At 33.2% G+C, this 71,544-nt stretch overlaps 5 protein-coding genes and 1 non-coding gene across 14 annotated transcripts in view; 3 read left to right on the forward strand and 3 right to left on the reverse strand.

Moving 5' to 3' along the window:
• Positions 1-431: 431 nt before the first annotated feature.
• TRNAV-UAC (transfer RNA valine (anticodon UAC)) lies at positions 432-504 on the reverse strand. Its single transcript has one exon. It is a non-coding gene; the product is annotated as a tRNA-Val (tRNA).
• A 6,051-nt stretch (positions 505-6,555) lies between these two features.
• Positions 6,556-23,314, forward strand: LOC131616094 (protein VASCULAR ASSOCIATED DEATH 1, chloroplastic). 4 transcript variants are annotated; one of them, XM_058887330.1, is made up of 18 exons: positions 6,556-6,888; positions 7,420-7,485; positions 10,990-11,040; positions 11,230-11,295; positions 14,267-14,362; positions 14,492-14,593; positions 15,291-15,391; positions 15,477-15,661; positions 17,680-17,720; positions 17,840-17,927; positions 18,752-18,838; positions 19,370-19,424; positions 19,591-19,657; positions 20,879-20,978; positions 21,917-21,978; positions 22,076-22,115; positions 22,227-22,531; positions 22,956-23,314. In XM_058887330.1, the coding sequence occupies exons 1-18, from the start codon at positions 6,763-6,765 to the stop codon at positions 23,190-23,192; spliced, it is 1,875 nt and encodes a 624-aa protein (XP_058743313.1). In that variant the 5' UTR covers positions 6,556-6,762; the 3' UTR covers positions 23,193-23,314. The 4 variants fall into 4 exon arrangements, with proteins under 4 accessions (XP_058743313.1, XP_058743315.1, XP_058743316.1 ...); XM_058887332.1 differs by having other exon boundaries at positions 22,959-23,314; XM_058887333.1 differs by having other exon boundaries at positions 7,426-7,485.
• A 7,396-nt stretch (positions 23,315-30,710) lies between these two features.
• LOC131616096 (uncharacterized) lies at positions 30,711-35,935 on the reverse strand. The gene is made up of 7 exons (XM_058887334.1): positions 35,636-35,935; positions 35,520-35,558; positions 35,274-35,411; positions 34,203-34,342; positions 33,965-34,056; positions 32,267-32,382; positions 30,711-31,729 (listed from the first exon to the last, which is right to left on the reverse strand). The coding sequence occupies exons 1-7, from the start codon at positions 35,777-35,779 to the stop codon at positions 31,079-31,081; spliced, it is 1,320 nt and encodes a 439-aa protein (XP_058743317.1). The 5' UTR covers positions 35,780-35,935; the 3' UTR covers positions 30,711-31,078.
• A 4,155-nt stretch (positions 35,936-40,090) lies between these two features.
• On the forward strand, positions 40,091-57,050 carry LOC131616097 (glycine--tRNA ligase, chloroplastic/mitochondrial 2). 6 transcript variants are annotated; one of them, XM_058887335.1, is made up of 36 exons: positions 40,091-40,399; positions 40,539-40,589; positions 40,773-40,840; positions 41,741-41,822; positions 41,933-41,996; positions 42,982-43,037; positions 43,144-43,221; positions 43,497-43,571; positions 43,883-43,953; positions 44,804-44,920; positions 45,038-45,139; positions 45,489-45,615; positions 45,971-46,054; positions 46,316-46,402; positions 47,748-47,849; positions 47,934-47,997; positions 48,537-48,592; positions 49,504-49,575; positions 49,697-49,779; positions 50,368-50,416; positions 51,042-51,104; positions 51,185-51,274; positions 51,354-51,440; positions 52,071-52,142; positions 52,229-52,287; positions 52,926-53,019; positions 53,374-53,592; positions 53,734-53,828; positions 53,969-54,059; positions 54,185-54,289; positions 54,390-54,428; positions 54,986-55,075; positions 55,629-55,730; positions 56,239-56,320; positions 56,683-56,768; positions 56,872-57,050. In XM_058887335.1, the coding sequence occupies exons 1-36, from the start codon at positions 40,139-40,141 to the stop codon at positions 56,968-56,970; spliced, it is 3,222 nt and encodes a 1,073-aa protein (XP_058743318.1). In that variant the 5' UTR covers positions 40,091-40,138; the 3' UTR covers positions 56,971-57,050. The 6 variants fall into 6 exon arrangements, with proteins under 6 accessions (XP_058743318.1, XP_058743321.1, XP_058743319.1 ...); XM_058887338.1 differs by lacking the exon at positions 40,091-40,399 and having other exon boundaries at positions 40,538-40,589; positions 40,773-40,857; XM_058887336.1 differs by lacking the exon at positions 40,091-40,399 and having other exon boundaries at positions 40,773-40,844.
• A 5,383-nt stretch (positions 57,051-62,433) lies between these two features.
• LOC131616098 (RGG repeats nuclear RNA binding protein A-like) lies at positions 62,434-65,643 on the forward strand. The gene is made up of 7 exons (XM_058887342.1): positions 62,434-62,824; positions 63,426-63,762; positions 63,848-63,913; positions 64,053-64,188; positions 64,380-64,535; positions 64,662-64,715; positions 65,184-65,643. The coding sequence occupies exons 1-7, from the start codon at positions 62,632-62,634 to the stop codon at positions 65,382-65,384; spliced, it is 1,143 nt and encodes a 380-aa protein (XP_058743325.1). The 5' UTR covers positions 62,434-62,631; the 3' UTR covers positions 65,385-65,643.
• Positions 65,644-70,649: 5,006 nt separating this feature from the next.
• Positions 70,650-71,544, reverse strand: part of LOC131616099 (ras-related protein RABD2a-like) — a 3,922-nt gene continuing 3,027 nt past the window's right edge. The window contains exons 7-8 of the mRNA XM_058887343.1: positions 71,386-71,489; positions 70,650-71,010 (exon numbers count right to left, since the gene is read on the reverse strand). Of these exons, the coding sequence (XP_058743326.1) occupies positions 70,914-71,010; positions 71,386-71,489 (201 nt within the window). The 3' untranslated portion in view covers positions 70,650-70,913. The remainder of the gene's footprint in view (positions 71,011-71,385; positions 71,490-71,544) is intronic.

Here is a 71,544-nt window from a genome sequence, read left to right on the forward strand (position 1 = left end):
TTATTTTCTTGTTATAGACAAGTTCTTGCTAATGGTAAAAAGAGCAATTTAAATGTAGGACATGTTCTTATTTTATCAGAGGTTTTGAATTGGCCCCTACTGATCGTCTATCATCCGAGATCAAAGAAAAGATAGGTTAATTTGTCTATACAAATCTATCATCTCGCGAAAAAATAATATAGTGAAATTATCTCTATTAATGCTAATAGCAGAATTTCACATGTAAAATTTTTTAACTAATAATTTCGTAGATATATTTTAATTTGAGGAATCTTTCAAACTAATCATTCAAACTTCGCCATTGAATAGTTTTTTTAGGTCCAATTCATCCAAATTTTTGTTTATAAAAATATAACAAATATCACTATTTTTTAATTATGTATATTTTTTAAGCTAAAAGGTTATTTCCAAAATAAAACACAAAAATTACATGTTGCTGCCCAGGATCGAACTGGAGACCTTTAGTGTGTAAGACTAACGTGATAACCACTACACCACAACAACTTTTACATACTCTTTTTTACAACTTAATTAATACATATAATCCATATACACATTTTTATTAATTATAATATACTAATATATTAATATTTTTTTTATATCGTAAACTAAAACATATTCACATTTAAATCATATTTAAAAGTATTTTAATAAATATTAACTATATTATAAAAAAGGAAATGGGTGGGGCTTACCTTGCAGAAGGACAACCGTTATTTGAACAGATCCACATTCGCTCCCTCTCTCTGGTCAATCCTTCTTGAAGTGATCAGTTTTATGACAAGTGAAGTATTTTAGCTTCAATTTATCAAAACCCTTATACTTTGACATTGATATGGATTTCCTCCTTTTTAGTTTCCTATACTTTCGGTCTTGCCTCTTGAAACACGCAAGCCTTCATCAATATCGTCAACCTTCAAATCTTTATTTTTTGATAACTCCTTTGACTTTATAGCATACTGGATTTCATTCAAGGTGATAATTACTTCCTTACCATAAATAAGGTCATCCTTGAAGTTATCAAAGGATATAGGTAATGAGCTCAACAAGAATAGAATCGTGTCCTAGTTATCAATCTTCACCTTAATGTTTTGCAAGTCATTGAGGATCTTGTGAAATTTGGTTAATTCCATGCCAAATATAACCATAGACAATGCTTTTTTTACCTTAAACAGCGCTTTCAAGCACTGTATATTCTGGCGATGTTGTAGGTATAGACAATGTTTTTTTAATATAAAAGCGCTGACTTAAGTTCACTTTAGGTAGCACTATTTATTAAAAGCGCTAGTGTAAGTCTCTCTTTAGGCATCACTTTTTTATAAAAGTGTGTGCGTAAAGCATAATTAGGCAGCACTTTTTGATAAAAGTGTTGGCGTAAGTCTCTTTAGACAGCATTTTTTTATAAAAGTTAGCATAAGGCATCATTAGGAAACACTTTATGATAAAAGCGCTTGTATAAGAAATCATTAAGCAACGCTTTGTGCTAAAAATGATGGCGTTAGTCTTTTTAGGCAAGGCTTTCTGATAAAAGCGTTGACATAAGGCATCATTAGACAACTCTTTCTGATGGAGCACTGGCGTAAGTCATCGTTAGGCAACACTTTCTACTAATAATTGTTGTTTTATATATACTTTAGGCAGTGATTTTATTGATAAGTGATGGCTCAACCGTCTCTAGACGTTTAGGCAATAAGAAGTGTTGTCTTATATATACTTTAGACAGTGCTACTAAGGGCATTTTTGGATTGGCAGTGGACATAATTGATTATGAGAGAATTGAGTTTGGTAGAATTGATTTTAACAAAATTGATTTTAAAAGAATTGATTTATAGAAGTGATTGTTATCAATTAATGTTTGGTTCTGAGGTGAAAAAAATGATATTGAGTGAATTGATTATGTAAAATTGATTCTCAATAAAAGTGAGTTAAATGTAAAGTGATTTATGTTTGGAGAAATTTTTGCAAAAGTGAGTTGAACAATAAATTCTAGTGTAAAAATCACGTTTGATCAAAAACTACAAATCCTAGCTTCAAGTAGAATCAATTCTGGAAAGCATAATCAATTATGCTCGAGATCAACCAAACACGTCAAAATCAATTCAAGACGTCCTGAATCAATTCTAGATGTCTCAAACGTGAAACCAAAGACGTTGTTTGGATAGTTTCAACAAAATTGATTTTGAATTGTATAATTACCAAAATGGTAATAAATTCTAATACAAATCAAGTTATGTATTCATCATAGGATCTCAAATACACGCATACTTAACATTTATATACACTGACCATTTATTGCTATAAGAGTACATGTCTCAGACGCCATTTTTTGTATGGATAGATAGGATTTGATGCTCGTTGGCAATTTATATTACTTATGCCCCATATAAACAAGTATAAGTCAAATCAGAACACATGATGAGTAAGTATATCATAAAATACACCTATCATGATAAATTAATATTACTTGAAAATCTTTGGTTTTTCGTTTGGCTACAAAAGTTTTCTAGTCTTCTTTAGAAATCATGCTTTCATAAAGCTCTAGATGCTTACACTACTACGAAAAAGAGATACCATAACAGTTGGAAAAGGGATACCACAATGGATGACCAACCGTTGTGAAGTAAGAGGTGATTATATGTATGATGTTTTCTACCACATGCGTGCGACTATGATTATATGTCAAGTAGCACGCTACCTTCCACAACGGTTATTCCGAATAACCGTTGTGATATAATTTAAAGAAAAAATTTTAACAATTGTTTTTCTAAACGAATGTTATGGTATATACACTGAATTTATTATAAATAATGTGGAATGCTTATTTCACCAATGCTCACTAAAATATAACCTTTCATTCTGATCTAGAACATTATAATATGATAAATTAGATTATAATAGAAGAAAAAATTACACCTTCAATGTTAAACAATAATTCTTCAGGTCCTTATCCGCATTTCGCTATTTAATTGTTAGAATATGTTTTAATGCTCCTTGTTCTTGAATATTCATTCCTTCACTTCTAGTTCGTTTTGCAACATATTGTTTACATTGCAAACTAAATTAGAGGTGAAAGAAGGGTAGGTTGAAAAATAATAAACATTAAGCCAAGTTCTCACAATTAAAGAGCAAAGTGCGGATAATGGACTGAAGGATTCTTGTCTAGAATTTAGTGTGTAACTTGTTTTCAAATATAATTTTATCTACCATATTATAATTTTCTAATACAATCTAAAAAAGTTATATATTCGACAAGGTCTTGGAATACAAGCAAACCACATAAGATGTAATAAACCCATCTAAAATAATAATTAACAACAACATTCATTTACAACAAACCTTAAACAACATACAACGTACCTGTCCCATAATGGAATCCAAAATGAAAGGTAAGGAGGTTGAAGCTGGAGTCAGGGCAGCAAACATGTGTTCGCAACGCTCAAACAAGTTTGATGCACTCACTTTAGCTTCATCCTCATTAATTTTTTCATCCATCCATCCACACCTACAAGTAAAAACTAGCAGAACATAAACACAAACATGAACAAGTCAAAACATTATATGTTAGGGTTTCAAACAAAAACAATTATAGATAAGATTTAAACATTATATGTTAGGGTTTGAAACATAAACAATAAGCTGAAATAGAAATTAAACAATAATAGATAAACAGAAACATAAATGGCATCGCTGCATAAGTTTAATGAATGAACCTAAAGATAAACATTGGCTCGAAGAAGAAGACATAGTTGTATTAGTTTGATGAAGATGGATCTGAAGGTTGTCGTAGGTGAGATAAGTGACATAGATGTTAGGATTTTGTTTTGAGAAAGAAGAGTGAAGTATATTAGGGTTTTTCTTTAGAGAAAAAATTGTTATGTACTGAGCGAAAGATAATTTCGCTTATATATAAATAAATATCACCTTTCACCACGGTTAATGAGACGAACTGTGATGAAATGATTGAACATTATACCACAGTTGACTAAAAGAACTATGGTGATATACAAGGATAATCTCATTTTGTGATGATAAAATGAGTAATTTTAGGAGTTGGGGTTCAAACCCTATAACTCTTGTTACGAGGTTAATTATGACCGTAGTGAAATATCTTTTAGTAGATAAAAAAAACGCAAAAAACAAGTTATTACTATGGTTAACATGGAGCTATTATAATATTGTTTTACGAATGGTTTTTTTCGTAGTAGTGTTACATAAAGCTCTATACGCTTACATAATTGTTTGTTAAAAAACATCAAAAGCCTATGTAATTTTCCTGTAACTTGAAGTACATGTATTTTATGTAAATCATCAATAATGAAAGACCTCTACATAAAAACATACATAGAGTGTGTTAGTATAAGTACTTTAAAGATATCATTACCAACAAAAATTAATAAAAGCACATATGGTACCTATATCTCACTCCATATTTTGTCTTTACCGAGTTTCAATGCTTTATCTCTCCAACTATCACAGGTGATTGGAACTTGTTCATGAACAACACCAATGTAACTTATCAACATTGAACCGTTAGGCTCAACTTGATGATTATTTGGATTCCATGCAACCTAATAACCTTATAGAAAAAGTACGTGTGTCTAGAAAAAACAACATAATTGAATTTTAACCAAAATATTGATCTACCTCAAATCTTAATCCTTTATCTCTTGCATGAATGACTTTCTTCATAATAGTTATTCCACAAGTAATCTCTTTTTCTCATTATGAACAAAGTCATTTTTCTCATTATTAGAAGAATCATTGTCATGTGAATTTCCATTTGATTTGTAATAAAGAAAAACAAAAATATAAGGAATATAAGAATCCATAATCATATTGGGCGATATTTGAACTTTGTGCCACATAAATAACTTTGCTTGCCAAAATTTGTAATATCTAAAATTTAGATGGGTCATATCCCATTTCAGTCATATCAGTAACACCATTGTTGCAAAGACTAGCAAACCAAAAGACAAACATTTTATCAATTCTTTTTATAAAATGTGATATGTACTCTCCTTCATAATCCTTCTTAAATATATAAATCAAGCTCTTCAAAACTTTAAACGCTATGGATAAATGAGTCTTAACTTATACTACTACATATTACATTTGATTTTCAATCAAATAACAAACTTGATAAAACAATTTTAAATATATTATGCATTATAAAAACAACTTGGACCAATATCCATGTTTAAAATACATTATACATAGTATTAATTGGTATTGATACAACACAAGTGCCTAACAACATCATTATATATACATGTTTAAAATTAAATATACAACTTATAATAGTGTCTAGGAAAAAACTAAGATCTATGTACAATATCTACAATTGCACATGACCCACATTGGAAGATCACAAACAAAAAAGTCTTTGAAACATCATCAAACAAACTTTTTCTTGCCTTTAACTTGGAAATATACGCATGAAAAACAACAATGATAATGAGAACTTATGATCATGAGGCAATCTCCATCTCATTAAGGACACCTTGAGGCTATAAAATTGATAAGCTTGAGGAGCCCTTGAATGATTCACAGTTGAAGCTCAACCCATAAAACCCTAACTCTTGATCCTTTGACTAAGACTATGTTTGCGAGTTTGGAGGGGGGGGGGGGGGGAGGGGAAGGCTTTCGAAAACGAAAATTTTAAAAAGTATGGAAAAATATTTGACATTTTTTGAAAAAATGATTTTGTTTAGAATGAAAAAAGAGTCATTATTATTGCTAAATTTTTAATTCAGAATAGTATAACAACCTAAAAGATATTTGAAAAATTTATGTAAGCCCTCCAAAACCTTCCAAAACCCTCCTTCAATACAATTTTTTTAGTTCCCCATTTTATGGGGTTTTTGGTGTTATGAATAAAATCAAACCCTCCAAAACCCTCATACCCAAAATCTTTTTATTCTTTTCACTTAATCCTTCCTATTTTTCAAAGCCCTCCATCCATTCCCCTCAAAACTCGCAAACAAAGCCCAAGGGTCTCAAAACCCTAATTCCTTCCAACATTTGATGAACCAATGATGAAGCCTCAATGTATTGAGATATGGATGAAGATAAAGACCTCTTGAAATGATGAAGACCCAAATCACAAGATACTTGTAGTTCAAATCCTTCTAGGCTTTCTGTTAATAAAATTATCTCAGGTATTAACTTGTATGCAATAATCAGAAGAAACCTATGTCATGTATGATTGATGAAGTCAAAAGACTTAATGAAATGATAAATATGGTGTGAGATCTTAGATAAAAAATATGAGACTAATATATATTATTTACTAATCTCAAATAGTAACAACATTTTTATTGATGTCAATTAGTAATAACAAAATTAAAAATATTGGTAACTATAACATGACATTTGTATTTATAAGTATAAGTCATAAATATTAATATATATTTTTAATATAATAATAAAGTTTAGAAGTGCCTAACTTAAATGCATTTTAGCTTATAAGTAATTTAACTAAGTATTTGTGATGAATAGTTAAAAATGGTTATAAAATCTAAATATCTTAAATGTTTTCCATTTAAAAAAAAAAGGCACACGTGTAAAGTTAGTCGACATCAACGTAGCAAGGCCGACGAGAAAAAAAACGCCCACTGACGCAGTTGTTATCAGTATCAGCTACCGACGTTGACTCGTCTTTCCTTTTTTCTCTCTTTACATTCTAACCGTAAAACCCTTCCCTCTCAACTCTCAACCACCATTTCATACTCTTAAATCTCAGATCTACAATCTCTCCCTCCTATGGCTTCCACGGCAGTTGCAACCGCCGAATCACCGGTACATCCCGTCGAACAGTCTCCCGCCTCCATCGATCGTTACGATTCAACCGATTCCTTGCCTAACTTTTTCAATGAAGCCGAAATTCCGGTACTATTTTCTCTGCTATTCGCTTTGTTGCTCGCCGTGATACTCAGTGCACATATTGTAATAGTAATCATAGATACTTTGGTGGTGAAGTCGAATAAATTTACGATCATTCATATAAAATCAATATCATACATAGAATCTTAGTAGCCTTAGATATGTAAATACTACATGTTGATTTATCAAAGACGCTATGAATATCTGTATCCATTTCTGATAGTTTCTGGTAACGAGCACCATTTGAGCCCACATTAGTTAGTTATCTAATTAGGTATTTGCTAATATAAAAATGAGGCCACATGATAGTATTGAAATAGTAGTAGTTAAGTAATAAAATATTTAGCTCTTAATTTTACAATATTTAGCTAGAGTGTAAGATTGTTTAAAAATAAGTCATTTGTGGAGTTTTGTGGCTATATATATGTAGCTGTTGATCTATTTAACTGAAATTTACATTTGGCTTAGGCTGTTGAAGTTGACGTATTGATGATCATACTGTATTTATATAGTTTTTGTAATTCTTTTCTCTTTTAGTTGCAGTCTCCGGATGTTTTGAAGAGTGAAGAGTATCGTCAATTGTTTCATCTTCCACCGGAAGAAGTGAGTGATTTTTCATCTCCAAATAGATATTATAATGCTCCATGATTTCTTTTTTAGTTTTCAGATTAGCATAGTAGGATAGAATCATAGAATAGTTGACAATCTTTATGTTGGTTCACATTTGTGACCAATGTTATTTTTATAGTTTTCACGATGCAATGAAATGATATAATTTTCGCCTACTCTTGTTGTGTTTTGTTGAGGATGTCACGAATTCATTTGTTCGGGTCCTTGCGATGCTTAACATTTTTTAAGGTTATTATGCCGTGTAAAGCATGAAGCCTCTTCCTTTTTTAATGATTTTTTTCTTCTTATAATACAATTTTTGCGGGAATGCTTATGCGGGTTAAAGAAACTAAATTATCCTTTTCGAGTTGTGAAAAGTAAGGAGATAGAGTAATAGCTATAAAGTTTACAATAAAGTGGAATACTCTTCATGCGTTCAATGTTTTATGCACCATAAATAAGGTTAGCAAAACACTACAAGGTTGTCCTAGAAGAATTTAAAAGGTTTAATTCAAGAAATACTATTAGGAGTGAATAGTTTCTCTGTAGCTGATCCAAATGGTCATAAAGGGAGGAGACAAACAAATGTAGAAAGTGAAGCTATCCTAGAAGAATTTAGAAGGTTTAATTCATGAAAGTTATACCATTAGAAGTTAACATTTTCTCTGGAAGTGATCCAAATGGTCATATAGGGAGGATGGCAAACAAATGTAGAGAGTAAAGCTATCCTAGATTTTGCTTTAACCTACAATTTTACAATGGGTTAACACATATTTTAGGAAATGGGAGGAGTGTCTTTTCACTTATAAAAGCGGGGGGACATGCCATCAAGCGAGGTGACATGCCATCAAGTTATTTATTTTTAATTATGGAAAGTAAATTGAAGTTCTGCATGGATGCCAAAGTCATTCTTTGAAAAGCTTGACTACCTAACTAATTTTCATCCCTAGTGTTTAGCTTATCGAAGTTCAATAAAAACATATGTCCTTTATTAAATGCTTATAAAAGTAAGTCTTCCATCTTTCCTTGACATCTTGTTTTGTGATTCAGAATTTTTTTTTCTTTTTTCATCCTAAACGTATTCTTCTTGATTCAAGCCTCATATTTTCTGTTTTTTTTTTTTTTTGTTCTTTACTTTTAGCTATAACCTGTAGGTACTTTGTTTACTAGCTTTGGTACCTAAGAATCGGTATAGCTTGTAATAAAGTAAATTTCGAGCTACACTGACCGCTTTCTCATTACATTTCTAAGTTATCTTATATTCTTTTATTTTAGCATTTTTTCTCACAAAGTCATGCCAAAACACTCCATTTTAACCCCAACCACATATTATACACGTGTGTTCCAACTCCAAAATTCTTTTCCACAGGTCCAATGCCTTTCGATTCACCAAAAATATCTTTGCCACTGGCTACCTTTCTAATCTCTTTAATCATCTCATTCAACAAATCATTAGCACTTCCCTAGGTTTCCTTGTTAAGATCTGCCACCCATATATGACTATGCTTCAAATGCTCAGTCCTCGGCGTGTTGAGATCTCACATTGACTAGAGATATGACCAAATTATTTGGGTTTTTGAGTTTTTGTTAAGCTTAGCCCAACTTCTTAAGTGAAGTGAAAGACTATCTAGATATGCTATGGGCCACTTATCTTTGTTGGGCTTTAAATATCCAGTCTTGGGTGTGAAGGTGTGTTAAAATTCCACATTGACTAGAGTTATGACCAAATTAATCCTTATAAGGCCTAGACGATTTTCGTTAGGTGAGTTAACTTTTTGGGTTGACTTAGACTAACCAAATTCCAAGACAACAAAACCCCCTCTAAAATCTTACTCTCAGAGCTCCTTTAATATCTTACCCTTTGTATGCCACCATTCGATCTTTATAATATGTCTTGATTGTTTTCATTAACTCTCCTTTTGACTCTTGCATCCACATCTAGTTCCTTATCCATTCCTAATGAGTTTTTCTATTTGGGATAAATCATCCCTACTTAATCGGCTTGTAAGATGAGGGTGCCACTCTTTATAAATTTTAGTCAGACCTTATCTTCAATCTAACTTGGATTTTTCCCAATAAACACCCAACAACACTATTGACCTTGATGTATGGATATAAATGGTGAGTGGCCTGTATCGATAGACTCTGATACCATATTGAGTTTTTATATTAGACATAACTCATCCTTACAAAACTGACTTGTAAGGTGAGGGGTGTCAATCTTTATAAATCCTAGTTGAACCTTATCTTTACTCTATGTTAGACTTGTGTTTTTCCCTTTAACTGTGTTGTAGGCCTGGGAGCATAGAAAATAAGTGGAGCAGAAGTACTTCAATTCATTTTCCCCTTTTATAAGAATGTGGATGACTTAAAATTGTACAAACTACAACACAATATAATGTTAATATAGAATCCTGTGACTTAAAAGAGAGGATAACCATTTTAAAGTTAGCATGGGTCTCTGTAGACATTGTAAAGTGTTATTTTCCTATTTGTATTGGTATAAAATAACACTTTACAATATTGAAGTACAAATTTTTAAAATACAATTTATTTTTTGGTAGTGTCTTATTTGAATGTGTCCAATACAAATGCGACATGGCATGTCTCTGTTTTGAAGTGTAAGTGCTTTCTTGGTATCCAGAGAAGTATTTGGTAATTGGAAGAGTTCGGAAAAGAAATGAGCTCAAATTTGAAATAGTAAACGATAAGTACAACAGGTCATGAAGTGTCAGAATATAAAGCAGGTCCACAAAATACTTCTTTATAATTATAACTATAGGACTGTGTTCCATGAGCCAACTTTGATGAGCCCTTGTCATTTTACCTTGGTATTGGGTGTGCTTACTGAACATATCTAAGAGCTGGTGCCCTGCTTAATATTTTTGGTAGATAATATATTGGAAGTCACAGATTAGGATCAAAGAAGACCTTAGATATGCCTACATCAGTAATTTTAGCACACTGATACTTTGCTACTGTACATACACTAATAGTTTTAGTTGAATAGTTGAGAGAGCTTAAGTAGAAGTTAGACTTAGAATTGTGGAGTGGACATAAGCTTTCTGAGCAGATAACTTTTGTTTAGGCAGAAGATAGAATAGATTATGATTTTTTTTTATTAGATAGAATATGAAATGCAATTTTTGTTGGAAGCACACTATTCTAGCATTGAGGTATAAATTGGAAAACATACCATATATATTACAACTTTGTTTTACTTGTACCCTGTTAATATGATGATTGTTGTTAGAAATATGCATATTCATAAGTTCTTTGTTTCATATGCTTATGAACTTTAAGCGATTTGATTTCTCTTTTCTTTTCTTACAACTTGTTTTACATGTACCCATTAATATTACTATTATAATAATATTGTTAGAAATGTGATTATTCATAAGTTTTTTGTTTCATATGTTTATGAACTTCAAGTGATTTGATTCCTCTTTTCTTTTTTCATAATTGAAGCCACTTCTTATTTGTTTATCTTTCCTTTAGGTCCTAATTGAAGATTTTAACTGTGCCCTCCAGGAAAACATACTTATTCAGGTAATAGAATGGTGATAACTTGTTATTAAATGGTAACATCATAATAGGTTTAAGTACTGCCCCTTATCTTTTCAATTTGAAGATCACTACCATATTTTACATATGCCTTTAAATTTTAAGTAAAGTTTGCTTCAACATGTAGTATTTTCATCCGCATTCCTAATGGTTTCTTAATTATTTGTTCTGCAGGGTCATATGTACCTATTCGTCAATTACATTTGTTTCTACTCGAACATTTTTGGGTTTGAGACAAAGGTAAATTGCTCATATATTAGTTTATGCATTTAAACTTATTCTTTGAAATCTATTTTTTTTTTTTGGTAAGATCTTTGAAATCTATATGATAGAGATTGCATTATATCAACCTACATTATTCTGTACATATATAATTCAATAGAAATATGAAGGAAAAACTGAATGCTATTTCGCATAATTTTCTGTACACAGGCAATGGTACAATGCATGTACTACTAGGACACAAATGCCAATAATGACTAACATAAAATTAAGAAGATAATATGTAAAAAAAAACTGGACTTAAAAAGGAGATTTCAAATATAATTATTGTTGCAAAACAATCAATTTAAAGGAAGATCCGTAAAAATTCTGAACATCAAATGATTCATATCAAGCTTTGACCCGTCATGATTAGAGAACATGTGAATGAGATTCTGAGAGCTTATTAACAAAGGTTGAAGAAGCTATGGCTTTCAAACAACCATAAAATGAAGGTTCCAACCAAGATGAAACATAAACCCCCAAAACCAAAAGACCCGTTTAGGTCAATTTTGTGGAGTTTTAGGGTTTTCTAACATCCTTGAAAGAACTCCTATTACTATTAAGACCAAACACCATCCAGAACAGAACAAGAGTGAGCAGTGACATGTTCTGTGGTGGCAGCAGCAGATGCATTACAGACAGCAAACAACGACAGAAATGCTACCAGCAAGGGTTTAAACTTATAAGATGCGGAAAAGAGGCAAATATGGCATCGTAAAGTCTCTTATGAAAGAGACTATGGTTTCTCTGTGATTAAAAGGGACTTGAGTTTCTAAAGCAGGGATAGAGTCTCAAATTGGGAACTCTGATACTAAGTAGACAATTAGAGAGGAAAAAACTGAATATTATTTCACCTAATTTTCTGTATTTGGGCAAAGGGTAATAGTTATTAATGAATAATGATTATTCTAAAATTAAGACAATTGTAAAAAATAAAATTTGTACAGGAAAGGGAGATTTCCCTGCAATACAACCGGTGTTGTCGATGGCGATCAATGGCGGAAAAGCCAAAATCCTGCCATACTGGCTCTTTGTGGGGCCGTCCTAGCGGATTATGGCGGAAATACCTGCTGCAGAGTTATGGCAGGAAATACCTTCTGCAATATTGACTGATATATACCATTGCGGCGAGTCCAAAAACCACCCCTAATGTCCGCCATGGTGCCTCCATGACTGAAATTCGATAACACCGAATACAACAGACAACACATATAAATGTTAAATTCATTTACATTCTTAATCTATATATAAATTAACGCTATCACTTTGTAAAAGATATCTGTTTTTGTTGTGTTGATCTTCATGATTAAGGCTTTATTTTAAGTCACTGAAACGATACGTAAAAAAAACTCAACTACAATGCTTTTTGTTGTAAGTTAAGGCCTGCGAATCCAAGTGGCTTCTGCTCTTAAGCTACATGTGGCAAAATTTCGTTTGCTTTTTTAGTTTTTTGAAAGAAATCACCACTTTCTAGTTTCTATCAGTCATATATGCGTATTGTAGTATTTATAACATGTTACACATATACATACATGCATATGTATGTTATATTTGTATTTAGTCTTAAACATGTAAAACATCCACACAAATAGGGGTCATTTTTTATTTCATATTTCTTTTGTGAAAATGGACATGATTTGATGATGTGGATAATTCCATGCTGATTTGCATCTCCTCAATATTAGCCACTAATTGAATACTACTTTAAATTATTTTTATTAAAAAAAAAGAAAAAGAATTATTTATTCAAAAACCTCAATTATTTGTCTTTCAACTTCATATTCATCATTCCTCACGTATCTCAATCCATAAACCCAGAATTCCTTCTCATCCCTCAGGCTTTTCAGCCCCATTCGTCATCACTTACTTTCTTGGCCTCTTATCCCTTGGAAGGTCTCTCAATCTCTCCTCTCATAATTCATTGACTGTAAACAAGATCAGAAATGAAAAACTAAACCAGATCTGAATGTTGATGGAGTCAAAATTAGACGGCAACACCAATTTCCTCTTGTGCCTCATTTTCAGATCTCGTTTCCTTTTCCCTCAATTTTTCCTCCATCTCACCAACCTGTTCAACCTTCTGTTGGATCTTGATTTTGTCTTTCAATCGAACCAAGTTTTGTCCTTAACGATTCATGGTGTCAATTTTATGGTGTTCGTCGCGGATCTTGATCTGTATTTCCAATTGGGGTCTGAGATTCTTCAACAACAAAAAAAGAGGTCTGAGCATGCAGCATAGTTTGTTTGTCAGTTAGGCGTTGTTCGAGACAAGTATCTAATTGGTAACAAGTTATATACTCTACCCAAAAAAATTGAATTTGGATAAAAAAAACTTATGAGGGTATGTTTGATGTGTTGTTCAAGAGGTTGAAGAATGCTCAGGAAGTGTCAGAGTGATGAAGTTAAGTTTCTGAAGCAAGAAAGATTATGTGTACTTGTTTAAAAGTTTGAAGTATTTTCATTTTTCTTTTTTACAAAAATTTTTCAAAAAAATAAAAAATGTTTGATAGAGATAACTAGTAGATTAAAAATATATTTTAGCGTCAACGAGTAATAAGCATAGTCACACATACATCATCATTTAATGTCCACTTCAACAAAAAAACATGAGGGGCTAAATTGAAAGTGTTCTGAAATTGCAGGGTCAAATTGAGACCAAAATGATCCCTTTTGCAGGGACCATTTATATATTTAAGCCTTATATTTGCATGCATATTACATATATACAGGCAGATGTGTATGTATATTTATATACTAAGCAGATACATATTTATGTACATACATTCATAAGCATTACTCACTCATTCTTTCATGCATGTGTGCATGCATACACGTTATTTAGTGTTTGAAGTTTTGGTGATGCCATTAGATATGTCTTTTAGCTTGTGGTTTTGATTTTAATTTTCAATAGTACCGCACCTAAAAATCTCAATGCTTCATGTTTTAGAGAATTATTCCTCTCCCTGAAATCACAGGCGTACGGAGGGCAAAGACCGCTGGGATATTTCCTAATGCCATTGAGATTCTTTCCGGAAGCAAGAAGGTGTGTTAGACATTGAGCAGCACTCATGCTACATTGTATTCCAATTTACTTGTCACATAGTATGATTTTTACACTTGTCTTTCTCTTTAGCGTTGCTGAAATGTCTTAATTCACTTGTTTATTTGACAGCACTTCTTTGCATCCTTTCTATCCCGTGATGACGCTTTTAAGATTATTAATGACGGGTGGTTACGACAGGGAAACGATGCCAGAGTAATAATGGAACAGCAGGTACTTTACTACAGAAATCTGTCACTATACTAATTGTTAATAAGCTTTTGTAGTATGTAGCAATATAATGTTCTACATTGGTAATATGGCGGGTTCTAGGAAAGAGTGGTATTCCCTTCTCCTATAGTAATCTGTTGATGGATAATGAACTATGTAGCACCGACATATTTGAAAAAAGGTGTGTTTGTGTCCGTGTCCGTGTCCGTGTTGGACACATGCACCGACACTTGTGATTACGTTTAATCTATTCATTTTTTCAAATTATTACTGGTGTCGCCGTGTCAGTGTTCGGGTCATGTTTGGGCTGTCTGTGCTTCGTAATGAATCTGGTTTGAAAATTAGAGAGGAAGCCATGGAGATGTCCAATAATTGAGTTGCGTCAAGATCTGGTATGACTTATGACTTACAAGTCTTTCCAATTGGCTCTTGTGGTTAGTGGCGAGACGCATTTAAGCTGATTTAGGATGGGCTTTGTTAGATAAATCCCTGGGTAAGAAGACTAAATTTGGAATTCATCTTGATTAGAGACACCGACACATCCCTTGAGTATAGGAATTTCAAGCTTAATGCTAGTGTAACCAAGAATAAATTTGGATATTGAATATGTTTTATGTATTTAGTGAAAATAAAGAGCCAAGGTAGTTGGTTGAAATTGTACTAGTTTTACCATTGTATTCATGTTGTTATTTTACTTCAGGAATCAATATCGGAGTCCAGCGGCCAAGAGGTTGGATTCTTAACTGTTGAAGATGTCAAAAGTTCTGATATACTTGACAATGAAGCACTTTCTACTGACCCGTATGTCCGTGATCATGAGTTGTTGCTTTAGAAGACATTATTTTATATGCGACTCATTTACACTTTACTTATGTGTGTGAATCAGGAGCCAAGGTACTTCTATTTGCAAAGATGTGGGAGTTCCATCCATTGTTGGAGAAGGCCCTATATTGATGGTTGATCCAGAGAAGCAATCCAGTGTTAAAGAAGTTGCTGAGTCTGAATTGAATAATAATAAACCCCCTAGAGTGAGTTGGAGCTGGAATGAGGAGGATATTGATGCTCCAACAAGTGAGTTTGGAAACATACCTACACCTATATATGTATTGGTAACATAGCTTATATGTATGTATTTTGGATTCATGTATATGCACGGAAGTTTGTAGTCATCTAAAAACTGATCTGAGGGAAAAGATCTCAAAGATTTTGTTTAAAAATTATTCAACAGATGTCTCAAACCATACAGAATGTAGTTAATGGATATTATTAGAAACTTATTGTCTAGGTTTAATTTATATTCTTCCACATGACACCTTAGGAACACATATTACTCGCTTTCCCTGCCTTTTTACAAATATGATTTTCATCTTTGATAAACTAGTTTCCATTAGGATTAGGGATGAAGATATATGCAAAACTCTTCAAACCGGTATTTTGAATATGACTGAAGGCTTTATTGTTTATTTGCAATCTCCCTTAAGTACATCACATTTTTCATTGAATGAATAATTGTCATTTCCTTATGCCTTGATTCTTTACATAGTTTAGTGTGGCCAGTAATTGGCACTGTTAGAACGCAAGAAAATACATTATACCTTTGATATTATATTAGAGTATTTTAGTCTTTTTTTTCTTGGATCAGTTTCCAATCTTAGATTATTTCCTAGGATTAGTCTTCACATAGTAATTTATGCTTATTTCTTGATTTTCCCATTAATTAGGATTAGGAGTCTTGTATCTATAGGTGTTAATATTTAGTATTATGTATCTAGCTAGTATCAAGTTATTATGAATAATATTCAAGCTCGTATTGTTTCCCTCCTACTTGTATCTAAAACCCATAATTTCAAATGGTATCAAATCCTGATTCAATCCTTTGTGATCTGTCCTGTCACAAGGACTGTCATCTGATGAAGCCCACTATTGCCGCATCTACATTTTCTGTCCTCTGAATAACAAACCATATGAAGGAAAATTAGAAGGCTATTTTAAATATAACTCTTACAGTGAGAGTCAGTAGTGATTTCTCAAGTCTGTTGTTAGGTGGTTTGATCCGGTGTTCTTGATTGGATTATGTAAGATATCTTTTTGGGTCTGAAATCTGATTATGTTAGATGTTATATTTCTGTTTCAAATTGTTAATCTGTAACAAGCTTAAAGCTTACTTAAGCTTGAGAGCAAGAAGCTTTAAGCTTGAGAGCGAGTTTTCTAAATTATCTAATAATATCTTTGATATTTATGTTAGATATCTTAGTTTTTCTTGTAGGACCAATTTCTAATTTTGACTGTAGTTAATTGCTTTCGTGTTGGCCGCAATCCCAGTGGCACATCTCGTCGCGGCAGTCGTGCGCCATGCAATACGGAAAAGCGGCTCAGATTAGGGTTGTGGCTGTTTAGGGTTTTAATTTTAAGGCCTTTATTTTTCTTTTTACTGTGGGGTAATATTCTCAAGTCACTGACTGACCTTTAAACTCTCCTATGCTTTTAAAATTAGAAAAGTAGAGCTGTTGCGATAATAAAACAGCGCCACTCCCTCTGTTGTTTCTTCTCCTTCTCTAAAACTCAGCGTCCCTTCTCCTTCTTCTCTAAATTCCGCTCAACAGTATCCTCTTCTAGGGAAAACAGATTTGTTTCTTGATTTGTTTGATTATTATCTTCTAGGGTTAGTGTTTAGTCTTTTCTATCAAAATACTATCAATAATAATAATAATAATCAAGTTTTTATTATTTCTCTCCCACTCTCATCTAAAACCCATAACTTCAACATACACCTTAAGTGTATTTGTATGTTTATGTTTATGTATATTCTCACATTGCAGTACGTCCAGCATTTTTTAGAATATTTGTTCATTAGTTCATGCATTACTACTAGTCTACTACTATCTTTAAATGCCCATTGTTCACTTGTGAAATGTAAGAATTTCTTCTTTGGTTGGTGCATATATGTGTAAAAACTAATAGGAAGCATTGTATGCATGTACAAGTAACAAACCCTTCATGTTTAAATGTCATCATATGAATCAATCCTTTTTCTTCTAGCTTATATATGCAAAGAGGCTGATGATTTGAGCTTATTTTCTGTTATGCAGCCCCAGAAGCTTATACGTGTGTTGCAGAATCAATATTTCCGGTATTATCTTATTTGAAATTATTATGTGTGATTGTACCTTTGAAGTTTCCATGACTAATATGATGATATTGACTTTCAAATTTATGAAGTCGTTCTCAGTTTTATTTTACAAACTGCAGATAAAGGTTGAAGACTTCTTTAGGTACTTTTTCTCGGATGATGCTGTAAATTTTCTTGAGTCTTTCCGTCAAAGATGCGGCGATAAAGGTAGCCTGCATGAAACTCTTAAGCCTATACTCCAGTTGGTCACTATTATGAGAAAAAAATGATCTCAAATCTTGATCACTATTATAAGCAAAAGTCAATCATTTTAAAACTATTTATTTCTAGTATTCCTTATATACCCTTCATTGAATTCAAAAACGTTTAATGCATAGTTGATCAATTAACTATCAAAAAGGATTGTTTATAAAAAAAACAATTAAAAAGGATAATTTAGTAAATTTAATTTTTATTTTACATTAAATATGGAGAATTAACTACCCGTAACTAACCTTCTTTACCAATGTGAAATTAGTTTTTTTGTTTATATTAGTAACCAGAGGGAGTACATTTTAATAGCCATTTTCATCTTCTAGTCTTTTTTGCTTTCCTCTATCATTTAATATATTTTCTGGGAATGAATAGTGATAACTGATGTCTTTTCCCATGCTTTGTGGTTTTGGGGAGGATGATATTTTCTTTATTTTTATTTCAGAGTTTAATGCATAGTTGATCAATTAACTATCAAAAAGGATTGTTTATAAAAAAAACAATTAAAAAGGATAATTTAGTAAATTTAATTTTTATTTTACATTAAATATGGAGAATTAACTACCCGTAACTAACCTTCTTTACCAATGTGAAATTAGTTTTTTTGTTTATATTAGTAACCAGAGGGAGTACATTTTAATAGCCATTTTCATCTTCTAGTCTTGTTTGCTTTCCTCTATCATTTAATATATTTTCTGGGAATGAATAGTGATAACTGATGTCTTTTCCCATGCTTTGTGGTTTTGGGGAGGATGATATTTTCTTTATTTTTATTTCAGATTTTAAGTGTGCTTCATGGCATCCTCAAGAGAAATTTGGGTATTCTCGTGATCTGTCATTTCAACATCCAATAAAAATTTATCTTGGTAAGCTTCTGCTGGTCTATATCACATGTACATTGTATACTTTCTAGTTCTTTCCCTAACTAAGTTTTGCTCTCCCTTTATAATTTTACATGTTATTGAATATTAAATAGTGGAGCTTGAACTCAAATTTTAAGGGAACGAAAGTAAATGGCTAAATGTTAAACTAATTTAGTACTTTTAATAGGATCATAGCCATCAACACCGTCTCCATAAAATTATAAATGGATTATGCTCTACATATCTAAGCCTGAAGTAAAATTTTAATACTAAGTTGACTAAATGCAATATAGAGAATAAAACTATTAGAAGCAAAAGCTACACAAGTACCTGCTTCTTATAAAACCGTGTATTAATGTGGCAAATAAATTTGAGTGAGTTTTTAGTTGCAAAGCAGTGAAGCTCTACGTCGAAGAACAAATTGGGGGGACATTTGGACATTAATAATCTTTCTCTGATAGATTTAAGGAATTTTGACAATGTTTGAGGAGCTGTTCCTTTCTGCCATTTAACATGATTGTTTTTCCTTTTCAGGAGCAAAATTGGGTGGCTGCCATGAGGTCCAGAAATATCGAGTTTATAGGAACAGGTTAGTGCTATGACTTTTGATTATCAGTACAATAATTTGCATTAATTTATCTTCCCTTTTATGTTTTCCTTTTTCTTTTAGGAATAACGTTACTGCACTGAAACATGAAATATATGAAGTTTTAGAAAGTTGTGTTATATTGACATGTATCTGTTACTTTATCCAGTCATTTGGTTATACAGACATCGCAAGAAGTCAGTGACGTACCTTATGCAGATTATTTTCAAGTTGAGGTACAAAACATCTCGAGACATTGAACCATTAGACATAATATACTAGCCTTTTATTAATTTTGAACATCATAATTTGTTTTAAATTAAAAAATACAGAGTCTTGCATGTTGTTTGTGTGTAGTGTTACCGCACATTATCAATGAATACTATCATATTTTTCTAGCTTTTCAAGTGAATTTTTTGCCATATCTATCTCTTCAATCCCTCTTTATCTATAAGTCTATATTATTATAAAAATGAGATTCCCCCTGGTCTTTTTTTACCCATTTTGCCAGATCAAAATGCCTGATGTTTTGTTTTAACAGTTTTGCTATATAATTACCGGTGCTTTATTTGAGAACTTGATGGCAATAAAATGAGGGTATTGTTCAAACTTCTAAGTTTGGTCCTTTGTCAAATTAACTTTCAGCTTAAGGCCATCCATTGAATTGTTTGTTAAGAAATGTGAGGGGACTAGGGACTAGACCACTGCGACAACTTAATTGCAGCCCAATGCATTAGCCTGTTTCATTTTGGGGTCTGTGGAGGATAACTTTCAGCTTAATTGAAGTACCATTTATGAAATGAACAGAGAGGCTGTTACTAATGTTTAAACAGGAAAGCAAGGGAACATCAACAAACAATTCTATGAGCGAGATTGAATAAACTTTTCAACAGAAACTCAGAAAAAAGAAAAGTTGAAATGATGGTCTTTAACAAGTTATGAGCCCGCTGGAATAAGCTTTTCAACAAACACTGTAGTACAGTTGGAAAATAATTTGCACCTTTTCTCTGATAATGATGATTGCAGTACACGAAAAGTTAGATTAATGCTGTCATTTTTTAACTAAATGACAAGTAGTTATGTACGAACATTTATAGCATATCTGAAAAAGTGGTGGTGGGCTTTAAAAGTGGGGTTGGAATTAAGTTATGATGGAAGCATTGGGATTTAGAATTAGTGTATATTCCGTTGTGATCTCTTGCATTTTTTTTGTGCCTCATGCATCAACATGTTTAAACATAGCATTTTGCCCCCACCCCACGAGATCAAACTGGCAAAAAAGGGGTGTGTTATTGTTTCTTTAGAGAAGTCTCGTATTTTAATCGCCAAAATGCGGTACAATTGTGTTGTAATTGTGCTTTATTTCATTTATTGAACAGTATTAAGTAACTTTGTATTTCGCTATCCAATGAATTGTCAGTTTTTACTTGTGACTTGTTTCTGTTTTTAATTTGCAGGGGTTGTGGAGTGTAGAGAGAGACAAAGTTGAATCAAAAGAACGCTGCATTTTACGGATATATGTGAATGTGGCATTTTCTAAAAAAACTATCTGGAGAGGTATGGTTTTTTATAATACATTCTGTAAGAATATTCTATTGGTTTCCTTTGTAAATAGTATTTTACATGTATTCATTTGAATTATGTTTGATTTAGTATGAATTCTGTATCATGGTAAATCACCATGCTTTATAAAATATGGTACGCCGCATTTCTATCAACATTTTGGGGTGGGTTCCTGAGTCTTTGATTTCTTCCATGGTAGTGTATGTTAGTCATGTCAAAGAGCATGGCCTAGTTGTTTTCAAGATAAGATCTAAAAGTAAAGAAAAGCATCCCTTTATGTCCACGCTCCAGATGTCCACTCCTGGGTGTGAGTGGGTATGTTAAAGAGTCCTACATTGGGCAATATATGGCTTGATCATATGTTTAAAAGTAGGGGCAATTCTCACCTCAGAAGCTGGTTTTGTAAGGCTAAGTTAGGCCCAACGACACTTTCTAAGAGTCATGAACTTTTTTGAAGTTTTATGGGTTTTTGATTAAAGGAGAAAAGAAATAATATGAACAACGTCCAAAGAGGGAGAGGAGAGGCCAGCAAATACAACAGAAAAAGCGCAAATGCTCTGGGAAAGCGGCCCGTGTACCTCAGATGCTGGAGAAGATGTGTGTCTGTGATGGTGCGGGAGAGCACATGACTGAGGGGATGGTGACAGCGCTTTGGCACCGTGCAGATCAGCGGATTCTGCTTCTACTTAAAACCTCTTATCATAATAATAATCAAGTAGTATAAGATACCCTAAGTCCCTGACATTAGAAACTAATCTTCCAAGTTAAACTAAAATAATAACATGATATCTAGATATTTTGAGATACTTTTATGGCATCAGTATCATTTGATCCATGTAGCTAATTCACCTGGTTGGATAAGACTTGATTGTTGTTCACTTGTTTGTGATGAATTTGAAATTTTATTGATTCTAAGTGGGTGACAATCACAGGCAAAATAGTACAGTCAACAGTTGATGAATGTAGAGATGCTTATGCAACGTGGATGAATATGGTATTCTTATGTTTTTACATTATACATTTTTAGTTTGGCTGCTCTTCCTTGTTTTATTTTAAATGTCGGTTTAAGAATGTATCAATATTCCTTTCAGGCACATGAGTTCTTGAAACAGAAGAACCTTGTAAAACAAGGTATGGTGTTATATTTTCTTAAATTTTGAAGTGCCTTTTTCTTTCCATATAATTTTGGCGTCTATTAAAATGTCCTATTTTTTAAGATTTATAATTTACTTTTTTTTAAAGCAGAAAGTGGTCCCATTGCTGCTGTAGTTCAAAATGGAAAAATGAATTTTGACAGAGAAGCAAAGACAGGAGAATCTTCAGAAGGATCACAGGATCAAAGTAATCCTACAAGGAGACAAACTACATCCAGTGTCATTGATGCTATTCACAATGTTAGTTCTCAATTGCAAGGAAACTTCATTGACACGTCGTCTGTTCCATCTTTGTTCAAAGAGTTTGCGGCAAAGATTAGGTCAACTTTGAAAAGTCAGAGCAATCTTTCACTGCTACTAGTTGCCATTTTTGCTCTGATTTTCGTCATGCAGGTGTGTACTTAAACCGTACATTTAGATTTATGCCTTTTCTTGCTTTGTGGATTACTTATTTGTTTGGTACCAAAATTAAACTGTTCATCAAAATTGTTGCTGCAATAAAATTTGTTTCCTTGTGACTTGGAGGTCATGGGTTCAAAGTGGTAGTCTAGTATCCTAGGCTGACCTTTTAATATTAATTAGGACTAAAAAGAATCACCCCCACTTCACCCTTCAGTTCCCTGGTTTAATATCTTTCAGCTTGATACCTCTTGTAATCAATCTTGTTTGACTATTCTGACTTACTCTTCAAAATCAACTGTTTTTATGTTTTGAATTTCAGGGCTATTCTATAATGGTCTATTTTAAGTATTGTTGCAATTTGCAAATCTGCTACTTCCATTATTAAGCCTAAACACTTTACTTTATTCTGTTGCAGCAGTTTAGCATACTTGTGCTCTTGTCCAGACCTCAGCAGATACATATGAACCCTCCTGTAGACTTTATGAATAAGATGGACAATGGAGTAACTAGAAGTTCTTCTGACATAGCTTGGCTAGAGAAAAGAGTTCATTACCTTAAAGATGAGATGTACATGGTTGAGACTAGGCTTGAAAGAATGCGGTATGAGTACACACTCTTAAAAAAGCAAATAAATGATCTAGAACATAAATAGCACTCTCTCTATGTATATACTACTAGTATATATTATGTTTGTAATTCAGGTATGATGGGATGTGATATGGATGTAGCTTTAAAAATCGATAATTCATATACCTAGTTGTAAATGATGGTAAATGATGACTTCATGTGATCCTTCAAGAAATAAAGTAAAGTGTTTGGTTATTGTATAATAAGCGAGGAATTTGTGATTCGAAAACAGGACGAGGTTCAATAGGGTTATAGTATCAAAATTCCGCGTTTGGTTATTGCTCATGACAGATGTACTTAAACTTAATTTAGTTAACAAACTAAAGTTTATAGGATAATAATTTTACACTTTCATCAATGAGCATCGTGTATTTGAAGATTTTTAAATCGGTTGTTGAACTAACTAAAACAGACTGAGATTGGATGTATGAAGATTTTTAAATAGGTTGTTGAACAATAACAGATTGAGATTGGATGTATGGATTTGTTGGTAATTTGTAATTAGGTCTTTCACCAAAAAAATAATTGATTGAATCTCTAAATTTTAAGTGATCTGTAATTAAATTCCTAAATCTATATCCTCCAAGAAAACTACACTCAACACATGTAATTAAATTTTGAGTAATCTATAATTAAATTCCTAAATCTACATCCTCCAAGAAAACTACTTGCCACTCAACACATGACGAGGGCATATATGGCGAGAAGTATTCCACATTAAGGCCATCATTCCAAATCTTCCGACTCCTGAGTGGTAGATAATGGGGAATAAACCAAAAAAGTGATGTAAATACCACAAATTTAAGAGACATTATTCAGAAGACCGCCACCAGCTGAAAAGACATTATTCAGAAGACCGCCACCAGCTGAAAAAAAAAATAAAAAAAGATAGAGGGACTCATTAAAGGCCACTTTAGAAGATATTTTTTAAAAATAAGATAGAAAGTCTCATTAAAGACCACTTTAGAAGATATTTTTAAGGCGCATCATATAATTTTGGAGGAGGGTCATGCCCAACAAAACGTGATCGATCTATAAGCCCTTAGTCAAGAAGAGAAAAAAATCTAGAAGATAGGGTGGAAGGTAAACCATGGCCATGTCCAATAAAACGGGATCGACCTATAAGCCTTTAGTCAAGAAGAGAAAAAATCTAGAAGATGGGGTGGAAGGCAAACCATCGCCATGCCCAACAAAACGGGATCGACCTATAAGCCCTTAGTCAAGAAGAGAAAAAATCTAGAAGATGGGGTGGAAGGCAAACCAGATTGTCATACACTCAAATGAATTAATTTTATTATTAATTAAAAATAGATTAATTTTATTAGTAATTAAAATAAATAAATTAAACATAATCAATTATAAAAATTTAATAAATGATTTTGCTTATAATTATTAAAAAATTGAATTTTTCTAAATAAAAGACAAATGTGTCTTCGTAGACACTCTATCATCGTACAACATCATTATAGGGTGCTCCACATTCAAAATTTTAGAAGCAATTTTATTATGCTCTTTATGACTATGAAGTACCCTTTTGATAGTAGATGGACATTTTAGTAGATTTTGATTGGCAATCTTTTCAAACTAAATAGGGTGGAACCTTACATAGACGAAATGATCGTGAAAACTCTTAATGAGAAAAATTATTGTGATGACTTAGAAGATATCTTGAGTTGTGTCATGAAGTACAACATGTCTCTAAACCCTACCAAATATTCATTTGGGGTTTAGGCAAGGAAATTCATGGAGTTCACGCTAATGAGAAGGGGGGATAAAAGTCAACCAAAACAAATGTCAATCGATAATCGACATGAGGAGTCTAGGCACAATCAAATAAGACAAACAATTGACGGGGAGGCTAGTCGTCCTCTTTCGCTTCCTCTCGTGCATTATAGGTAAATTATTTCATTTCTTCGCCACTCTAACGAAGAAGGAAATTTTTTAATTGACACAGTAATGTGAGGAAGCCTTTCTTAAATTAAAACCTTTTGGAGGACCCTTTTGATATTAACTCGGTTGAATGAAGGGACGACCTAACTCATATACTTACCAGTTACTAAAAATTACATGAGTTCAATAATAGTTCAAGAGCTGGAAGAAGGCAAACAATCGGTTTACTTCGTGAGCAAGGTATCCAAAGGAGCATAGTTAAAATACATAAAATAAAAAGATTGGTGCTGGAAGTAGTAATAACCCGCAAGGCATTACTTCCAAGGGCGTGTGATTATGACAACAATCAACCACCTAATGCGCCAAGTGCTTACAAATTCGGACTTGGCGGAAAGAATGGTCACATGGTCTAAAGAGTTATTAGATTATGGCATACATTTTCTTCCTATATGCAATATAAAATTTTAAGTACTATCTAACTTTCTAGTCCAATTCAACTTCCTAGTGGGTGAAGATGCCCCCTACGTATGGTCTTATCAGTAGACGAAGCATCCAATAAAAAATGAAGTAGATCCAGAATTGTATTGAAAGGCCCAAAAGAAAATAAAATTCCCTAATTGACACCCTCTTTATACCATAAAATGAAAAAATCCCACTGTGAGCTTGATCCCGAGGGATCCACTTAAGATTTCAAATATGTTATTAAAAGCCCAAATATTTGGATGTACTTGGGATGAGTACGTTGACAATTTTTAAGACGCTGGCCTCAAACACACTAAATGGAACTTCCACTTACTTGCTGACGATAACTCTTATATCCATATAGAAGTATTTGTTTTATGTTTCTTGTGGAATCCTTAGACAAGCTTTCTCGCCCTTAGCACATGGCACTAACAGAACGAAGCGAAGCCACCTCAGACTCGTTGTTAATAATTGTGTTAATGTTTTTTACTTTGCTATTAAAGCAAGTTGCAGGTGTGCTTGAGGTTGTCATCAACAATCTCGTCTATCTTGGGTTAGAAGAGGGAAAAGCAATGTCATTATCATTCCTCTCTATGTAATCAGGGATGCTAGAACTACTATTATAACTCTCAAATATCTTTAGCTCAACAAGTTTCCAATCGACCTCCCTATTATGTCGCCTCAAATTTGCTTTAATGTTTAAACAGTTATGTCAAGGTTAGGGCATGTGACCAAGTTTATAAGCGTTAGAAGTAGTCTCCCCCAAAAGACGATTATGTCTATGAATACCTAGCCAAATAGTTAAGTTAGATTCATTCATTTTTTACCTATCAGAATCTAAAAGCTCTCTTGCGCTCTATATTGTAGACAAATCAATATTGGATGTACTCGAAGCAAGTATGAAATAAACGATAATTGTTTGTCTTTTTAAAATTTGATAAATTATGCTTTTAATTAAACTTTGTCAATTATCTAAATTAAAAAAGTAAAAAAAATTATATAATACTAAATTATTATTTGTAAAATTTGTAGATAACTTTTGTTTAATAAATAAATGATTTCCAAAGCTTGATCATTTTTTAAAGTTTACATTTATATACAATAAATATATTATGGTGTACATATGATATTTGACTTTCAATTAACAATAAATAAAATAATTCCTCTTCTTAGATTCAATATTTTTTTGTGCAGTTTATCATAAAATAACATGAGAATAAAGATTTAAAAATGGATATTAAAATATCAAGAATATTTTTTACATAAAACACAAGGAAATAACACAATGCAAAAAAAATTGAAAAAAATAATAAATAAAAAATAGAAAATGTATCTTCCATCTAAAATAATTGTATATCTAGGAGAAGTTCATTCCATCAAAACCAAAAATATTTTAAAATTATTTGGATTATATATTAAACAACCTATTTTATATGGTGAAATGCATCTCCATCAAACTTATAATTAAATAAACATGTATGTGATGATATTTAGAATTTAATTCATATACATTATTATACTATGAGTCCATCAAATTTGTTTGGATTTTTTAAAATATATAGGTAATTTAAATTCTAATTACTATACACAATTTCAATACTAACGCATTTCAGAATTCAGAAAATAAAACGAGCTTTCAGTCTCTGTGCCACCGGTCATCTTCCGACGAACACTGAGCGTCCATCCACCACCGGATCCGATGATGCCACCGCAAATTGAACGGTTTCTCGTGTTGTAGGCGCAATTCGAGTCCTATATGATGGCTTATTATTCATTTGATGAGAGAAAACTATGGGGATGCTTTTTGGTTTCAATCGGATCCATTTTCTTCGTAGCTTACTTCTTTCTTGCTCTCTTTTCCAAGCTGCTTCCTCCTTCTCACATTCCAATCATCTCTTCCTTCCAAAATGACTGGTCAGTTCTCTTTTCTTTTCTTTTCTTTCTCAAATTTCAATTTACAAATTCAACATGTTGTTATATTCTTCTCTTTTATGTGGTGTCAAAACCTAATATTGTGTTGAAGGATTCATGGATTTAAATGATTTGTTAGTGGATTGTGATTTATGATACAGTATTATCATGTTGTTTCAAATTTCAATCATGTAGCTGAACACAACAACTGAGTAAAAATAGTACTGGGATTTGAACTAATTATTGTAGTTTTTTTTATATGCTATTCAGTACAAAGTGTCATCAAATGGATTTACTATAGTACTGCAGCGTAACTAAATTTGAAGAAACCGCCATTTCTCGCGATTTGTGAAAAGATGGCAATACATTCTTCTTGTTGTTGTTAACTTTGATTTTTGTTGATTGGTAAGGGTCTGGTAGATTGTTATTTATACTAGGCCTATCAGCAGCTATGGTACTATCCGTTTGGGGAAGTGAATAAGTTAAGTTGTTTCCTTTGTTATTGTGCTTGGAACCTTAGTTAGATAAGTTAGTTAGCTTTTTGCATTGCATCTTGAATCACTGCTCCAAAAGGAATTTTGATGTCAATTACAAAGGAAACTCCTCCTATTTAGTAACCAAACATATCAAAGGTGTACGTAAATCATCATTCGGAGTCCCCACATAGTCCACCTTTCAGTGTTAGAGGTGCAATTTACCAAGTGCTTGCTGTTGTTATAGCAAGCAAAATTTGAACTGATTGTTGTTGTTATAGCGAGCAGAATTCAAACTGATTGTTGTTGTTCTATGGTACACTAATATAAGGTTACATATATATATATACTAGCTGAGGCTGTGATGCAGCAGCTAGTTGTACAGGAGAGTTCTGGTTCCAATAATCTGAGCTCATCTTGGTATGGTGGCTGCGAAGCATTCTCGATAAGCATATCAGCGAATATCAACTCACTATTCCTATGCCCAACCGCGAAATGACCGGCTTGCGCCAAATCTGTACCTTTGGCAGGCATTGCAGCTCTTTAGTACAGTATGTGTATGTTAGAAATTCGGTATGATAATCCTGGATAACTTCGAAGAATCGTGTTCGTACACTTTCCGAACAAAGTATTTCGACCCTATTCTTGCCTGGGTTCACGAAATCTTTGTGGATAATTCTCGAAAAGCAATCTGTTTCTGACAATAGAGAACTGATCAGGAATGTAGAGAGGAAGTATTATTTTCGTGTGCCAAAATCGAGGCCAAATGACTCCTTATATAGAAGATCAATAACAGAAACCGAAAAGACACACCTATTCAGAAAAAACGGTCATGTCTGTTGGGAAAGGGTACAACTGTTATGAAAAATTTTCGAACGGGACGCTGCCCCGCATCCCGCCAGGGGCGCCCCTGGCAACCCCGTTTCAATTATTCGTATTCAATTACACGTTTGGCTCGACGAGCGTGCACTCCGCACTACCCTAACTCGTTTCAAACTTAACGCATAATTGCATCGGCCTATAGTAAATCACATTACTACCAAAATACATTGATGATACTAAAATCACCAAACACAGTATTGTCAAATGACGCCTGTAGCATAGCAAAATTTTAAAAAAACCTCTATTTTCTGCAATGCACTATTTGCATCATTTTATCATTTTTTCCACATGGTCTGCTACCACCACTCTACCCTATATGGACTCTCGCGAAGTGAAAATTAAACTTTTTGCATGTGATGAATAATATGGCAATTATAATTATTTCAGGAACTATACTTAGTATTGTTATCTTATTTTTTTTCTTGCTACCTCTCCCATAAAAAGAGGGAACTCTCCTAATTTTTCTGACTTGTATTTATTTCTCAGGTACTACTGCTTCTTAGTGCCATTGACTCTCCCTATAATTATGGTTGCAGTGTACTTCCATTGGCTCAGCATGAAGATGTTCAAACATGCTTAACTTATCTTCGTTCTCGTTTTGAAAGAACTACCATATATTATGTCAAAGAGCAAACGCCATGGCTATTGCGCGGCATTTTTGCGTTAACCCTGCAGGATCAGCATTCTTCCAATCAACTTAAGGCACTGACTTTGTGCGAATACCGACAGTCACATCCTACTTTAATGTATATTTGTTTTGCCTTGAAATTTTTCATGTGAGCTACCATCAGTTCTCATGCCATGTGTACTATTTCTAATGAAAGTAGCTAGTAGTTATGTATTTGAACTTAGTCCTTTTAGAAAAAAGATATGTTTGGATGATTTGATTAGACGCTTATTCAATAAGCTCTCCTAGGAGTTTATTTTTAAGTCAAACAAGTCTTACTTATAAAATTAAGCAAATTTGATCAAATCATCAAATTTACACATCTTGAGATCCTTAATCTTTGGTTTTTGGTTATGTCTAGATGCTCAAAGCAATTAATATAGGAACTTAATGTTTCAAAATCATAAAAATGTCTCTCAATATGTTTTCTATTAGTAATGAAGATTAAGTTGATTAAAGAAAGGCGATTCCATAATCTAATTAACTAATTAAAAATACATTTGAAAATTAAAACATAAAGGGAAGACACATTGGTGATTGTTTCAAGTTTTGAATAAGTCGGAAGTTCTAGTGATGTGATGCCACCGCAAAAAACTGTTGGAAATCCAGGGAATTTTTATGATGAGAAAATGCCATATTTGACAAAATGGAAAAATATGACTTAAGGAAAATATTTTTAAAATATAAAAAATTTGAGTGAAACTTTTTTTTAATAAATTCAATTTGTAAAAATGATAATAAGCGATTAAATTTGCTTTAAAACGAGATTTATATTATATTAATCATAATGCATTTTTAATATAATCAAAATCACATGGACATAAGATTAGAATTTGAGACCTGATAAAATATGTGCCATCCCATTCCTTTAGTTAAAAATATATTTATTAATACCACCATTTTATATTTAAACTTATGAATAACATTTAACAGTTAACTCAAATATTAAAACTATTTCTCATTATTTATATTAAGACTTAACGTAATCTACAATTCAGTTAGCTGCAATGCATTAGGTTATGGTCATTGCAATATCCAATTACAACAATGTTTAGTCATTGCAATATCCAATTACAACAATGTTTAGGCAACATTCAACATTACAAGGTTCATATAGTTTTGTTTTGTTTTTCTAGCAATTTATTTACATGCTCTTCATCACCATATGCTTAAATGACTTAAATATACATTACAAATTAAATAATAATGATAATAATAATAATCAAGTTTAGCCTGAAATGTAAAATTAAAAGTCAAGTAGCAACTTGGAAGTAATAATTTCCCATCTTCAAATTGAAATCTTCAACATTTATAGTGGAAATGCCATCTTGAGGAAATGCAGAATGTATAACTTGATTGTTGATTAAAAAATAAATTACATGGAATATTCCAAATGAAAACAAAAATTATAAAATTCAAAAAGAATATGAACCTTCTGAACTTGGTTTTTCCTTATTTTGCTTCTTTCTGTTCCTCCAACCAAAAGGATACCCTACCTCTACTCTCTACCTGTGATATTTTCCTACACTTTTGGTACATTTCTTTGCACTCAGAACATTCATATGATATATGTTCTATAAATAATATGAAGTATGAACAATAGCAATGAAAGATAGCATATAGCTTCTATTGCTTATTGCTAGGAGTATCTCTTCGAACCACCCATTGTTGGACTGGTTTTCTTGCAGTCGAACTAGAGTGATGATGATCATCTCTTGGTCTTGCAGTTGAACTAGAGTGATTATGATCATCTCTTGGTCTTGCAGTCGAACTAGAGTGATTATGATCATCTCTTGGTCTTGCAGTCGAACTAGAGTGATGATGATCACCTCTTGGTCTTGCAATAAACCTAGAGTGATGATGATCACCTCTAGGTCTTGCAGTCAAACTAGAGTGATGATGGTCATCTCTTGGTCTTGCGGTCGAACTAGAGTGATGATGATCACCTCTTGGTCTATGCCTCCTTCCACCAAAATTCCTGTTCCCACTAGAACTCGGTCCATTTGAGGTCCCACTAACATGTTTTCCAGACGAAACTGCAGGTGGATCTCTTTCATGTTGCTCAGTCTCATCAGGTTCCTTGGTTGATGTGGAGTCGGGCACTGCAACCGGTTGTTGAAGATACATACCAGGCAATATTACTATATCTTTTTTGGGTTCAATCAAACCATTGTTCTCCTTCTGTAAACTTAAGATGGCTTCAAACCTCTGTTTTCTGATGATCTCGTCCTCAGATTGAAGGATGTTTTCCTCATTATCGACTTCATTATTCAAACTCTGAATTCCAACAGAAAATTGGAATCAAATTCAATAGTAAAATATAAGATACTAATTTCGAAAAACACCATTGTTTGCCTTAATATCAAGTTTGAAGGAGTGAATAGGTTCTAGCTTATTCAATTTGGTTTCTTTTGAACAGTGCATTGAACACTAAAAGGAAATGGAGAATGTAAATGAAATGAGAGTTGCCTGAAATATAACAGGTTTCACTTTCTGAAGTCTCCCTACTCCGAAATCAGAATTGAGGAATATTGACAGAATAAAGTTGAGACAATCATATGTTTAATACACAGTTTCCAAATCATCTTTCTGAATTATCGAAAATCATCAGGTTCCCTTCAATTAGGGAAAAAAACACATCTATGTACACAGCAACAAGCGCAACTCTATCAGACTTCAAGTATGATCGTAGGGGCAAATTCAAACGGGTTACAAATATGCCAGACATCTGACTATGCTCTCTAGGCCATAGTAAAGAAACAGATAGACACCAATAATGAAATTTTTATTTACATCTCATGGTAAATAACTTACCTCTTTGGAAGAATGTGAGCCAACTAGGTCAAGCACATGGTCCAAATCTTTGGCATGAAAAGGTTTGCGACAGACAGGGCAGTTTCCAGCACCCTCTTCCAATTTTTCATGCTTATCTAATAATAATAATAATAACACATGTTAGTTCCTCATGAAAAAAAATATATCATAGCATGTATTTGTAGGGTGTCTACTAAGGTTGCAATGAAGTATGGTATCTGTGTTTTACTATGGTTGCAATAAAGCATGACGAAAGAGAACACTAAACAACAGTATCAAATTTTGGAAATATGAGTAAATCCAAAAAGTACCCCGAATTAGTAACGTTGAGCCATTTGAACCTAAGTAAGAGATTTCCAATAAAATATCAAAAAATGATTGACCAAAAAACTATCAACATAATTGCTAACCTAAAGCCATTTATACCAAAATATGAAGGAGCAACACACCAAGCCATATTTTGTATTATCATTTATAGCATGTGGGAAAGATGGATTAAGCTCATATGCAACATCAAAGTTACTAAGAGTGTGGTCGGGGAATGTGTATTTAGTTCGTACTTCATACTACTACTGCTAGCACTCAGGTCATTACTTATCTCACATTATTATTACAAGACTTTCTAATGTGAACTCGGATGATAGTTCACAAAAAAGTAGATTTGCTACACAATATGGTTAATGAAGTGTTATTGAGAAAACCCGGTAACTAGGTGCCACATTATGAAACAGTAGGACGGAGTAATTAAACAAAAATTAGGACAAGAGAACCTAACATAGAGGTAATCTACTTATGCCAAAGTAATTTGGAGAGGTACTTAAATAAGCAAATAGACTCACACATGGCCTTCATTGACCTAGTATTCTATGATGCCATGAAAAGTATCGAGGAAGACTAAAGAAAAAAAAGGAAGAGTTTGTAGTATGCTTATATTCAAGTTATAGGCCAAAATAGTGACGAGTGAACATATGGTGACTGAGAAAATTTCTATGACTATAAGAGTACACTAAGGATTGACATTGTGTCCTTATATTTTTTACTTTGGTATTGATGTAACTACTAGACATATCCAAGAGTTAGTGTCCCTTTGAATGATTGTTGAAAATAATATAGCCTTGGTGGAAAGTTGAGAGACAGAATAAATAATGTAGACTTGATTAGAAAAGCATGGTGATGACATGGTTTCAATTAAGTAGAAGTAAAACGGAGCATTTGGAATGTAATTTCAGTAAGCTGTGAGGTTTCAGCTCCAATATTTTGAAATGAAGATATCTATCAAGAGTTGTCTATAATTAGAAGGTGCCTCTTATGCTCGAGTACACTTCAAACAAACAACGACAACCATAAGAACACCAATGCTATTTGGTTTAATCTGTCAGCGACAGTTCTCTTCCAAAGCAATAATTTCTATAGATATTGAGAAACAACCACGAGTTGTTGCAATGGGTTCCTATCTGTTCACCAAGATCTTGAACGAAAAATATTTTAGACCGGTCTTACATTTCAATCAATTCACAAAACTCAAATTGAATTTGGGAAATTAGGAACTTATTTAGGAGCCAACCATGTCTTAAGAGGAGTTACAGATACGGAGTATTAGATTATTAGTCCTTCAAGCTTCTATATTTCACCGTAAAAAAAAATGATTTCACATTGAAAACTACATTTATACTTGTATAACTTCACAATTATACATACCCCGGTTACGATGAGCTGTTGCATTATCTGAATTGGAAGACCCTGTTTGTTTAGAACTCTCAAGCCAATTCCACCATCTAATAATACATTCACTGCCAATTATAGAGAGAAATTGGAAGGGAAAATTAGATATTGAAAATGTAATGTTAAACCAAGAAAAAATTAACTACACAAAGGTTGTAAAAAAATCTAGCATAATGAACATAGAACAGAAGAATGAAAATGATAGGTGTCCTACCTGTGAAAACAGTGAAAGCAAGACATTAACTTCATAAAAGGCAAGGTTTCACTTTGGTGATCTTCTGTGACCAAAGGGAATAAACACAATGGACAATCACCATCAGGATGGTTCATCTCTGATAGTTTCTCTACAGCTTCCTTCAAATACATTCAATAATCAATTATCAATCATTATTGTACAAAAAACAATATTGACGAGCTATATTTATTTTTCAGGTTCCACAACTTCCATCCTATCCAAAGTTTAAGTCAAAACTATAAAGCAAAAGATTATGTATCACAACAGAAACATAAAGGCAGGAAGATGTTCATAGTGACCATAAATGAACGAGTCTGCAGTCCCACAAGATTAAGCAGTTTTTTCAATGGTTGATATTCTTCATTTAAGTTTTTCTAAATTCCTCAAGTAACCATAAATTTGAATCATTGGGCCTTAGTCTCCTGTGAGTTAATTTTAAACTACAACTCATTTTACTTAGTAATTTGGGAAGCACATTAACTCATTTAGAAGGATAAATACAACATAAAATACTTTAGGAAAGGAACCTTGGTAGGAAAAACTACTATAGAGTTTACTAACTATTTTGATAAACAACTTAAGCTCATAGCATAAACTCTTACTATATGTATAAGTTATTTCTATAATAACAAAAAAAAAAAAGTTAAATCGTTTTCATATAAGCTACAAGTTGTTCTTAGAAAATGTTTTGAAGAGCTTAAGGAAATAAGTTGAATACAACTTATGAACAAGTCATAAGTTGTTTCTATAAACTCTTTGAAACAATCTCACAAGTGCTTATATCTGTAAATAAACTCAAATACAAATCAGCTTATGGACAAGTCGTAAGTTGTTTTTGAAAGCTCTTCGAAAAAAGTCTCACAAGTGCTTATATTCATAAATAAAATCAAATTCAATCCAAACAGACTCTAACCCTAAGTATAAATTATAAGATTATGTACAAACAGGAACATAGAGATATGAAGTAAAATTATGAGTAATACTATTTTATCAACAAAAAAAAAGAAGAAGCATTTCCATCATAAATAAAGCAATAGGTTGATTGATTACCTCACAAAGAGCTACAAGCATTAATCCAGGGGAGAGCTCCTTGGCTTTACTTTCTATATGATCCAATAAATGCTTTTGTCTATGTTGATCTAAACCCTTGCAATCCACAAGAGCAACAGAAGGTGCTTCTTTTGGATACTAATAGATACAACAAAAAATAAGCTTTTGTTGCAACTGATTTATACATAGAAAAATTGAATTCAACAATCATAGTATAATCAATAATCATAATCTAGTGAAATGTACCTGTGGAGTTGCATGCACCTCAAGAACAATTTCTACAAACTGCAAAGAAATTGAATTAGAATAATTAAAAGTTTTAAAAAAAAATAGAAATTGGGGGTTGAAGAAAAATTGGGAACCTGATGAGAGGAAACATTGGCGGTTCTGGGTTTGAGGGAGAGATGGAAGTGAGGAGGAATGGAATGGAGAATGGTGCAATCGTTTTCGTAGACGGATTTCATGGCTTCAACTTCTTCAGCTATTTCTTCTTCTTCGCCGTTCATTGTTTTGGGTTGCGACGACGAGGTGAATCGGAATTAGCTTTGCATTTAACTAAGAGTGTTTGCAAATTAATTTTGATTGGGTTTTTTTATGGAGAAAAGTATTCAAAGCAATTTAAAATGTTTGAATTAGATTTAATCTTAGGCTGTATTGGATTCAGATTTTGAAAAACAAATTAAAAAAATTTATGATAAATAAGTTTTGTAGTATTCCAAAACTTTTTAGGATAACAATCTTCTTTTCTTTTTATTAGAATGCAATATTCTTATACTTTTTAATTCTTTCAATCACTTGACGAAATTCTAATTATGTTTTGTGTGTCCGTAAATATATATTTGGAAGCACTTTTTTTATAAAATTGGGTTTTTTCGAAGATATATTTACAGAAGCGTTAAAAACACAATAAACGTTAGAAATTTTTTAATTAATTCAGTTCAACAAATCATCCGTAGGTACATGTACATATACAAAACATGTTAAAAACATAGTATTTTTGTAATTGTACTTACGGAACATTCTGCTATATATTAAATCATCTGCATTTCACTCATAAACTCCAATTTTTTTAACAAAAATGAAACATCCAATCATAGTACATTAAAGTAATGCAATTTAAAGGCAACGGAAAATAATACATCGTATAAATCATTGGCCATAATGTCAAATACAAAATCAAAATAAAAGTACATAAATAAAATAAAAATACAGACATAAAAAAATCACAAGCGTCACTAATGTGTGTGTCGGACATCATCATCTGCCTCTGGCCTTGCCTCTGCGTCCACCACACCGTATGTTGGCTGCTCTGTCTCTACCGTCAAGTGTCCCACATGTCTTGGCACGATGTCGGTGGTACAAAAATGCCTCATATGTCACCCTAATGATATCATCCATTACACGTCTGCCATCAGACCCCTCAGGGAAGAAACCATCGAAAATGTATGTCTGCGCAATGTCAGTTATCTGACGACACCGAGGAAGAACATCGTTGGTGTGGTCCAACTAAGACTGATGAGTCCGCAAAATCTACTCATGGGCTGGTTTGTGTGGTGATTCCGGTGCAGTGGGAATCATGTATGGGTGTGACACTCTGTAGTACTAGGTGATGTACCCGTCGACGCAGCTTCAGTCTACCTCTGATCTGGTCGCCCGAAGCTCGTCACGAACTATGTGATGATCAAAGTCTGCAGAGACATCATCTAGCTGCCGTCGGGTCATGGCAATACAGAAGGATGGTGAGGTATCGTCTACTGGTAACCGAACTGCCGCATGACGCGCTCTGGAAGATAACGAACGATGATGGTCGAACTGGAAGCCAACCATCCAGAATATAGTGCGATCTCATCAAACGGAACCGTCTCACGGTGATCAATATAGCAGTCGTATCGGACGTACTTGGCACCCATGCGGTCAAGATAGCGCTTGTAAGGATTTGAGACATGGTTTCCTATGGGGGATGAAGGCTCTAGCACGCGGCATGATCTCAATGTACTCCGACACTTCTCCCCTGCCAATAATGTCTAGGAAGTGATGTAATATCCAACCCTGGAAAAAAAACACGGGGATCAAACATATTATCAAAAATATATAATAAACTTTGAGAATAAGTAGAAGGATATAAGACTGTTACCACTAAAAGGGTACAACTGCCAGCCACACTCCTTGCCTTTCACAGGCATCCCTCTCAAAGTCTATGGAAGATGTACGCCAGTGTATCCGCTCCCTAGTTGTACTCGTGGACACATGCGGTATTCGATAAGTATCTCAAGTAAACAGCGTCTGTGTACAATGAGCTCGTGTCCACAAACAAGTTGGTCCCTAACCAAAATAGAAAGTAACATCTCAGCACCCATTGCTTATGTATATCCACCTCTGCCTCGTCACTAGTATCAGCCAGTGCCGCAAGGAGCTCGACCTCGTACTGTCGCGCGAAGCAGTGAAACCTCACATGCGCCCTGCGGGTCCTCTCCACCTCCTCAAACGCGTCCTCAGGCTCAACCCCTAGCTCCTCAATCAACATCTCCCTCGCTTCCTCCTTCGTTAGCCTACCGTGACCAAGGAGGGTACCCCTGGTAGACATATATAGGAGGCATGCGACGTCGTCAAGAGTGATGGTAACCTCACCATAAAGTCTTTGATAACGAGAGCACTCGTCATTAAGTACTTACCTTTAAAATCAAAATTTACCTTTCTCATATATTTTTAGGTCTAAAGGAAAACAAATTTATTTAATACTTTATTCTGACACAAAAGTAGGAATAAACAAACCATTTATTACAATATTCTACAAATAAGAGTTATTAGCTTCATGAAATTTTTCATTCTAATTTTTCATATGTTAAATATTTCACCATCAAAGTGTGGACGTGTATTTAAGAAAGGATTCAAATTAAAATAATTGTTAGAAATCATTTTACATCTTGAGACGATTAGTTTTATTACAAGAGTTAGACTCTGATGTCACTTGTTGGACAGTTGACTCCAAACATGAGAGAAAGGGGAGGGGTGATGAATTATAGAGGTTTAAAAGGTGATGTCCAATTAAAATAATCTTTGATAAATAAAATCGTTTAAAACAATTTTGTAAACCAAACAAAGAGCATGCAACAAAATAAATAAAGAAACGAAAAATCAAAGTAAATACTATAAATATAAAGAGATAAGAGTTACAATAATCACTCAGAAATTTATACAGGTTTGACCTAACCACTTGAATTACAAGTGTCCTAAAGAATTTCTACTATATCAAATGTGAGTTTTTCACTAGTTATACTCATAAACCTTCTTACAATCAAACAAGAGTTTTACACCAATTATGCTCAAAACCAAATGCAAGATTTTACGCCAAGATAATCTCGAACCAAGCATGAGCTTTAACGCCAAGATGATCTCATGAACGAAACAAAGATTTTGACAGACAATCTCATAAACTAAATGAGAGCTTTTACATCGGGTTAAGCTCATAAACCCAACAGGAATTGTAACCAATATTCTCACAAAGCAAACAAGAGCTTTTATTGGTTTAACTCACAAACTAAACAACAACTTTGCAAAATATATATTACACATGAGACAAAGTCCTCTTGTATGAATTGCAAGAATAACCCAATCACTAGAACACACACAAATCTCACTTGATATTTTTTACTCTAAAAACACTAAGACAATTTTGTGAAAAAGAAAGAAAAATAAACGAGAGAGTTGAAAGAGAAAATATGTAGAAATACATTTCTCGGGTGTGTTTTGAAAGTGAAAAAACCCTTATATTTATAGGAGAAAAATTGGCTCAAAAAGAAAACAAAAACATGGCCTTTAAATGACATAATTAACTAGGCCATAGGATCTATTGATAACGAGCTTAAAAAAAACAACTTTTATTTTCAAAAAGGAAAACCTTAACGATTAGTGTCTTAATCAAATAGGAGTGTTTTTAATCGATTAAGAAGTTTTACGCGTTGATCTAATCAATTGGTTAAAGTCCATAATCAATTCAACAAAGTATACAAGCTTCCTAAATGATTATGATTTTATGAACATTCTTGGCCAGTCTCACAAGAACGCTGATGTCCCCCTTTTAGGTTTTTAAGCGATTTTAGCAATTTTATAGAGGTTTAAAACAACTATAGGCGAATGTTTGCATTGTCTTAGTAGTTTAAGAATTACTCTTATAACTTTACAATACGATGATCATTCAAACATGGAACAAGCGAGCTTTCACACTTATTCTCTCTCATAATCTTTAAAGCTTCAAGATCCCTCATTTGAGACTTGATTTCTTCTAACCGATGAGGCTTAATAAGGCTTTTTGATAGACACAATCATTAAAGATTGCTTGACTAAAGATCAATAAGGATTGCATCGAATGCACCTTGACATTAGGTGTTGTCCTCAGAGAGATTGACTTTGACATCTTAATCTTAGAACATCTTGTTATTGACTGATGAAAACTTTACATCACAATGTTATAATCGCCTAAACAACCGTGGATACAAACAATATACTTGCAAACATATAGATCCACAAAAGTCACCATAACACATGGTAGAAATTTTCTAAACCACTAAAAACTTAAACAACACAAAAATCCTAGTTTTTAATTTGTGAGGACTATATTACAAAAAAAAAAAAAAAAAAGGTAATTTCACAAACCATAATAAACTAATTAAGATTTTATTTACCATTTTAACTAATCAATACAAATATTTTAATCAAAATTTTGTTAAGCATTTGGCACATGAAACATCAATTAACAAAACTTAACACAAAATATAAATAAAATTTGATTTGCAAAAATTGATTCAAATATTGTTTTTCTACATAACAAAGATAAACAAGGCAATCCTATTCCTATCCGCGCCGAGATGATGAGCATCAGTATCATGGCTCTCCCACTCGTCATCTCCGTTTTCAAACCCCTCACCACCACCACCACCCGCCTCCACTCCACACTCTTACGCCGCCGCCGTTTCACTACTTCTACTCTCACTGCATCCGCCACAACCACTCCTCAACAACCTTCAACTTCTCTCTCTCAACACTCTTCATCATCATCTTCCACTTCTACGCTCCCCAATCACAACCTCTCTTCCCTCACTTTCCAGCAAGCAATTCAGCGCCTTCAGGTCTCACCATTCAGCTATTCCACTTCACCTATTTTTTAATTTTTATTTTGATTCATAATTTTCATCAAATTTTGTGTTAGCAAAATGGTCAATTTTCTTTCCAGTTTAAAAAATTAATCTTTTATTGTTCTTGTTGCAGGAATATTGGGCTTCTGTTGGATGTTCCATAATGCAATGCAGCAACACTGAGGTAACTCTAACTTCCTGCACCACCATTTTCAGCTTTTTACCCTTGCAATGGAGTAGTTAAATTGAACTACAAGTAATAACTGATAGCATTTTTTTGAAGTTCTTAACATGTTGGTTGGATTTACAAATTTATACTGGGGGAATAATTGTTTTGATATGTTTTTCTTTTGGCTATGTTGAGCAGGTTGGAGCTGGGACTATGAATCCTCTTACGTATTTAAGAGTTCTCGGTCCAGAACCATGGAATGTTGCGTAAGTATGTTTTAGATGTAAGTTCATCGGTTTGTTCGTGCATCGATTTTCTAAAAATATCTATTTGGTTCAATTGAACACTTTTCCTGGGATAAGGTTTTGGAAATGAATGGATTTTTCATATCCTTCCTAGTAGAACAGACTAAAAGTTAGAAGAGTTGTGTTGATAAGAAGATATCTTATACTATCTTCAACTTCAAGTGTGTCATATTATCTTTTAGACTTAGTGTCTATGTTTCTTAGTTCTTATGATGATTTGTTTCCCTATTTGTTAGTATTAGAAGTCTGGCATTAGTACAAATAAGTTTGTGCACAGTATTTTGTCGTATCTATCAAACCATAATAACAATTCAAACTCTTTTGTTCTTTATATTCCCTTCTTTCTCTAAAACCCCATAACTTCAACACATCTTTTACTATCCCTCCTGTAGGAACAGAGAGTTATGGCAGATAACGGTTACTGAATACCATTTATGTTGATTGTATTCCATTCGAAGAATCTTTTACTTACGAGTTGACTTATGCGTTTCGCTGTTTCTTGAAAGAATTACTCTCAAGCTTTGATTTTACCTATACTTTAGTACTTAGTATAATCCTTATATTTAATGGATTAGACACACTATTTACACCAAGCAACCGGCATTTCCTAATCGAAATGTCTATAAGCAATTGTATCAGAATATACACGGAAATAAGGAAACCAGGGAATCTCAAAAATGTCTTTTAGCAGAAAACTTCTAAGCCTACCAGAGTTGATACCCAAGTGGATGCTATTTGTTTTTAATATTGAATACTTTACTTATTTACTAATTTTTGTTATCATTACTTTTTAATAATGAATGGGGAGTGTTAGGGTTTTGGATTTGAAATTAACGGTGTTTTTGTTTTTCCCGATGAAAGGTATGTGGAACCTAGCGTCCGCCCTGATGATAGTCGATATGGAGAAAACCCAAATAGGCTCCAAAAACACACTCAATTTCAGGTTATCTTTAATGGTTATGTTTAAATTCAGAATTTGAAGTTCTAATTTTCTTCTCTAGGATAACTTACTACCATCTCTATAATTGCTTTATTGGTTGCTTCTAAACTCAGGTAATATTGAAGCCTGATCCTGGAAATTCACAGGACCTTTTTATCCGCAGCCTTTCAGCTTTAGGTAGTATTTAGCTTAATATTCTCTGAATCACCAGAAATAGGCTATATCATTCAGTTATATTATTGCTGTTTTAAGTTTGATTTATGGTTATTTCAGTAGACAACACTTTTAGATACCGAGTTCCCTGGTCCTAAGCTGTCCTTCTTAATCGGATTAATACACTCTTCTGCATTAACAAGATGTGATTCCTCATAGAACCTCCTACTGCTGACAACAGAAAATCCTCACGGGCTCGTCAATGATTTGAGCCACTAACTGTCACGTTAAAAGAGAAATATGATAGGTAGGGATATAACATAAACAGATATATTTTATTATTTGTCATGCTCAGTCATGTATTCACCTATAGTATAGTGTATACACCACAAAGCAATTTAGTCTTGTTTTATGAACCAGTCCCTGTTTAGTTTAGCTTCACAAGTTAGAAGCCTCTCCTCTAACTGATTTAAGGACCAGTTTTGTTTTCTAATAATTGCCTAAGCTCTACGAGCTAAAGAGGCCCAAACCCTGCCAAGCATTAAAACTTGGACCACCCTCTCTGCCAAATTTCTAAAAAGACAAGAAACAGCTGCACTAACATTTTAAAAAAGGACTGACCGTCTAACATTATCCACGTCTTGTAGAAGAAAAGAGATTAATAATCTGTAAATTACAAATGCCACATTTCCTCTCTCTCTGATCCCACATAATTGACATCTAATCAAAACCTGCTTGGAACCTTTTGTTGGCTAGTGACTCAAAACATCAGCCACCAAAGTTATTAGGAAAGGTGATAAAGGGCCTCCATGAATCACACCTTGCTCCCGTTGAAACCAAATTACTTGTATACCATGATTATTGCAAAAATGATATAACAAATATAGTTTAATTAGTTACTCAAAATGGAAAAGAAAATCACAAGAGTATTTTGCAGTTCTTTCTATACGTTATTATTTACGCGATTTTAGAACTATTAGTCTGAACTTGTGGAACTTCTCTTTGATAGGTATTGATGTTACTGCCCATGATATACGATTTGTTGAGGACAACTGGGAGAGCCCGGTAATATTCTCTGTTTTAGTTTATAACCATGGTTAAGAAGTTTTTAAATTTTGTGCTGGTAAAGTTGTCATCTACATATGGATATGTTAATTAAGAGTGTATATAGGTTCTTGGTGCCTGGGGTTTGGGATGGGAAATCTGGATGGATGGAATGGAGATTACTCAGTTCACCTACTTTCAGCAGGTATGTTTTGTTGCTCAGAGTAAATATCGGTACTTACACACAGGGACTAAAGTTTACTAGAGAGAAGAAAAAATTAAAAGTGGTGGAGTTCAATACTCCCTGCTTAACAATCGTGGAGACTTTTTCTAAGAGAGAGAAGAGAACACAATCTTTTATTTATCATGTTTTCATTACTTGTTACCTTTTTTGGGCTGTTCGATTTAGAAAAGAAACCTTTTTGAGTGGTTCTTTGTTATACCATTTACTTGTATATTCTAACTGTGCTCTCCTTCCAGGCTGGAAGTCTCCCGTTATCACCAGTATCAGTAGAAATAACTTATGGCCTGGAGCGTATCCTTATGTTACTGCAGGTCAGTTAGCTGGTTTTCTTTTTGAGTTAACATCAAGTTGGTCGTTCAAAGTTTTACTTGCCACTTCATTGGTCATCCAAAAACTTTGATACCCAATTTAGTTCCTAAAGATCTAGAATGTCACCATATTCATTCTTATGAAGGACATGACGATATATAAAAATAACAGATTGGGTGACCAGTCAATTTTTGAGGGGGCTAATTTGATGAAAATTTGGAGGACCAACTTTAGGGTTAACTATTTTTCTACATGCACTCAATCTGTATCATCCATTAAATAACTTTCTAAAGTTTCATATGTTTTGTGATAGGGAGTTGATCACTTCAAAAAGATCAAATATTCTGATGGAATTACTTATGGGGAGCTATTCTTGGAGAATGAGTACTTTTTTGTTCTGTCTACTGGTTTTTGGATTGCATTTGATTTTATTTTCTTTGTGGTGAAATATTGTTTGGAGTTGCCATCAATGTTACATTTTCCCTTTCTATTGGTTTCTTCAATTTGGCATTTTCTCTTATAACAAAAATTTAAACGAGAGGAAAATATTTCTAGTCTGATGACTGTTCTTTTGGCATAAAACGAGAAAGTACATAGAAGGATACAATCATACAACAACAACCAAGTCTTATCCCACTATTTGGGGTTAGCTACATGGATTAACTTCCGCCATAATGTTCTATCCAAGACCATATTTCTTTCCAAATCATTAATCTCAAGATCTTTTTTAATAACTTCTCTTATAGTTTTTCTAGGTCTTCCTCTACCTCTAGCTGTTTGACTCCTCTCCAATCTCCATCTGATATACTCTTCTACTCTTTTAACCATAAAATTTACCGGTGTTCTCTCTACATATTCAAACCACTTTAGTCTATTTTCCACCATCTTTTCTACAAAGATACATTATCCTTCAGTGAACTTTGCTTTAACTCAGTTGATGAAAGTAATTGCTTCTTTAAAGTACAGTTGCCTTTTTAATTTTCGTGCATCCTTGTACAACAACCAACTTGCTGGAAAGCAAACAAAACAAAATTGAACACATTAAGGCAAGAGACCATAGTTTATGGAAAGGGCAGAAGAGAGGAAGAAATTGACAAACCGAGCCTCTTTAGGGCACTCTGTGTACCCAACAGTGTTTTTCTTAGATTCTTAAAGATATTAATCTATTATTCTTGTTTTGTTAACTTGACTGCATTGTCCAATGATGCTGACAGTCTTTTGTTTTCTATTCTAGAAAGGAAATGAGTGCATATTATTTGGAGCATGCCAGCGTTGATCATCTTCAAAAACATTTTGATTTTTTTGAGGAGGAATCTCGTCGTTTACTTTCTTCAGGCCTTGCAATCCCTGCGTATGTTTATGCCATTTTAAATATTATCATCATATTTCTTAGCATCAGTCATTTTAATGTGCTTTTTCTTTGTCCACTGTCTTTATTTCTGACATATGTTTTGTGATTTCATGCTAGGTATGATCAGCTTCTGAAAACGTCTCATACGTTTAATATTTTAGACTCCAGAGGCTTTGTTGGAGTAACAGAGCGTGCTCGTTATTTTGGTCGCATGCGTAGGTATTGATTGTTGCCTGATTTGTAATATGTAACTTGGATACATGTAGGATCTTTTTATGTAATTGCATCACTTAAATAGTTTGGTATAATCTGAATATTTTTTTCACCTATAAAAAAGATATAATGTTAATCTTGATTGAGTATTACTGTTATCCCTTGCAATAGGCATCTGCAAGTCTTATTATATGTTACAATTCAGTAAGACATGGGCAAATACGAAGGAGTTTCAGTGAAGGCAGTTGCCCACCCCAAAATTGCAATTACGATCCCTTAATCACTGCTTCCATTGCGACGTGTCTTGATTTTTCAGCATTTCATGATGTTTTTCCTTCATCTATGTTTTCCTCAGTTTAGCTCGCCAGTGTGCCCAACTTTGGTTGAAGACCAGGGAGACGCTTGGCTACCCCCTTGGTTTCATCTCCGAACCTGATCATTCTGTAACGCCAAAGGATCTTTTGGAGGCCGCATGTGAAAAGGTTAGTTTGCATATGTGGGTCACTTAGTCTCCTTATCTTGCATAAAACTTCGATGCTGCTAATGTTTTGGAAATGATATTGCTGCTTTTCTTATACGGAAGTTGGTACTGGTCGTTGGAATGTTACGAGTCTTTATGACAATTTGGTTTGAGCTCACTCCTTGCATTAATCAAAATTTTGCACAATTTGCATTAGGTTTATTTCCACCAGAGATTGAAACAATCTATGCGATTACACATAAAAACTTGAGATTTAAATCCGAATAAAGTTTAGCTTGAGTACATGTTTTATTATTGATTGTTGGTGCCTTTTATTTATAAATTAGTGTAAAACTCTAGCTTTTCTTTGATTTCAGGTGCATGATCACGCAAGAGTATTTGTTCTTGAAATTGGAACTGAAGAAATGCCACCTCATGATGTTGTTGATGCAAGCAAGCAAGTATAACTCCTGTTCATCTGATTAAATCATGATATCTCTTACCTCTAGTTTTATCATTTGTGGAGCTTCTCTTCATTGACAAATATATTTTCAACTTTTTCATATTTCTGTTTTAGATTTCAAGCATTTTCCTTTTTTGTGATACAGACTGTTTCAACCATTCACTATACATTTACTATTATCCCTTATTATGTTTGTTTTATAAATATTATTTTTCTCCATCGTTGTTCAATATTGATTCTACTCTGCTGGTTATTGTAGCTGAAAGATTTACTGGTCCAATTACTGGATCGACAGAGGTTAAAGCATGGTGAAGTGCAGGTTTTTGGCACTGCACGGAGACTAGTGGTGCGTGAATATATTTCTTGAGCACAATTCTTGTTTATATATTGCTACTACCTCCGTCCCAAATTATAAGACGTTTTCGGCATTTTCCACGAATTAAGAAATGCAATTATTACATTATGGAAAAGTGAAATGATGTATAATTTTACAAAAATGCCCTTCAATAATTACATTGGAAAGCGAAATTAAAAGAGTATGAAAAAAGAAGAGTAATAAATGATAGAGGGTATATTAGAAAAAATTGTATTAATGTTGCATTGAAATTGTAAAATGACTTATAATTTGGGACAATTTTTTTCTCCAAAGCGTCTTATAATTTGGGACGGAGGGAGTATTTGTTTTTGTCGTAGTTGATCACAGAAAAAAAAGCAAAGATAAGTATAAAAATACAGAATCGATAAAAGTGATGCATTACCATTTTACACTTGCAGGTTTGTAGACAAGGAAATTAATTTGAAATCTTGCGAAATTAAAATATTAGGAATTTTGCTTTTTGTAGTACACTAGACAAGGAAATCAATTTGAAATCTTGCAAAATTAAAATATTAGAATTTTTGCTTTTTGTAGTACACTATACTTTGTGTGTGTGTGTATATTCACTTGATTTGTGTGTAGTTTTTCTTACAAATCCTTATTCCAACTTCCAAATGCTGATTCATCACCAACTGATGAAGGCTTTACTTTCACAACTTCATTTGAAAAGAAAAACCAAAGCTGCTTCAATGATTTAGGTCTTTAGTTTGAACTGTAGACATACTAGAATCAACTCAAGCAACTTGTTAAAGAAACATATGCTTCACATTATGACATAAATTAGCTAGAAATAAAGGATTAATTATCTTAATAACTAGGAGAACATTGTGAGAAATGCTTCGAAAAAAATTGATCCTTGATTATGTGTTTTCTGTTATATTGTAGTTTCTTTTAGGAGGATATTATCATATATTTTGCATTTGACTTTCAAAGTTATATATTTTTGAAAAAATGAATTCAACTATTTACTGGTTACTTCTTTGTATTAATAGAATCTCATACTCTAACGGGCGTCTCTTTGCCCAGAAATTTGCCATGTGCATAAGATTTTGTTTATGGGACTTATCATTTCTAATATGCAGAGATTGCAGCTTTCATGCATTTTTAATTATTGTTTCCAGATGTCAGGGAATATCCTTGATTTTCACCTAATTTGTACCCACTCTCTTTAAGCTCCTAATTATGATTAGTTGATAAAATCATAAGTTCTATAATTGAAATAGATATACTTTGCAGTTCATACATTATATTTCAAGTATTGAATCACATAAAAAATGATTTTATTCATATCTGTTCCCTGTTGTGAAATCCATAGGTTTCTGTTGAAAATCTTTTCACGAAACAAACAGAGCAGGAAGTTGAGGTTCGAGGTCCTCCTGTTTCAAAAGCATTTGACCAGGAAGGAAATCCAACAAAGGTTTAATTTGTACTTTCGATTTTTCATATTATACCCTATATTGTGGTTAAAGTATGTTGCTTTAATTTAGTTTTCTTATGCCAGGCTGCTGAGGGTTTTTCCCGTAAATATGCTGTTCCACTGGACTTGGTATACAGAAAGGTTGATGGTTAGTATCCAGAGCCAAACCTCATGTTTAGTGGGTTTGAATGTGTTTACTTTTGTCCGACACATCAAATCATTATTCTTTTATTGTTGATTTTCATTGTACACTACTTGCAACTAGAGAAGAGTTAAGCGTTACATAATACATATATATTATATGTAGTAAATAACTATGCTACTATCACAAACTGTCACTTTGGTTATAGGGAAACTGCTAATCAGGCCATATTTTCTGCTCATATAGGTTTTTTAAAATAAATTTTTACCCTCCTTGTTTATACTTTCTACCACCTATTACATTATTGTTTATTGAAGAAAAAACGGCCTAGTGGTATTGCCTCCCACTTAATTGATCCTACAGAAAAAATATTGACTTGATGAGTTGCCACTTTGTATATAATAAACTTCTTGCTTGAGCTTTTTACTTGATTTTCAAGAACTGTAATTTAATTTGTGTAACTCATCAGTTTTCCTGTTAATATGCTGCTATACCATGAGCCAACTCTATAAAAGTTATTTCAATGTAATTTCTTGATATTGCAGGGAAAACCGAATATGTATATGCTCGAATAAAAGAGTCTTCAAGACATGCTGTGGAGGTTTTCTATTTATTTTTGATATCTAGCCATTTTAAGCTTGTTTTTTTTTTTTTGTTCTTGACTGTAAGTTATTTTTAAAAGGTCAATACAGAATGGGAGTATGGTATTTATTTCTTGAAGGTGCTTGTTTGAACCTTTGAATCCTGGACCAAAAATAAATAAGCTATTATATTAACCAAAATTTACAAATCCGAACCAGTCACTGAACCAGTAAAGTCATTATTGGGATGTCTCTCAAAAGTGATGCCTTTGCATGTCATTCTTGATTAAGAAAATGGTTAAATATGTTTTTAGTGCATGCAAAATCACAGCCTTTCAAGTTTAATCCCCAAATAAATTTGATTCACTTTTTTTTCTCTATTTTTACTTTTATAGGAGCTATTTTGAGGGACTAAAAGCACCAATTTTTTGTTGTAAGTTTTCAAAATAGGGACTAAAAGTGAATATGATTTGCTTCGGGAATAAATTTGAAAGGTTGTGAATTTTTTAGGGACTAAGCATTTAAAAAAAACAATATTAACATCACATTTTATATTCTCAACAAATGATCATACTATGTCTTGTAAGATGAAAATTGCTGAACAATTCAAATTGGTTCTTCACCTCTTGTTTTGGAGCGTTTTGATTTGTTCTATACTGATTCTTACTGACTTTGATATCACTTAGATTTTTGGTCAAATGGATTGTACACTTAAATGGTACTTAGTTCAATTTAATTTTAACCAGTCGAACCAGTCCAGTCCAATTATGATAATAGAAAAATTCTATTACTAATACAAATTCTAAGATGTGATACCCGAGTTTTAAGATGTGAACACACTGTGTCTTTTATGGTTGTTTATTTCTTTGTGCTTCTTGCACCCTTTTTGAAGAAAAACACTAATGCTGCTGATTTATTTTACTCTTGTTAGGTTTTATCTGAAGATTTGCCTGCTACTATTGCAAAAATTTCATTTCCAAAGACAATGCGTTGGAATTCACAGGTATGCTAGCTTTTTCACATGCTCCCTTAAGCAACAAAACACATGGATACAAAATTTGATTTAGAAGAATGAGAGCAACAAGGATTAAGTTTTGATATGTTTCCATACTTTAAATGTATAGGTGATGTTTAGCAGGCCTATCCGTTGGATTTTGGCCTTGCATGGAAATGTTGTGGTCCCATTTATGTTTGCTGGGGTAATGAGGTAGTTTACTTTATGGATATTCTCTTTACTTTGCTGTGCCCTCAAAGCATGTAGTAGTACTGGACTTTTTGTTTCATATCCATCATTTTAAAAGAACGTTATTTGTAATTTTATCTGTAGTCATATTCCTATGTAGAACTGTTTCCTTCTCTCTTATGATGGTTTTGAAAGTTGAAAGCCTTCTGGCAAGTAGCATCTGTTTTCTCTCATTCAACAGATCTAATTCTTTCTTGAAAAATATTTTTTTTTAGTGTTTTGGTTGTATTTAAAATCAAAGAACTAGAGAAATCATTAGGCAGTACATTGACTATGTCATGTGCTTAATTTGTCTAGCCAATTCCTAAAAAAAAGAATCCTGTGACTTCATTCTCTCGTTTGAACTTAACCTCACACAGTATTTATAATGTTGCAAGGCATTAGATTTTCTACTAAGCAGCTCAAAGAAAGAAAGCGTAGAGAAATAATATCTTTTCCATGTATGCTAGGCCTAACTGATGCCCGGTTACAATAGGTTCTTTGAGGTTTATCAGTTTCCTTTTATTATCTGCTGTGTGAGTAACTCGTACCATATTTGTTTATATTGTGCAGTGGAAACTTGTCGTGTGGTCTTCGTAATACTGCATCAGCTGTTGTCCAGGTGCATGCCCAAATGTTTTTTAATCAATTGATTATATATTCTTAATTTTGATACTTGGTGCAACTGCAACATATATCTTTGAGAGAGATCTGTGTGTGTGTGTCAATTTTTAAATAATTTAGAAATTGGTAAGTTTAGTTTAATAATCAATATTTGTATTTTAAATAGCATATTATACATTTAAGTGGTGTGTAATGATGCATCAATCATGCTTTTGAATTATATTAAACCTTGTAAACTAGATCTACTTCACGAGAACTTTTATTAATGTTAAAGTTGGATTTATAAAAACTTACCAAGAACAAAAAACTAAAGCTTTTTTTCACTAGTTGGCTACTTGGATTGATTGATAAAGTTTACTACTTATTTATTAAAAACTATAAAACTAATGCGTGTCATTGTGTAAGCATACCGATCCGTACATTATATCCGATGTCAACTGAGTCCAATCTCGTGTTTGTGTGTATGTGTGTACTGTAACTGCTGCAATATTCTTGTTTTACTCTCTATTATGTTCTTTTTTAAGGAGCATCATCTCTTCCCCTCCTAACTCTTTTTAGTCATCTTTGGTTTGCTCTAATACATTTTTTTCTCTTATATATAAAACTCCATACTTAATTTGCAGATAGAAAATGCAGAATCATATTCAGTTGCAATGGAAAATGTGGGGGTCAATGTTGTAGTTGAGGTATGAGTATCAGTAGATAAGTTTGTTGATATAAAAAAATTGCAGGTTTTTTAAATATACTACATTGGTACTTATGTCAGGACCGTAAGAAAAAAATTGTAGAGCAATCTAATACATTAGCAGAGAGCGTAAATGGCCAAATTCTGATTCCGAAAGGTTTGCTTGACGAGGTTAGTTTTGGATGTTCCATTTGCTCAATATTATTGCATATTTTCTTTTCTAAGAATTTTCCTTTGTATTTAATTTTAGGTTGTAAATCTTGTGGAGGCACCTGTTCCAGTGCTTGGAAAGTTTAAAGAAACCTTCTTAGATCTTCCAAAGGATCTTTTGACTATGGTGAGCACTGTTGTTTAAAGTATGTCTCTCCATGTTGATTATTATTTTAGTTCAAATGATCATTCCATCTCAAAGACTACATGCAGAGGCATGTCTTATTGAATTATATCAATTGAACAAAGAAAAAGCAGTACAAAGATAGAGGATTAGACATTCTCACTAAAAAATGCAAAATAAATCTTTTTCCTTACAGAGCAAAATAAACCCTTAAAAACTTAGAAATTGAGAAGTGTAAACTCCACAAACAAGCCAAGAAAGTAAACGCGTGCCAAATGTTGTTGAGCATTTTAAAAGTGAACCTCAAAAACTTTATCACTCCTTTCGAGCCAATGACACCGAAGAACTCCAAAGGACTACCTTGCTACAAAATTGTAGCTTGTTGATGAAAGCCAAAGTCTCTAAATTTAATAAGGAGAAACTGGTTCAAGTTCTCCGGAAAGAGATCAAATTATCATAAAAAATCTCAAACAGCTTATTTTTGAGTAAATATGCAGTAGAATATTGTAAATCGACAGTTTTCAATATCACAATTTACACCAACATCCAAATTAAACCAAACTAATAAGGTTTTTGGATCTTTCAAATTTTGAAGTAAATAGAAAATAGAAGGTAACCCTAGTACTCCTGCAGGTTATGCAAAAACACCAGAAATATTTTGCTGTATGCGATACTAATGGACAACTGCTGCCTTACTTTATTGCTGTAAGTTCTTTCTAATTATTTAATCCCCTAGAGTAACTACTTGTTTTGAATTGTTATTTTTTAAGAGACGTGGTATTTTCTTCTAGGTTGCAAATGGAGCAATTGATGAGACTACAGTGAGGAAAGGAAATGAAGCAGTGCTCAGGTGTTCTTACTTATTATCATGTTTATATATAATTTAATGAAAAGGTGTTGTGATGTTACCTTGAAGAGTTGTCGAACATTTATTGATTGTTGGTTTTCCTTGGTTGCCTTTGTCTAAAGCCCAAATCTTCTAAAAGATTAATCTATTGGGGGAAGACTCATGAGGGGTTTATCTTTCTAACATGTCATTTCATGCAAGACTCCTTTGGGTTTGAAGCATGAAAAATAAAAAGGCCCACTCTTTTGTGACAAAATTTTGGTTTATTTAGAATACTGGGAGTGGCAAGGATCAATCCATTGTCTACGTATTTAAAGGGACTCTGATATCATGTTAAGGAACAACCATTCTAAAAACATAAGCTATTGGGTCTGGTTGATTATGTGTGTTTTGTAACTATAACATACACCTGGCACTTATTGTTTGAACAAACAAGTAACCACTAAAATATATTGATAACTGGGAAATAAGAAAGATTCAGAGTAATCTACTTATTAATTTTCAAAATAGTTTCTAACTTCCAATTTGTTTAAAATGAATTGTATAGATAATGAGATCTAGCCTCAACCTCTGTGCCTGTTGGATCCAATTCTGTTTCATGAGACCTACACATTAACCACACAATTTAATTTTCTTTGCAGGGCTCGCTATGAAGATGCTAAATTTTTTTATGAGATGGACACTCGTAAAAGGTTTTCAGAATTCCGAGAACAACTGAAAAATATTCTCTTTCATGTAAGTTGTATATTAAAGTTTTAGATAAATGATTGTTGATAGCATTTATCCTTTACTAGTATTTATAAATCCTTTTCTAGTTTTTTTTCCTTGTAAATGAGGCGAAAATAACATTTCATATTCTAGTTGAAAATAAACAAGGGAAGAGGTTAGAGCCATTGAGAATAATACTATTTGTAGGTTTTTTACCTTTAAAATATTTGATCACAAGGTAATTGTGGAAAATAAAAGAAAATAAGGGTAAAGGTTAGCGACTTTACTTTAGAGAATAACACTAATGAGTGAAAGATGTTGAAAATACAGTGCGTAGCCTTCAATATTGGTTATTTATTTTGGTCACATGGAATTGAACAGGAGAAACTTGGAACCATGCTAGATAAAATGACTCGTGTTGAAAACACGGTTACTAAGCTAAGTTGCATTATGGATATCAATGAAGATCTGCAACAAATTATCCGGGAAGCTGCCTCACTTGCCATGTCTGACCTTGCCACATCAGTTGTCACTGAGTTTACCGCACTTTCAGGAGTAATGGGGCGTCACTATGCCCTTCGAGATGGATACTCAGAGCAGGTTGTTCTATTTGCCATGTCTGACTTTGTCACATCAGTTTTCACGACCCTTGCAGTCGTAGTACCGCATCTTATTTGGTTACTAATTACTCATTATCTTGCAATTTTCTGCTTCTTTTCCTTGTCACTTCAAATCTTGCAGACTGCAGAGGCCTTGTTTGAGATCACACTTCCTAGATTTTCTGGGGACACACTTCCTAATAGCGATGCTGGCATAGTTTTGGCAATTGCTGATAGGTGAAACTGGTGCCTTGATATGAATCTTTTCCTGCTTATTCTATTAATAGTTGTATCTGATATAGAACTCAGCCTAAATTGTCCTGACTGAGTCTAACAACATGGATTTGCATCTAACATGTTGTGATAAACATCTGCAGATTAGATAGCCTGGTAGGTTTATTCACTGCTGGCTGTCAACCTAGTTCCACAAACGATCCATTTGGCCTGCGAAGAATCTCATATGGTCTTGTAAGTATATCATAGCATTCTATCCTCTAATTTTAATTCATGTTCTGTTATTTTTTCCTCTAAGAATTAGTTTTCCGTTAGAAACTTGAAGTATAAAGTCTGACACTCTGTACTGTATTCTTCAGGTGCAATTGTTGGTAGAAAAGAATAAAAACCTAGATTTTAAAGAGGCTCTGGAACTTGCCGCAGATGTCCAGCCAATTAAAGTAAATCCTCAAGTAATAGACGACGTAAGTTCCTTTCTCTGTATAAATTTCAATTTGCAGTTGCATTTGTTATCAATATTTACATTTATTTTGGGATTGAAAGCTGATTGTCAACATTGTTTAGGTACGTCAATTTGTCACTCGAAGATTAGAGCAATTTTTGGTATGTATTATGTTCAGTATAATTAATTCTTTGCTTGACTATAATAATGTGACATTTCATATTATTATCATCTTTGAATTTAATGAATGTTCCCTGTATTGTATAAATTTATTGATATTGATTTGACTAATCCATATCAATAAATTTATACAGTAAAATACTATCATTTAACAATTAATATAATCACAACTATTGTATTTGCTCCTCCTGTCATGCCATTTAGTATGTAAAGAGCCCTTAAACCTAAGCATACTGACAAGCATAGTTTACTCCCAAAGTTTCTCCTTGGCTACAACACCAGTGACTTTACACATTACTTATTACTAGATATTTAACAAATATTATATTGTTAATGCTTATAGATATAGACTCTTGTATGGTCTATGGGGAAATATTTTCATTAGCATTTTTTACCGACAGTGATGAAGTTAATCTTAGTTACATGTGATCACTTTTTTGTGAGTATAATGCCTTGCAATATTTTGATGAAATTTGCTTTTTTAGAAATGTCAGGTTTAACAATGTTTTGTTAATGCCTTGCTATATTTTGTTAACAGGTGGACAAGGGAGTGAGTGCGGAAATTGTTCGTTCCGTCCTTGCAGAGAGGGCTAACTTTCCCTCTCTAGCAGCAAAATCAGCATACAAAGTAAGCAAACATCTTCCGTTTTACCTCATACTTTCCTTTGATACGGCATTGATATAAAGCAAAACCGTTGGATTTTCTAAACTAATCATGCAATTTTGAGAAAGACCAGGTAATGTCAGATAACCCTAAAAGAAAACCCGTTTTAGCTAAAAGAAAACTGAATCCAGAAGCTTCCCCCTTTGATGAGTTGATAGTGTTAAAAGGACTATAAGTAAAAAAAATTAGGGCACACAAAAAATTGATGCCATTTCATCTAAAAATAACATAGGATACATCCAGCTCTTATCACTTAGCTTAGATTTTCACTGTAAAAAGTTTTTCTTTACGATTAGTCTCTTAGGGTTCTATACCGACTATTCTATTTCAAACCTCTTCAGGCCCTAAACTTACAAGTCTTAAAAATTACGTCAATCCATTGAAATATGGTATGCTACAAGCAAATATATGCGACAAGAAATGCTTTTAACAAGTTAATTCATTTACAAATAGAATCATTTTTAAATTTAGTACTTTTAAAAAGTATTCCTAATGATTTTTAATCTGATTGATTTAGATGGAAGAATTATCAAAAGGCGAGCTTTTTCCTAAAGTAGTTGAAGCATACTCTCGGCCAACTCGAATTGTTCGTGGAAAGGAAAATGAGCTTCAATCAGAGGTATTTATTTTCTTCTTATTTTGAGTACTTGCAAATGTATAGAAACAACTAGATTTTATTAAATCTAATCCCCTAAAAACATGAGTTATACATTGCAATAGCATAAAGCCGCAATATTTTGGAATTCATTTATTAATGGTCGCCTTTACTCATTCCAAAACACAACATACATGAAAGCAATAATTTGTATGGTAATGCTTAAAGCGGAGTTCTAGTTGGTTATCTTATGGATTTCATTAGTCAATATAACTAAAATGAGTCATAAGTTTGTGCATATAACTTTCATTTCTCTATTTTATTTGACAATTTTTCAACCACAAATTACTAAATATGTGGGCATATTAGTATTAATCATGAAGGAATCATACACATCTTACGCCTTAAATTGAAATGATGAGAACAGAAGCTACAAATTAGTTTGTATTCATGTATTTTATCTCAAATTATTGAATGTGTATGTATATGAACGACACTTGTTTTTTTTTTTTTTTGCCTATTACATTATTAGGTGGATGAGGCTGCCTTCGAGACAAATGAAGAAAGAGTATTGTGGAACACATTTTTGTCGGTTAAAAAGAGTATCAATCCAGGTATTTTCTCAATCTCTAGCTTTTGCAGATTTTGTTTGAAGTAAAATTAGAAAAAATATACATTGTCTCTTGAAAACACATAGTCAATTAAAACACTTTTTTTTTCTAAAACAATGATCAAATAAAAACAAAGGGAGTAATATATTTCCTTTTACACAGAACATTGATTATTATTTTTTTTCATTTTATTTGTGGAATGTTTGGAATTGCGATTATGTTTAGCATTGTCAACTGAAAACGAAGAAGCTACAATAGGCAGCTTTCACTTCAACGTGGATATCTGCCGCAATTCTACAAAACGTACCGCAATACCAAACAGAGGCTTAATGTATTATGATATCTAAATTATCTTTTCTCTACAGGTCTTGACATCGATGATTTTGTTGAAATTTCATCCCAGCTTGTACAACCACTTGATGATTTCTTTAATAATGTCTTTGTAATGGTGGTATGTGATTCATATCGCTTTAAATTGTGTTTTTAACTACAATATTTGCAGGTTAAAGTTTTTAATAAAAATAATACTCTAAATTTGTTTTTGTGCAACTTAGGATGATGCCAAGATCAGAAAAAACAGACTAGCTCTGCTAAAAGGAATTGCTGAACTCCCTAAAGGAATTGCAGACCTTACATTGTTGCCAGGATTTTAAGGATTGGCAAACATGTAGATTATTTATTTCCCATCAAATAAACCTCTAAGCTATTTGTTCCAATTTCCTCCCTTTTAGTTTATTTCAATTTTGTATCCTAGGAGTTTTATTTAATTTTTTTAGTCCAGTTTTTTATTTGTTACTTGAAGAGAGGTGTAACAAAAGAACTTTTTAGTAGGCCACTCGTCACGGCACCGCTATCGCCTAAACACGATTAGCTGCGGAGTCCAATTGAATGGAAGTTGGTGGCAATGTATTATATAATTCATTTGTATTCTTCATTTGAGCAATAAAAATTAGTATAAACTTTTTCTTAATCTTGGAAAAATGTCTATTCAGTTTATTGCAACTCATATCATTAGTTTTTTCATTTTTACTATTTGATAAAAAAAAATTCACATATTTTTAGTATTGTTTAGAGAGCTCACTCAAAAGGATATACTTGAAATAACTTTAGCTTTAGTTGCTGTTATATGGAGATATAGTCTTGAAAGCATTTCTTAATGAAGATAAACAAAATGTTTATAAGCAACTAGTAGGAAGATGTCTTATAGTTGTGGTGAATATTTAGTATGCAAGCTTATGAAATTTATATATTGCGTCAAACAAACAAACTTCTTGCAAATGGTATTAGTAACTTTAGTTACTTGAATTTGTAGAGAATAATATGGATCAATATATACATAGAGATAGATTTGTAGAGAATATTATTGATAATGTTTGAGAGATTTGAGATATATAGTTGTTCACTAAGTGCAATGCCTATTGTAAAGGGTGATATGCTCTAGTTTGCTCTATGCCTAACATTGCTTTTATGCAATTCCACAATCATAGAATTAAAATTCAAGTCAAAATCATTTTTAAAATATCGCTACAAATATTCAAAGTAGTCAACCTAACATATCAACCTCAAATACTTTACCATAAAAAAAATATTTTAAAGTTGACTAAAAAAAATAGATAAATCGTTAAAATATCTTATTTTTGATACTCAAATAGTTGAAATAAATTAATAAAACTAAATTCTTCAAACCGTAAAACTAACATAAAACAATAGATAAATATAATATCAAAGGATTATAAAATCCAAGTCTTGAACAATATTAATTTATGCACAAAGTTGCAAAAGAGTCTCACATTCACATTGTTTAGGAACATAGGATAACATGATTTTATATACAACACTTACATACCTCAATTTAACAAGACATTTTTATAAAAGATAAAGTCACGATGATTCTTACACGTAAAGTAGACAATACCTCATAGTTATAATGGCGCGGATTTGAGGTTGACTGCAACATTGGCCCTATTAGCAGAAACTAAAAGCACGCATCACGCTTTTTAGCCTTGATTAAGGGGCTATTGTTATGGACTGACTAAAATAGTCATACATTACTTAAGAATCGAGGTTAAGGACACTCAAACACCTCAACTCAACAAGACGTCATTTCTAAAGGACGAAACCATAAAAGTTCTCATACCTAAAACGGACAATACCTCATAGCTACAGTAACACAAAATTGAGGTCAGTCGGAACATACAATGTAAATATCAGATCACGCCATTTCACGTATTTAATTTATTCCCGCTCTCATACTACTTTTCACTCAATAACTGACTTTGGCGATGGAGTGTTAACCTTGTAGATCCACCCCTTTTCCATCGTACCAAAAGCTTGATCCATCATACAAAGACCTCATTTCACCATTTCATTACATGTTTCTAGTCCCCTAATGGAATAATGTCGTTGTATGTTGGAAGCGACTCTTCATTCTCATTGTTTTCCCGCAAAAATCGTATCATCAATCTTCTTCTCTCAAACCAACGACCTTATTCTCTCAGATGACCAATCTTTTTGTCACATGTCACTAATCTTCTTCTCTCGAATCAATGGTTATTTTGTCTCAGATCACCGATCTTCTTCTCTTAGACCATCGATCTTATTCTCTCAAATCATCGATTTTTTCTCCCAAAACACTGATCTTTTTCTTGAATAAATCAGAAAACAAACTCTTGAAGTCATGGTAACGTCGAAGATTACCAGATCTGCCGCTCAACATCACAATGTTGTTGCTAACAAAGTTCCAGCACATTCTCCAATAAAGAATGATCGAGTCCTCGTGACCTCTTTGTCGACTTCTGCGTAAGAAGATCTTGCTCCTCCAAGAACTAACCAAGGAATTTTCTAAGTCTTATCGTTCTTCCATTCGATGCAATAGTTTTGCCAAGGCCAAGCTTCACCAACTTCCTTCACAACCATTAATGACTGGACACGATATGCTCTCAAACATTTAATAAATACAAGCCAACCAAGGCATCAAAGAAGCACCCGACCTGCTAAATGTCTACAACCTAGTACAACAAAATTCCTAAGCCATGGATGATAGGATACTCCGAATTAAAGAGAACTTTCCATGCGCTCCTCCAAGATCCAACGTTACATGCAAGGCGGCATAAAGAGACAACTACAAAATCATACTACAATCAACTTTACTATATGCAAATTCATCACACTAAGTAGTTTCAAAGTCACCAATTCTCAATTGAGGATGAATGCATCAAAACCCCTCAACCAAATTGAAAAGAGGAATGAAAGTAACACTCCATCTGAGGCTCGCCGACCCCATAGCTCACAAGCACACTACTCCCCAAAAGGATCGAAACATATTCATCGTTGCTTGAAAAATAAGTGTAATCCTCCTCAAAAACAGAGGATTGAAACTCCATAGCTATTTGAGGACTAAGACAGGCCAGAAGCAATAAGACAACACAGATGTATTCAATGTTGTACAAACGCAAGGATCATATATTCCTAAGTTTTGATTGAGCATTTAATGTCGAACAAACGTCTCTTCCGCATGAGTCACCTTGGCGCCGAGCCCAGTAAAAGGGTTCCCTCCAGTTACTATTGGTGACACACACATAGTTCTTATCGCACGACTCGATTAGGAAAATCGCAAACTTCCATTTGAACCAAGACAAGAAGGCTAACTTTGATTTGTTTGAAAGGGGACCACGTACGTAGGATTCTCCTAGAAGCTTGCCTGACATCAACAACCATAAGCAAGATGGAAAACCTATGCGTCATATTCATTTAAAACATCATGATGCAGCATTTCATCCTACTTGTAAATCAAAGACTAATTGAAGACAAAGCAATAATGGCCATCTAAACATCATCAAAGAAAAGAGGAAGTCTTCAACATTACTCATCAAAGGTTAATCAAAGATTACCTTTTTGTCATCCTTCTAAGTGGCCTTAATTAACAAATGTATCTTTATGAAACACTTCTTTTGCTTCCTTGGTGTCGCTCCTGAAGAACATCTCCTACCAAAATAGCATAAATTCTCAAAGAAAGCTACCAATTTCCTCTTCATATAAATTTCTTCCTAGGATAAGTCACCCAATCCATAGACATAGGACATATCGTTTGCAAATAAATGGTTGTGACACAAAAACTTGGAGAACTTGTTCGAACATTGATAAGGAGACTCATAATCTATGTTAAAGGTATTGGCACGAGCCACCTCAATAAGGGGAGTAATCAGGTAGTATCGGTCCTTGAATTGCGTCATGCTCTCCGGATAAACCTAAAACACCTTTGTACTCTGCAAACGGGATATGATACCCTGCCATTGGGCTTAAACAGTATAATCTAGTTGGTATATAAAAAGGTGTAAGAAGAGTGTCAGAGACGACACACCTTTCTTGTATTTACACTAGTATTGAAAGACTTTGATATAAGCCTATTTTATTGGGCGCAATTGTGAATGAGCGATAACTATGTGGTTAAAACATCCACTTTAATTTTTTTGAAGGGGAGGTAGAAACCTAGAAAAGAAAATCGACATTCACTGAGAAGAATGACACACCCATCATACTTGTTGGAAATCCTCTTATCCTCTTTGGGAAGAAGATCTGCCTAATCAGAGGGGGTCCACTTATGTAAATGCATGGTCCATGCCACTTTCATTACAAAGACGAAAATAGTGTCCAATATCTCTTGATCTACCTACACAACATAGTTATCTCCCGTCGCTTTTCGAATTCTGGATTGAATGTTGTCCATGTGAAAAACGACTATTAACACTTTAAAAGAAACGATAATAAGAAAAACATAAGATCAACACAAAGACAAGTTATACATCCCACCAAAAGTCGTCTATAACAAAAAATTCACCAAAGCATGAAGTAGATAAAACTAAAACACATAACCATCCTCTACATAAACCCTAATTAAGTAAGCAAGTGCGAAAAGAAAGTTTAGACTTAAACATTACCTTGGGAAGAAGAATTCAATGACCTAGACGATGTATGCTTTACCATAAAAGGAGGCACAAACACAAATTAGTGGATAATGGAAGAGATAGAAGAATATTAAAAGCGAGAGAAAAGTTTTCAAAGAGTCGTAGTGGCGAAAAAAGATCATGATAACCCCATAACTCCTTATATATTTCAAAAGGAAGATGAACCGTTTGATTCTCGACATTAAGAAATGTGAATCACATCACCAGTGGTCGTGATTTTATCGCACACTATTTAAGAGCACTAAAAAACCCTAGTACTAGACAAAAATCATTACCATCAGACATAAGAACGTGTGTTGAGACGTACTTGCGAAACATTGTTAATCACAAGGAAGAAATTTAATGCGCATTTTTCCAAAGATATCAACGTCCCATTAAGAATCTTTTGCTCCACCATCAAAACTCGAACTGAAGACAAACAAGGCAAAACCCCTGCTCTACAATGTAGGAACAATGGTATAGAGGCAACTTTTTGAGTCATATAAAGGTCTGCAAAGAAGGCCCAATAACAAGCGTTGAAAGCAAAGGCACACATACTAAGTGGATTGTCATCTCTGTTGATACACTCGATCACGCCTTAGTCACCTCTCTCACCATTGATATATAATCGAAGGACCATCCACACAAGACACCGAATCACACACGAGTGGTTTTATCCACCCATACTATATAAAGATCATATCGCGTTATTTAAAGTATTCAATTCATTCACACTCCCATACTACTTTCACTCATTAACTGACTTGAGTCTTAGCGTGTTAACCATACTGGTCTAGCTCTTTTCCGCCGTACTTACTCACACCTCATTTCACTATTATGGTTCCCTAAGGCAACAATTTTTATTCACATCAATAATTTAAAACTTTTTATAACAAAAAATGTCATAATGATATTTTTTTAAATTAACCTCACTATAAGTTTATTCAACGTAATTTTACTAATATTAAAATGCACCAAAAAATAATATGGAATACAAAATTGAAAAAAAAAAAAATCAATAACAATAAGTTGAGTTACTCTTCAAAATAATGTGTAATAAAATAATAATATGCCCAAACAAGACCAATAAATAATAAAATAAAAAATAAAAAATAAAAAATAAGGGTATGCACTTCCCAACAAATATAAATAAATCTGAGTTTAGAGATTAGGTTCACTCTCTTCTTCTTCTTCCCTTACTACTGCGGCTAGGGTTTTACACTCTCTTCTTCAAACCTCTCTCTAATCCTTTCATATCCTCTCGATCTGTAATTCATATTATGGATTTTCACTGTTAGTCTTTATTATCAAACCAAAATTCAAAAACAAAGAGAATAATAAGGGTTTGTTGTTGTTGTGAATTTTTCCAAAATGGCGACAATTAACCCTTTTGATTTGTTGGGTGACGATGCTGAAGATCCTTCACAGTTGATTGCTGCTGAACAACTCAAAGCCGCGGCTGCAGCCGCCGCCGCTCCCAAAAAGGGTTCCGAACAAGGCAAACAAGCTGCTCCCAAAAAGGCTGCTGTTTTGCCTTCCAAACCACTTCCTCCTTCTCAGGCTGGTTAGTTTTTCAATTCATTAACCTAAAGTTTTTCAATTTTTTTACTTTTTGTGGTTGGTTCATAAAATTGATGCTTTTCTTATGTTGTTTTTAATGGCTGTGATTTGATTTATCTTGGTTTTGTTTTTCGATAGTTATTTTTGTGTTTTCTTAGGTTGATTATGTTTGTATTTTTGACCAATTTATAATTTTAGGGTTTTATGTATGTATTTGTCGATTAAGCCGGTGATTGGTATTTATAGTGTTTGAGTGATGGTTGTTGAATTGATTACGATGATACAAGTGTTGTTCACGTGAGTGTGTGTGGTTGAACATACTTTTTATTATCTGATGTGTAGTTGTTATACTATGATATTAGTGTTTTACTACTTTAGTCCATGTTTATGTTTCTTTTTTGAAACACCATAAATGCAAATTATTGTTTAATGTTGATGGTATATATTTCACTCATATTTTAAGTTTTGAATTTCTATTGGAGTTTTGTCCGATGAGTTAACTAGCTATTATGTAGACTGTGTTTTTTTAATCTTTAGTTTAATGTTATATTGATGTTTTTCTGTTGGTTGATACTTGATATTGATGTTTTTCTGTCTGTTGATAGTGAGAGAGGCAAGAAATGAACCATCTCGTGGTGGCCGTGGAGGCGGGCGAGGATTTGGAGGAGGATATGGACGTGGTCGTGGTGGTGGCGGCTTTGGACGTGACTTTTCCAATGACGATAACTCCAACTCCTCTTCACTGCCTGCTCCTCCGGCTAATCAAGGTTCTTTTGAAGGAGATACTGGGAATCCATCTGAAAGGCGTGGTTATGGTGCTCCTCGTGCTCCCTACCGTGCTGGTGGAGGCGGTGGTCGTCGTGGAGGATTTAGCAACGGCGAGGCTGGTGAAGAAGGACGTCCACGAAGGACATTTGATCGCCACAGTGGGACTGGACGAGGGTACCATTAATATACTATTACTCGTTAATGGTTTTTATAAAACTTATATTTACATCTTTGTTGATTTTATTTTTTCAATTTGCAGTGGCGGATTCAAACGTGAAGGTGCTGGACGTGGAAATTGGGGAACTCAGTCGGATGAAATTGCTCAGTAAGCAATTAAGCAATGCTTTTTTTATATTTATCATCATTTTAATGTTAATTAACCTATGCACATAATTTGTAGGTTATTTTTGCTTTTCAATTTCGTTCTTTACTTATATATTCTGTTCATTTTCAATTTTACATAGGGTGACTGACGAAGTTGCTAATGAAACTGAAAAGAATGTGACTGAGGAGAAGCCTGCTGGCGAAGAAGACGCAGCCGCTGAAGGAAACAAAGAAACACCCGCTAATGAAGCGGAAGAAAAGGAGCCTGAGGACAAGGTGATTAATGGGTTTAAATTGTTACTTTTTCCAATTACAAATTGATGATGGATTACATTTTATATAATGTCTAAAAGTTTTATATGTGAGACTAAATTTATATATGACATTATTTGCTCTTTGCTTAATGAAACTTATATGGTGACATTATTTGCTCTTTGCTTAATGAAACTTATATGGTGTGTGTTTAGGAAATGACTCTAGAAGAATATGAGAAAGTGTTGGAAGAGAAAAGGAAAGCCCTGCAGGCACTTAAGGTTGAGAGCAGAAAGGTGGACACTAAAGAGTTTGAATCCATGAAGCCTCTTTCATGCAAGAAAGAAAATGACGAGATCTTTGCTAAACTGGTTTGCTTCTTTTGCTCTGCGTTTAATCCTAATTTGCTTCTTGTTTTATATTAGTGGTATGTAATAGATATGCATTCATATTTTCCATTTAGATTTGTTTTTACGTTTTCCAATTTTTCTTTGCAGGGATCTGACAAGGACAAACGCAAAGACGCCTTTGAGAAGGAGAAGGCAAAGAAGGTAAGTAACTATAATAATTTTCAATTCTCACAATTAGTGCAGTGTAGGTTTATATTTTGAAAGGTATTAACCTGTTTTCATCTGTGATTTTAAGCATTTGAAATACGTTATATGTTAATACTCTTATACTAGCAGCTATAAAACTTGATAAAATATGAGGAAAAACATTATTCCGTTAATTAAAACATTAAATTGTTTTTAATTTTATATCCTCTTCAAAGACTGTTGCTGTCATCCTACTTGCTATTGATCTGGTTGTGGCTGTTTTGGTTTCAATCTTTCACTTTATTTTTGTTTCTAATTATAATGGTGACAATGACATTACTGCGTCTCGAATCAAAAATGTAGTTGTGACTGCTTGTCTTTTTGCTTTTGTTGTTGAATATGTCATCACTATCTTAATTTTGTGACTGTACATCTTTATCTGAACTTACTGCTTTTTTATTTGATTGGACTTGTTATTGTCAGGCTCTGAGCATCAATGAGTTTCTGAAACCTGCTGAAGGAGAGAAGTATTACAACCCAGGTGGGCGCGGTGGTCGCGGACGTGGTGGACGCGGTGGTTCAAGGGGAGGAGGAGGAGGTTATGGTGGAAATGCCTACGGCAATGTGCCAGCCCCATCTATTGAGGATCCTGGTCAATTCCCAACTTTAGGTGGTGGCAAGTGAGATAATATTTCAGAACCATTTCCCCTATCCCTTTATTTACCTTCAATTTTGGGTTCTCTTATTTGAACTTGTTAAGACAAAGACATGTTTTGGTAATTGGATTTTAATATTATGAGTTAGAAGAATCTTTATTTATCTTTTTTTGGATGTATATTTAGGTTGTTCTTCATTAGGAGGTCCTTGTTACCTTTGTAACATTTACTCTAATGTTTTGATGTGTTTTGACATTCTAGGGGTTATATTGAGTTAAATGTTTTCAGTTTTGTTTTAGGAGTTTTCTGCTAAATGGTTGTTCGGATAAGGTTCACTGTCAAGTGTGTGCATGACCTTTTGAACTCAGTTGAAGATAGTGTTTTTCAATCACATATAATTCTCTAATATTTATAATATTGTTATAACAAAAACTTTATATAGATGATTTAGGTTTGATCAAAACCAAACCAATCCAATAGAAAACCGCAAACCAAACCAAACAAAAACCGCAAAAAACTGCATTTGGTTCGGATTAGTTTGGGTCATCTTTTAACAAAACTGCACGGTTTGGTTTGCGGTTTGTATTTTGTAAACCAAACCGAATCAAACCGCATTATGTTACAACCTAACTTTTACTTAACTCCCATCCAACCCAAACTTAAATTTATAATACCTTAACCTTATGATTACAAACAATTTTCTCATCCTTACACACATGATTTTAGTCCCGATCTTCTCATATCTCTAATAGCATTATCGCGCCTTCTTTGCCACATATATCTTCCCTCTTTTTTTATAATCTCCACTCTCTTATATTTTTTCTTTTTCACTTTCTCTTTTCTATGCAAATGTTCTCTATTTCAGTTTCGTTTTTATCGCACATTCTTCTCTAATCATTCAACTCTTTTGTTTTTTCTTTTTCACCTTCATTAATCTCTCGACTCTTCTATTTTTTTTCATTCTAATAATTTTTATATTGTTTTATACTATTATTTTATGTTTATTATTATACTTATTATTTTATATTTATTATTATACTTATGTCTAATTTAAGTTTTACAAATTAAATAGAAAGTTATTGTCAAAAGATGACGAGTTTTGTTGTTATTTGATAGTGTATGAATGTCTAAATACAAAGTTATGTTGTCATCTATATGTATATGTATGGTTCAATAAAATATTTATAAAAAACCGAACCAACCAAACCGAACCAAACCGCATTAGTTTTGTTTGGTTTGGTTCGTATTTTTTTTAAAAGCCAACCGAACCAAATCAAACTGCACGATTTTTTCTCTTGCGGTTCGGATGATTTTTTTGTCAAAACCGCCCAAACCGCACCGCGAACACTCCTAAGATGATTAATCTCCAAAGTCTCATTTTAATACCATTTGAGTTTCTTCAAGTTAGACAGGTTTTTTATTAAGGAAATTAAACTCTTACAAATAAACAATTCATATTTTCTGCAACAGTCTTCTCTGCATTCAAAACCATTTATATTTTCCACTACTGTCTTTTTTCAAAATTCTCTCCATCTCATAAAGTTTCTGATAAATTCTCATATGGAGATAGGAATGATTTATATAAGTCACATGATGGCCTTTTCCCCTAAGTTTATATGCCCACTAAATAATATGATTAATTATTGGGGGTTTTTCTAAATGAAATTTTCAGTTTGAGGAATGAATTGAGATACAGCATACTTGTGTATAACTTTAAGCCACCACAATTACCAATAACAAGTTCTTTTCAACACTTCAATAGTTCAAGCAAATTTTCTTCGCAATCCATTCTCAAGATCCGAAGCAAATTTTCTTCCCATTGACCATAGTACTTCAACTCCACATTCCATTTACTGCTTCGCCACTTTAGAGAAAAATAAGATTGTTGAAATATCTTTACCTAAGAAATGTGGCCATTATTTGAACAAGAAATACACGTGTTTGATGCAAAAAGCAACCCATTTACCGACATAGTCATATAACAAAAGCTCTCTCTCCGCACGCTATCCATCACAATGGAATTGGAGATCCAATCAAAAGTAATTTATCTTAGTCCACAACAACATCTTCGGTGCTCAACCACTTGAGTATGTTTCAGTATTTGAATACTCCCTCCGTCCAACAACAAGTGATCCAGCCTACCAATTTACACATATTAAGAAAAGTGTAAAAAAGTAAGACAAAGAATAATATTTTTACTATAGTACCCCTAATCATGTATTGGAAATTGCGAAAGTTTAATTAATTAGAGGGTAGAATTGGAAATTTTTTATTGAAAATTGAAATTGGTCATTCATTTTCGAAAACTGAATTATTTCAAATGGGTCACTCGTTATGGAACGGAGGGAGTATATATCTCGCTTTAGGGCTACAATTAAGTTACTCAATTTTGTTCTTTAAGTGAAACACTGTACTCCTACATCAACTTCATGGTTTGATTGCGCGTTGTTAAGCATTGATGAAAATTTTCATAATCTTTGAGAGTCAGTTTTTAGTTACGAGTGCCTTTCTCTCTTCATTCTCAATAGTATTTACCAGAGTAGTCGTACCCTTGCTCGAAGTTTTCACTTTTCCCCATTACACTTTACTTTCTCATCATCTTTCTCTTTACTCGATACCCCCCAATTTCCTCGATCTTAAAATATCTTCATCTTTTTTACCTCAATCAATATGAGTGGTAGTCTTATTATCATGACTAGCGATTCATATATTGATGCATCTCCCGTAGTGGGAACATGAGTATCTTCTTGTTCGAATCCTTCCCCATCTGTCTATGACCGAATGAGTTCCAAGGTCGTATTTGTAACTGATTCCGATTCAGATAGGTTCTATGCGGGGCTTCCAGGATGAGGGATCTTCTTCTAAAAATTCTTCTTTTAATGCTTTTTTCTTTGGCGACGAAGCTGAGGGGGATCATGCGGCTACTTCCATGCCTCCTCCTTGTGATGTAGGAGCTTCGACTTCTTCCGTTTATTAACTTAAAAAATGCAAGCTGCTATCCCGAGAAGGGATATGCTTAGGTTTATCGAAAAAGCTACATTCAAACCTTTCGAGCTTTATAAAGTTGATGAGTTATCCCTGAAAAGGGTTATGTCGAAATAGCTGAATGACACAATCATATGTGACTAGATGGCCTCATAAATAGTAGGACCCCTTATATTTTAAGTACAGAGGCGATCAATATCATGTCCGACTTCCCTTTAGATTGGTTGGTTCTTCTTGTGGAATCGAGAAAAAGAACATGCAACTCCTTTGATGGGTGTCCATTTGCTTTTTATGAGTTTTTGTCCATTTACTCGAGAAAGCGTTGACATGAAATGTAGTATTTGTAATAGTGCAATTTATTCCTCATAAACACCCATTTCTTATCGGCTATAAAATCAAAAGAACACACAACTTCTTTCAAGGATTAGATTTAAAGGTTAATATTACCAAACATCTTTTATGCCAAGCTTTAATAACCCTTTTGAGGTCCCCTAGAGTCATACCTACGAGAGTGAACCACCTCATACATATTAAGTCTAAAAGGCCTATGGATCCACAATCAATTAGAATACTTAAAAAAATCATGGGGAAGTGATTTGGAGCATATATATGCTGGGCGCATTGATAAACCACTCTCCAATAATTCCACCAACCATTAAATACAAGAATTTGATTCAGCCTAATAGCATCCCATCTATTATATTGGAATTAAGTAAAATTTCATCCTAAAAAGGGAAGGTCAATCAAATCCATATGAGAAATAAAGCTACTAAAGGCCACATAGTCAACATCCCATTTCATTAGAAAAGAAAACAAAATTGAAATCTCTTAAAACACACAAGACATCTCTTCTAGAATTGTCTTTACGCGAATTGAGACTTGTCCATATGATTCTCTTATTTGACAAAATACTCTTAGAATGAACATTAACCACAATACAAATGACCAGAAGCCCCATTCTACTAGGTTGTATTGAATTTGGTCCCTTTTCCTAAAGCACATTATTATGCAAACTTGAAAATCCGAATCTAGGTAGTAACAATTGAATTTCAAAATTAAAGTATAAGTTTCCTTTAAGTGAGACATTTTGTGATATAATATAATTTTCCAACTTTTGATGAATAAAAAAAGTCACCCATAACTTCGGTATCACAAAGTCACCCAATTTCATCATGTATCTATAACAATATATAAAGGAAAAACATGATTTTAATGTAGCCTATTTTCTTTTCAATTATACCCTTTTCAATATTTTTTTTTAACTTCAACTTCTCTTTACTAACTATTATATGACAATTTTTATTTCTTTTTCATTTTATTTTTTTATTATTTTATAAATAATAAAAAAAAAATCAACACATGAAAAATACTATTTATATTTTTATCCACTTGCACATCGAAGAAACAAGTGCCCGTCTGGACGCTAGTGCATAATAATTACGCGACTTTAAATGACTTTGCTAACACAATGTAACCAAATCTCATTCCGTATAGCTAGTAGGTAACTGTAAAAAAGTCGTAGTATCGAGGGTACGATGCACTGAATTTCTATAATAAGGATACAAATAAATTATCTTTTTTGTTCTAAAAATATTAAACAATATTAATGAATTTGTTTATAATAAAAGTAAATGAACAATAATATGTAAATTAATTATTTCATTTAAAATAGAAAATCAGATTGAATGAAAGACTAAAATAAAATAAAAATGAAATAGAGAAACTAAATAACTGGTTTTTATATGGGGAAATAAAATAAATAAATAAATAAATAAATAAATAAGCATTACAAAAATGCATTTAACTCTTAATTTTTTTGCTATAGTTTTAAATGTATAAACACATCCACACTATTATCGAAATGGAGAGGATCCAAAGTGTATCGAGACTTGGATCCAAACCTTCATTTTTTTCTCCTTTCCTCTTCATCCTTTCTAGCTCTCTCTTATCTCACTCTCACTCATCAATAAAAAACAAAATTTAATCAAGAGAGAGAATGAAATTAAGAGAGAGATAGAGAGGATGGAGAGAGAAGGAGAGAAAAATGAAGGAGAGGATCCAAGGTGTATCGAAATAGATTTTTGCAAATGATATAGTCTTAATTTAAGAGTGCTCAAGAGTTTTATATGGGATATTGAAAACTTAGAAAGAGGCCTTAAAATTGTATGGCTTCTACCTAAGCAAAGGATGGCAGAGTATAGAATATAATTTTACCAAAAAGTGGAGCTATCACTTATAGGTGAATTAAAGTTAAAGATCAAATTATCACCAAAAACAGCACGTTTCAAAGTAATTGAGTAAAAGAAAATTAAGAAAACTACTAGTATCATCATCATCATCATCTCACTAAGAATGTAGATTAGATATGAGCAGAAACATAGATTTATCTTTAACACAAGTACTATACTTAGCACAAACATACCATTCAAGTGTATGTAAAGAATGGGATCATCTAAGCCAATTCTGAAACCACACCATGGATTATGTGACATTGGTCCACTATTTAGTGACGGAACAAATCTTACACGAAAAGGACAGCAAGCAGCAGACCAATAAGTGAAATGCGATCTGGTTAGGAAGAGCAGCACCCGCCTTTTTGCCCAACTGGTTGTCCTCTAATCTGCACTGTTGGAGGCCTTGCATTGTTTGCGGCTGGTTGGCTCGCCATTCTACATTCAGGATAAATTTACCATCAGAAAACATGCTTGAAAGGAATCAATGGCAGAAACAGGATGATAAATAAATGTTCAATAGTGAAAAAGTCATAGTACTTAAGTAACAAGGAAAAAAAATTTTAAAATCAAGCTCAATAATATTAACAGTTATGAACAAGTTAACAATTAAAAACAAAACTATATTTTCTAGCTTTGGCAACTGAAAATGTCATGTACTGCAACTTAGAATATTGGTATGGCAATTTAGTAATTTTTTCCGGAAATTGGAAAATAACTTATGTCTGAGCCTACTTAAAAGGACAATTTGCATTAAACTCAATTATTAATTTTAATATCTTGCATTCAATAAAAAATAGGAAAAATGGGCACCTATCCTTGATGGCAGCAGCCATGGCCATGAATGCCCCTTCCACATTTGTAGCATCTTTTGCACTTGTTTCCATAAAAGGTATGCCGATTTGATCTGCAAATTCCTGCAGTACAGCGGAAAAAAGGTAGTGTGAGGGTTCTGGAGTAGAAGCGTGAATA

This window comes from Vicia villosa, linkage group LG7 (genome assembly GCF_029867415.1).
Source record: "Vicia villosa cultivar HV-30 ecotype Madison, WI linkage group LG7, Vvil1.0, whole genome shotgun sequence".
Taxonomy (NCBI): Eukaryota; Viridiplantae; Streptophyta; class Magnoliopsida; order Fabales; family Fabaceae; genus Vicia; species Vicia villosa.

Excerpts from the sequence above, each read along its gene's own strand:
- LOC131616097 (XM_058887335.1), top strand. The coding sequence starts at position 40,139 with ATGATGAGCATCAGTATCATGGCTCTCCCACTCGTCATCTCCGTTTTC. Across the intron at positions 41,997-42,981 it reads CCGCAGCCTTTCAGCTTTAG|GTATTGATGTTACTGCCCAT; the intron begins GTAGTATTTAGC and ends TCTCTTTGATAG. Across the intron at positions 51,441-52,070 it reads CAAAGGATCTTTTGACTATG|GTTATGCAAAAACACCAGAA; the intron begins GTGAGCACTGTT and ends GTACTCCTGCAG.
- LOC131616098 (XM_058887342.1), top strand. The coding sequence starts at position 62,632 with ATGGCGACAATTAACCCTTTTGATTTGTTGGGTGACGATGCTGAAGAT. Across the intron at positions 62,825-63,425 it reads ACTTCCTCCTTCTCAGGCTG|TGAGAGAGGCAAGAAATGAA; the intron begins GTTAGTTTTTCA and ends GTCTGTTGATAG. Across the intron at positions 64,716-65,183 it reads AGAAGGAGAAGGCAAAGAAG|GCTCTGAGCATCAATGAGTT; the intron begins GTAAGTAACTAT and ends TGTTATTGTCAG.
- LOC131616094 (XM_058887330.1), top strand. The coding sequence starts at position 6,763 with ATGGCTTCCACGGCAGTTGCAACCGCCGAATCACCGGTACATCCCGTC. Across the intron at positions 19,658-20,878 it reads CAGATTATTTTCAAGTTGAG|GGGTTGTGGAGTGTAGAGAG; the intron begins GTACAAAACATC and ends TTTAATTTGCAG. Across the intron at positions 22,116-22,226 it reads GAAGAACCTTGTAAAACAAG|CAGAAAGTGGTCCCATTGCT; the intron begins GTATGGTGTTAT and ends TTTTTTTTAAAG.
- LOC131616096 (XM_058887334.1), bottom strand. The coding sequence starts at position 35,779 with ATGAACGGCGAAGAAGAAGAAATAGCTGAAGAAGTTGAAGCCATGAAA. Across the intron at positions 32,383-33,964 it reads AACAGCTCATCGTAACCGGG|ATAAGCATGAAAAATTGGAA; the intron begins GTATGTATAATT and ends TATTATTATTAG. Across the intron at positions 31,730-32,266 it reads GCTCACATTCTTCCAAAGAG|AGTTTGAATAATGAAGTCGA; the intron begins GTAAGTTATTTA and ends GTTGGAATTCAG.